Source organism: Periplaneta americana, chromosome 1 (genome assembly GCF_040183065.1).
Source record: "Periplaneta americana isolate PAMFEO1 chromosome 1, P.americana_PAMFEO1_priV1, whole genome shotgun sequence".
Lineage (NCBI taxonomy): Eukaryota > Metazoa > Arthropoda > Insecta > Blattodea > Blattidae > Periplaneta > Periplaneta americana.
The window spans coordinates 176,738,250-176,808,426 of NC_091117.1; the positions used below are offsets into that span (position 1 = coordinate 176,738,250).

At 36.3% G+C, this 70,177-nt stretch overlaps 3 protein-coding genes across 7 annotated transcripts in view; 2 read left to right on the forward strand and 1 right to left on the reverse strand.

Moving 5' to 3' along the window:
- The window catches only part of Cubn (Cubilin), a 300,325-nt gene extending 274,270 nt beyond the window's left edge, over positions 1–26,055 (reverse strand). Inside the window, exons 1-14 of the mRNA XM_069832790.1 lie at positions 25,974–26,055; positions 24,593–24,681; positions 23,395–23,524; positions 22,689–22,853; positions 22,144–22,185; positions 21,178–21,318; positions 14,695–14,798; positions 13,667–13,817; positions 10,450–10,594; positions 7,543–7,643; positions 4,637–4,763; positions 2,621–2,833; positions 914–1,060; positions 289–473 (exon numbers count right to left, since the gene is read on the reverse strand). Coding sequence (XP_069688891.1) covers positions 289–473; positions 914–1,060; positions 2,621–2,833; positions 4,637–4,763; positions 7,543–7,643; positions 10,450–10,594; positions 13,667–13,817; positions 14,695–14,798; positions 21,178–21,318; positions 22,144–22,185; positions 22,689–22,853; positions 23,395–23,524; positions 24,593–24,678 — 1,737 coding nt within the window. The 5' untranslated portion in view covers positions 24,679–24,681; positions 25,974–26,055. The remainder of the gene's footprint in view (positions 1–288; positions 474–913; positions 1,061–2,620; positions 2,834–4,636; positions 4,764–7,542; positions 7,644–10,449; positions 10,595–13,666; positions 13,818–14,694; positions 14,799–21,177; positions 21,319–22,143; positions 22,186–22,688; positions 22,854–23,394; positions 23,525–24,592; positions 24,682–25,973) is intronic.
- A 5,804-nt stretch (positions 26,056–31,859) lies between these two features.
- Positions 31,860–45,404, forward strand: LOC138704702 (uncharacterized). 3 transcript variants are annotated; one of them, XM_069832861.1, is made up of 4 exons: positions 31,860–31,947; positions 34,436–34,546; positions 38,012–38,122; positions 39,932–45,404. In XM_069832861.1, exons 2-4 carry the CDS (start codon positions 34,442–34,444, stop codon positions 40,142–40,144), a joined length of 429 nt encoding a protein of 142 aa, XP_069688962.1. In that variant the 5' UTR covers positions 31,860–31,947; positions 34,436–34,441; the 3' UTR covers positions 40,145–45,404. The 3 variants fall into 3 exon arrangements, with proteins under 3 accessions (XP_069688962.1, XP_069688944.1, XP_069688953.1); XM_069832843.1 differs by having other exon boundaries at positions 31,863–31,947; positions 39,920–45,404; XM_069832852.1 differs by lacking the exon at positions 31,860–31,947 and adding an exon at positions 31,995–32,137 and having other exon boundaries at positions 39,920–45,404.
- Positions 45,405–51,443: 6,039 nt separating this feature from the next.
- On the forward strand, positions 51,444–59,335 carry LOC138704715 (uncharacterized). Of its 3 annotated transcripts, none has more exons than XM_069832891.1 (3): positions 51,528–51,559; positions 54,026–54,320; positions 56,684–59,335. In XM_069832891.1, exon 3 carries the CDS (start codon positions 56,697–56,699, stop codon positions 57,366–57,368), a length of 672 nt encoding a protein of 223 aa, XP_069688992.1. In that variant the 5' UTR covers positions 51,528–51,559; positions 54,026–54,320; positions 56,684–56,696; the 3' UTR covers positions 57,369–59,335. The 3 variants fall into 3 exon arrangements, with proteins under 3 accessions (XP_069688976.1, XP_069688992.1, XP_069688984.1); XM_069832883.1 differs by having other exon boundaries at positions 54,026–54,313; XM_069832875.1 differs by lacking the exon at positions 54,026–54,320 and having other exon boundaries at positions 51,444–51,559.
- The last annotated feature ends 10,842 nt before the right edge of the window (positions 59,336–70,177 follow it).

Below are 70,177 nucleotides of genomic sequence, written 5' to 3' on the forward strand. Positions count from 1 at the left end.
CAAAATTTACCATCTAATAAAAAATGTCCCACTGTTCTAACTGTCTTACTGTACCTACTTCTCCCCTACTCTGAATGACAGGCCGCCTATTTGTTACACTTGTACCCTTAGAGGTGGCACAACACTCAAATATCCTGTATTAACATTTCAACGTAATATTTTCCTGAGAAGAGAGCTCAAAAAGAAGTCAAACTGAACTACAGAGAGGCTAGTACTTTTCAAACGGCATTCTTGCACCAAGAATGGTATACTGTAAATTATTCTTTGGAATAAAGTTTTGTAAAATACCTGCAAGAAGTCTAACTGGCAGTTGGGTGAGCGCTCCAGATCAAACTTGGTGAAGTTGAGTTGCAGCACTTTCGTAGTGTTGGTGATGATGACCCAGGCACAGTTGATGTTATGACCGTACTCTACGCTTCCAGAACGCGGGAAAGTAATCGTGCCTGACAAGTCGGTGAACACACCTCCGCAGCCTGTAAAAATGAGGGAAATAAATGAAATAAGAGGAGAAGAAGTTATGAAGGATTGAGGGAATGACGAAGAAGTGAGGAAGGAAGAAAATAAATAAATTGAGAAAGAGAAAACGGAAGAAACACTCAAATATAAATAGAATAGAGAGGTCTGTAGATAGTGAGCTAAACGGTTCTGAAAAACAAATGACCGAATGAAGCCGAAATACTTGTATTGTAAGCCATCGACCGACCGTTCAAATTATATGCATCTAGTTTGGCACATAACTCCTTTAAGTTTACGAGCAATGATTTTGGATGATTATACCTCATTAACTTAGTTTTCAAAGCCTGGCCAGTAAAAGAGAACCAATCAATCTGAGAAATTAGTTTTCTTTTATTTTGTGATTTACAGATGCTCAAGTCTGCAACTGATTATACTAGCGTAACTGTGTAGAACTTACTTTGCTCTTCTTCCTGGCAGTTGGTACCTCTGAAGCCTGCTCTGCATGTGCAGGTGTAGGAAGATGACCCAGGCACCCGCACACATGTGCCAGAGTTCTGACAAGGTTGGCTTATGCACGGATCGACAGGAACGTTGCATAGAGGACCTGCAGAATAATTGAAGTCAAGGAAATTTGTGCTGAACATGTAATATCAGTACTCTCAATACAAGAAACTAACATCATGTAACCAGTACAGTTTCAAACAAGCGGTTGGAAATATTTCTAAAATACTGAATCCAGTCACATCTCAGTCACTTAACTGCTTCTCACTAAAAGAGATCGGGGTTCGATTTTGGGTAGTTGCAATGAGATTTTGATGAATGAGGAAATTCTTGGAAAGATTCTCCCTGAATACATTACCTAACTGCTTCTCACTAAAAGAGATCGGGGTTCGATTTTGGGTAGTTGCAATGAGATTCTTGATGAATGAGGAAATTCTTGGAAAGATCCTCCATGAATAAATTACCTAACTGCTTCTCACTAAAAGAGATCGGGGTTCGATTTTGGGTAGTTGCAATGAGATTTTGATGAATGAGGAAATTCTTGGAAAGATTCTCCCTGAATACATTACCTAACTGTTTCTCACTAAAAGAGAACGGGGTTCGATTTTGGGTAGTTGCAATGAGATTCTTGATGAATGAGGAAATTCTTGGAAAGATCCTCCATGAATACATTACCTAACTGCTTCTCACTAAAAGAGATCGGGGTTCGATTTTGGGTAGTTGCAATGAGATTCTTGATGAATGAGGAAATTCTTGGAAAGATTCTCCATGGATACATTACCTAACTGCTTCTCACTAAAAGAGATCGGGGTTCGATTTTGGGTAGTTACAATGAGATTCTTGATGAATGAGGAAATTCTTGGAAAGATTCTCCCTGAATACATTACCTAACTGCTTCTCACTAAAAGAGAACGGGGTTCGATTTTGGGTAGTTGCAATGAGATTCTTGATGAATGAGGAAATTCTTGGATTCTCCCTGAATACATTACCTAACTGCTTCTCACTAAAAGAGATCGGGGTTCGATTTTGGTTAGTTGCAATGAGATTCTTGATGAATGAGGAAATTCTTGGAAAGATTCTCCTTGAATACATTTACTTATCCTTCATTGTTATTCCAGAATTAGGCTACTACAATCTCGCTTTGTCATTAGTACCTTTACTTTGTAGTCTCTGAGTACTCCTGTAGTTGATAAGAGAAGTTAGATAAGAAATTACCAATGACGTTTATTATCTGAGAAAAATGAGATACCTCGGTCCTGTTAGTCTGTTGGGTAGTAAATACTTGTGTACTGGTGCGTGTCGTAATGCTGTCAACAACGTTACTGCACTGGTACACAACACAAACTACCCTATTAGGTTGCGAACTATGGACTATGAAGGATGTAGCGCAAGAAAGTTAAGGCGCAGCTCGTCCATCCACCTTACGCTGATGGCTAATGAGTTCAATAAATACAAATACGTAATTAGGACACCAAAAACAATCCGATGAAACTTCAACGCCCCACAGCTCCCAAACCATGAATTTCTGGACATGGATTCCCTCTTGAAAAATGATTAGTTTACCGTCTCGCCCATCATACTAAGCGTTGTCAGTGTTATTTCTAAACACCCTGTATGTTATTTGTCTATGGTCCATATGCCTTGAATTATATTACAGACTTGCCTATGTATCCAGGTTGGCAGAGGCACACGGCTGTTCCATTGAAGGTCGCCATGCAATGACCATACACACAATGGATGCGGCTGCAAGGATCTACTTGTCCTCCTCCACTGCTACTTCCACTGCCGCTAGACGAGGGAACGCAGCCAGCAGAGCCAAAACCAGACCCTACATATCCACTGGGACAGATGCACTCCACGTATGATTGACTAATCCCTGGACACAGAACAAAAATGTTACGTTATTAATCATGGATTTCCAAATACCTAATATGCCTACCTACAACACAAAGTTTCCAACTGGTACGAGATACAGAGGATCGTACTGAAAGTCATGAGCAACACATTGCTATAATTTCAATTTCAACAATGTAACAAAAACGATTATATGATCATAATCTATAGACTTTACACTATATCTTGACATATTGTGACGTCATTAACTTCTATCATGTGACTATAGGCAATGTTTGCAAAATGTTCGACAACGATGGTTCGTTTCGACAGCGTGCTGTCATTAAATTCCTTGTTAAAGAAGACAAATCTGCTTCTGAAATTGTCTTCAGCGCGAATACGGAGATGTCTGCATGGACGCCAGCAGTGTTAGGAGATGAGTGAAACATTCTAAAGATGGAAACACGAGCATCGTAGCTGTCGCCCTCGAACTGCCTCCACGGAACGCAACAAGGAAAGAGTTAATGAGTTCTGGGAGGCATTTTGGTTGAATTTCTTGAACCTGGACAGACCATAAATGCTGTCCGCTATATTCAGACAGTTTTGAAGCTCCGTTGTGCATTGTGCGAGAAATGTCCTGGAAGGAAGATCATCCTGCAACACGATAACAGGTGACCTCACACTGTGTCACCGTGGAGAAAATCACAACATTTGGGCGGGAAACTTTTCCGCAATCTCCCTACAGTCCCGACTTGGAACCCTTCGACTACCATCTTTTCGGTTCTGCAAAGGAGCAGCTGCGAGACCAACGCTACGAGAGGAGGACATGCGGAAAGCAGTACGTCAGTGTGCTCGGAGAGATGAAACGGACTTCTACAGAAAGGACATTTTCAAACTTACAGAACGGCGGGAAAAATATGTGCAAAGAAATGGAGACTATGTTGAAAAGTGACATAAAAGTCTGTAGATTAAGATGATGTACCTGGTTTGTATAACAAACAAAAATTAAGATTTATAACAATGGGTTGCTCATGACTTTCAATATGACCCTCGCATTTTGTTTTTTTTTTTTTGTATAGTACTGTACATGGATGAAATATTTAACGTTTCGAAGCTACGATAGGAAAAACTCGGCTAATTCCGAAGTAAGGGTAATTCCGCAGTTGCGCATATATGATTTTACTGCGGCTTTACAATAGCGTGAACGTAAGTTTTGAGAGGCTGTCAACAGGAGGCATGTCCTCTGCAGTGCTATAGAAAAAAAGTCAATGATATTAGTCGACAAATCTGTCGGCAATACAGTGAAACATCGAAAGTTGGCTGTTTTTCGTGTTTTGCTACACAGCTGTGAAGAAAGTGAGCATTGTTACATATAAATTGTTCCTTTTATGTTACTTTCATGATGTATTTCATAATTAATTACGACTGCGGAATTAACCAAGTCCTATTGCGGATTTATCCGCACTGTTGCGGAATTACCCGAGTTGTTATTTTTCAACTGTAATGTATGCACAACTAAATATATTTGCATTTTAATAGGTCTCTTTATCTCATTTGGTAATGAAAGGTTTCGTCCATGTCTACATACTTTGATAATATTTTTCAATGAACATTTTGATAAAAATATCATAGATTTACTTCTTAATATTGCGGAATTAGCCGAGTTTCCCCTATAGTTTTCTCGAAAGGAATTCCAATGAGTACGTATTCTGTCGAATATATAAAATGATTTAAAATGTCTTTATGGTACATTATAAAATATTAAACATAGGACTAACACCAGTTACGGAATCCTTTGAATGTCGCCAGATTCCTATAGCAATAAGATGGAAGAATCAGCACTCACGTGGGTTATCAAGGCAGCGTGCCAAAGGATGGCAGCCACCATTGTTGACTGCACAGGTTCCAAGGAAGTTGCAGATCCGTCCATCACCCTGATATCCAGGAGGACACTGTCCACATATTCGAGAACCCTGTAAGAGAATCAAATTCCCATCAGGACTTCTGCTCGCACAATGCCAATCTTAGTTTGATCAAGTTTCTGGATATTTTTACGATATTTGACAAGAAAGTAGACTGCTAACAGAAACACGCAAAATAACGTCCTGCATGTTGATCTAGGTTTTCTAGAAATGTATAAAATCCTAGATATGAGCCACAAGAGATTACGCAACACTTTGACTAACATGATACCTCTCTAGTTTGCCGAATTCCTGAAAATTACCCTCCTGGACCACCAATGAGGAAATAAAAAGGAAAATACGTACTGCTTTTAGATTGTAAACCTCTTCTGATGACTGTACAAATGCAGTTCTGAGAATTTTATCTAATACGGGACTTGACAGGGTGATTTAGTTTTATATTGACCCGTTTTACTTATCCTCAGGACCCTTTACATCCGGAGGTTACATTTGTTGTTTAATATATGTGTTTAACAAACTTGACATTTGGGCCTTTTACATCCGAGCATTTTAGAAATGCGCCAGATAATTTATTTCTGGTGGCATTGGTTTTATTATTGTATTGTTTCTTTTTAAATACTAGCTAGCGTCTGAGAACTGCTTACTTTTATGATTTTTATGCATCACCTTGTTGAAACTGCATTTATGAACCTCGTTTCAACCGTGACAACGCTTTTTAGTTCATTTAAGTATTCTGATTTTTGTATTGTGTTTCTGTTTAGTGAAGGATTTTAGAGAAGGGCGCAAATAGCCATAGTAGCTGACGCGCCCTTTTTAAACCCCACTAACTAACTCTTCTGATGACGTCGGGATTGTCACTGAATGGCTTCCAAAATACATGCTTTATATTTCAATTATTTATGTTTAGTTTGAGTAGAGTTGTATTGAGCGTAAGTACACAATAAAGTTATTCTTTTTGGAGAAAAATTAATATGATATGTTCAGTAAATCAACGTTTAATCGTTCAACTGGACTGGCATAAATTGAACTGTAACATTCTCTGCCAGGCAAGTGAAGTTTACAACACACTTCACACATACACTAGGCCTAATAATTAAAAATTGGAAACCATGTACTAGAAACAAAATAATAAACGAATATAGGGATTATAAATAGACAAGCATAAAATGTCTGTATGTCAATATAAATAAATAATGTATGGAAGTGTAACCTAATTTGAGGTCCATATTTCTTCATTTTCTCCCAGCGGTGGATCATTTCTGTAGTACTCGGGAAAAGTGGCACAAGTCAAAAATGTTAATTTTACAGGAGAAGGGGAAAAAAACTGTCTTCACACTGGTTTATGTCGATTTGAGTTTCTTCTGTATGAATTATTGTGATGGGAGAAATACTTAACTTATATCTCTTTTCCCAAGCGAGCAGATGTTCCGTAAGTTGTCAATAAATTAATAAAAAACGTTTGTGGAAACTGACTTATGCCACTTTTGCCAAGCATTGCAGATTTGTTCTCAACATTCCGGGAACACTGCAATGACATCACCTGTACCCTTATTGAAAATGCTCATAATTATTTGCATAAAAATAGAACGAACAAATATTTATTATACAGCTTCATTTACTACTTTTTTTTTCATTTCCCTGTACGAACCCGAAGAAACTATAGACGTCTTATGTACTACACTAGACCTATTTGCATGTTTCCATATATGCAGAAATAACTAATATGCTCTCTCAATTAATATCACCCAATAAAATAATTGTATTCCAATGGATACCATCCCATAGTGGAATCCTGGGAAACGAGAATGCGGATGCTTTAGCAAAGAAGGGCAGCACTGCTACTTACAGACCTGTTACTAAATCTACGTATTACTCTGTGAAAAGATTTATTAAATCTACATACTTAGACTTCAACAAACAAAATTTGATAACACAATCCCAAGGGAAAAAATGGAACTCTCTGCATCATAATCCACAGTTAATTCCCGATTTACCACGAAAATTGTCTGTAGCTGCATTTAGATTGGCAACAGGCCATGATTGTTTGGCCAAACACCTGCATAGAATTGGAATATATCAGTCCCCTAACTGCCCATTGTGCAACTCAAACCAAGAAATGGATTCGGAACACCTCAAAATCTGTGCTTCAGTGGCTGGTCATGATAATATCTTTGAAAAATATTGGAGTGCAAGAGGTCAAATGACTTTATTGTCAAGCACCTGGCATTAGAAAACAACCACAACATGTTTCCTAATATAATAGCAATCTTCGGATCTACATACATTTGCAAGCAAATCTTTTCTAAAATGAGTTACATTGAAAGTCGGTATCGAAATAGGACACGCGACGATCACTTGGTATATTTTCTAAGACTTTGTACGTCTTCATTTGTGCCAAATATAGATAAACTTGTTCAAAATAAGAGTTGCCAGAAAAGTCACTAAGAGAAATGTGAAGTACAAACAGCACGAAATCTACAATGTTCAGCGTTCATATTGAGATAATTGGATTAAATTTCGTTAAAGAATATCATAGTGCATTCAAGCCACCACTGAAACTCAGTAGACATAGCCCATGTTTGTAAATACACGATCACAATAGAACGTCGCAGCTAGTGGAAAGATGTAAACCCACCCTCCCCTCTTAAAACTACGGTTGCGCATCCCTGATCAATGGTTTATTTCACTTTATTCTTTCGTCTGATATAGTATAGTTGTTTATCCTCTCTTGTTGATGGTATAGGGAAAGAGTTTTGAAAAAATGCAGATAATTCTCCATACGGCAACATAATAATCATGCAAAATTTTGTCACAGTGTCCATATTCTCACCTGAGTGTTGATGCACTGCACCAAAGGAGAGGTGCTACAGCCCCCGTTGTTATTCTGACACTCATCAATGTCGGAGCAGTAGAAGCCATTGCCTGTATATCCTGTAATCATAAAAGGTTTCATGCAGTTCTTGAACCATATAACACAACACGAAACACTATCTCTTTTCTTTTGCGCTTGAACTCATCTCGAAACTGTGTACAGGTTACATAATCAGGGTCCGTTATTCCTGATTGCGCCAAATAAATGGGCCATTGAAATAAACAGGCATAACGAGCCTAAAGCCTTGATTTTTCTGAACCGACGTGCGAGGTGCGAGGCCCGCCTCGCACAAATCCGGACTACACGAGAGATAGCGAATAGTTTCTATGGCTGCGAGGTGCGGAGACCTTGTATCTCGCAGTTACAGAAACCACTCACTATCTCTCGTGTAGTCCGGATTTGTGCGAGGCGGGCCTCGCACCTCGCACCTCGCACGTCGCATGCGTCGGTTCAGAAAAACCAAGGCTTAACAGCGTAGGTGAACCTTCAGATCATACAACATATCGATAGCTAAGAATTGATACCTCGTATCTCGTATCTACAAAAATGGGCATTTAGTTTAACTATATTATTGTTATTATTATTATTATTATTATTATTATGTTCACAAAAATGGACAGTTAACGTATATTTTGTTCTTGAGTACAAGATCTTGCAAAACAGAAACATATACAGTCACGGACATAAGTATAAGCACAGAGGAACCCCAAACATTAACTTCATGCCAACGTGTATGTATGTACAGGTACCGAAAATTTTTGCAGTTAGGACATTTCATCCTTTTGTTGTGCAAGATACTACAAACATTACTGGGTCTAGGTAAATCGGGTCCCGGTCAATTTCCGAACCTTATGTGATCGGTAATCTAGGTAAATTGAGTCCTGGGTTTTCGAAGTATCAATCTCGAGTTGTGCTACCTGTGTCAGTTAGGCTATTTTTGACTATTTTTTTTTTAGAAATAGAAATGCATTAATATTTAAAGAAAAAAATTAGGGGAGAGTCGGGTAGTATCGGACATCGGGTAGTATCGGACAGTGCGTTTCTTTCATCTACCACCATATGGTAGTACCTGAATGACATGGTTACGTTTCTCTATGCGACATCACGGAAACGTAACCATGTCAATCAGGTACTATCATCGTGCGGTAGATGAAAGAAACGCACTGTCCGATATTACCCGATGTCCGATACTACCCGACTCTCCCCTAAATGTATTAGCTAAATATTTGAATATCTTAATGAAATGAACAAATTACGCAATTATTTATAAACGTGTATTCAGATACTGTATAAAAATCAACATATTGTGCTTTCAATATAATCCGGCAGAAATCCCTCTGACGTCATTGTGCTTCCTGTAAGACCATTTGCAAATTAGTCTTAGTTACGCCGCAGAGAAGGAAGGTATTGTACTACGAAGATGGAAGTGATGACAAGTGAGAGAAACAAGCCAGTGTTATGGTAAATGGTTACAAGTTCCGATTGCATAAGACTTTGAGTAACGGGCGTCAACGATGGACTTGCTGTACGTCAACATGTGTGTTTTTATAAATTAATTCATGTCGATCGTACCAGCTGGCAAAGAAAAAATTGAAGAGCTCACGGATTATGTGTTCGAAACATACATTGCTCCAGATGCCACATTCCCTGTTCCTCTGTGGTGTGAAATTTCTGCCTCTTCAAACAGAACTACCAAAGCATGTGAATCCTTCCATCCTCGCCTCAATTCCTGTTTTTAACTTTATTGTATGATTTTCAATCAATGTAGAAGTTTAGGAAAGCATACTAAAATAGAAAGAAAAAGAAACAGTTTATTGCGGAACAAATGACACTGTTAATGAAGGGATAAATTAGTACGTGCGAATTTGTAAAATCAGTGTATGCGTGTCATTATTCGGTTGAGAAGCTTTTGTCATCTAGTCTTCTGTCAAAAAGTCTGAAAGTTAGAATTTATAAAACATTTATATTACCGGTTGTTCTGTATGGTTGTGAAACTTGGACTCTCACTTTGAGAGAGGAAAAGAGATTAAGGGTGTTTGAGAATAAGGTTCTTAGGAAAATATTTGGGGTTAAGAGGGATGAAGTTACAGGAGAATGGAGAAAGTTACACAACACAGAGCTGCACGCATTGTATTCTTCACCTGACATAATTAGGAACATAAAATCCAGACGTTCGAGATGGGCAGGACATGTAGCACGTATGGGCGAATCCAGAAATGCATATAGAGTGTTAGTTGGGAGGCCGGAGGGAAAAAGACCTTTGGGGAGGCCGAGACATAGGTGGGAAGATAATATTAAAATGGATTTAAGGGAGGTGGGATATGATGATAGAGAATGGATTAATTTTGCTCAGGATAGGGACCAATGGCGGGCTTATGTGAGGGCGGCAATGAACCTCCGGGTTCCTTAAAATCCAGTAAGTAAGTATTATTATTATTATTATTATTATTATTATTATTATTATTATTATTATTAATGAATTAATTTGTATTACTCTGTTTGTATCATCTTCGTCACGGTTATTCTATTATTATTATTATTATTATTATTATTATTATTATTATTATTATTATTATTGTTACTATTATTTCTATCATCAACATAATTATTGATCTCTGTAAAATTTATGTAGACTACTGGACTGTACCCGAGCACGAGCATATGCTCATTTCGGATATCTATTCATATGTATTCATTTCAAATGCAAATTGTGATTAAATTTGAATTTGAAACAAAAAAAAATTTAATAATTCATTGCATCACCCAAGAACTAGTACACTGACTTATAGTCTGCATACAATCAATAATATGTGAAATGATAATGGGGAGTGGTTTATATAACAAAAATCATATGTTTCACCATACCTTGAGGACAGGCCCCGCAGTAGAACGACCCAGGCACGTTGATACACTGCACAGGAGGGTTAACGGAGCAGGCGGGCCTCGTGTTGCTGCTGCACTCGTCCACGTCCCATATGCAAGGGCCTACGCCTCCGTGAGTGGTCCAGCCCTGAGCAGTCATGGAACATGAGCAGAGGTCGGAAAATTTAGAACTTGTAGAACGCGACTTCTCAGCCCCACTCTCTAGTTCACCTGTACCGGAAGGAGTTTGTTCACATGTTTCAATGTACTCATTAGTGCTGTAACCAGCGCAGCGGCAGCCGTGGCTTAATAAGAAGAACATTGGATTTCTGATATGTCAGAAAGTGTTAATAGCTTGCAATAATAAGAAATGTGCAGAGGCATTATGAAAATTTACATTGTGTGTATTGGTATATGAAAGGTTACGTGTTAATTTTTAAAGTTCATTTAATTACAATTTAATTCTCTTCTTCTGAAAAAATCTGCTCTCTTCATTTTAATTAGATATGAATATTCAGGGTGAATAATAAATGCCATCTTGTCCACACCTGTGGAGTAACGGCTAGCGCGTCTGGCCGCGAAACCAGGTAGCCCGGGTTCGATTCCCGATCGGGGCAAGTTACCTGGTTGAGGTTTTTCCGGGTTTTTCCCTCAACCCAATATGAGCAAATGCTGGATAACTATCGGTGCTGGACCCCGGACTCATTTCACTGGCATTATCACCTTCATCGCATCGAGACGCTAAATAACCTAAGATGTTGATAAAGCGTCGTAAAATGACCTACTTAAAAAATAAAAATAAATGCCATCTTCGAAGACCCGGGGCGTGATAGGGGATATTGTAGGGTTGCAATTCGAAATAGAAACCGTCATGGTATGATGATTAGTTATGGAGATATTAGAGACAATATCCACAAATGAAATAGGGTAATAGTTACTTTTTATCCATGTTAAGAACACAGCAATGATGTGATGTGTGCGACGTGTACCCTTCCCTGAAATGGTCGGATTTCTTGGCTTCAGCGTAAGAGCTGCGAAGAAAATGACTGTAGCTGATTTGTCTTCAAGTACTGTACTGTGAGTTCTCTGTGCAGAGTCCCAGTTAGAACTGATGTTACAATACGTATCTGTTTCTCATTGTAAAATAAGATAAGCAGGTGAAGCTTACATTCCGTTCGTCAAGCAGGCTCTGGTTTTCAAAGCGAGCTGCGCGACCCACCCGGTATCCGGCGTTGAATTAAATCCTAGCAAACCTACGTGCGTGGTGCTTAGAGAGACGAAAGTGCAATTTGGAAGTACGGGATGTTCGACGAGGATATGTGGGAGTTACAGTCTGAGTTTAAACCCTTGTATACATAAGCGTTATCCACGAAAATAACATTTGACCATTAGAAATTTGGGGAAAATTGCAAGATAAGGTATTTGTTCCTGTCTTATTTATGTTTGTGTCGACGTGGCCTATTACACAGTGGAGCTAAGTTTTATGGTAGAAATAAATTAAATACAATAATGAGTTTGTACTTTTGTATTGTTGTATATACGAGCAACCATTAAGCAGTAGCAAGGAGGATTTGAGACAATCTAGCGTGAGCTAGGTGAATTTGTTGCGATCACTGTAGAACTGCTGAAGGTATAAAAATGCCTACCACAGGAATAGAGGTAGCCTATATTATAGTGCAATAGTCTATTATGATTAGACCTATTATTTAGGAACTCACGAAAGACAAAGCAGAGTGCAATGCAGTCTGAACTTCCACATTAAACATATTTGATCTGCCTATTAAGGGTGAATGCCTATCATTATGAATGATCATTCCATTCTATCTACCTATTAGTCCCACTTGAGGCATGGGACACGGGTTGGAGACTGCCCTCGTACGTAGGCCGCTTGGATGGACTCATAGTACTACCCGGAATGAATGGTGTGCATGCCATAAGACACTCCGCGCTACAGGTCCCCCTGCGGGTCGCCAGTGAACTCCCCAGCAGTTTGCAGAATCCCTTTACCTTCCCGCGTAGGCATCATCGCGGTCCCTCAACCACGATTCCAAGAGCTACCATGAACTCAGGGGTAAGTTCAAGATACAGTACATAGCACTACCACCAGCAACTAATGACTACAAACAATGGGGTCCAAGTTCGGTGGGGCCCGCAGTCGACTCTACATGTGGGAAAGAAACAAGAGATGATGATGACGATGATGATGATGAAAGAGAGGAAGTATAATTATGATGGCGAAATGAGTCCTAGGTTCAACACCGAACGTTACACAGAAGTTCTGATTTGATTGGTTGAAGGAAAACCTCGAAAAAACCCAACCAGATAACTTGTCTCAACCAGGATTTGAACGCAAGCCATGTTAACCGTTCCTCATCAGCGGTGGATTTGGCTATTCATTCTGCGCGGATGTATAGTATAAAATGCAAATCGGTATTTTGCCTATCCTCAAGAAGTAAAAGCAGTCTGATATAAATTCTGCATATGAAGAAATCTCTAAGGAAGACACAAACAGATGACAGAAAGAACGTACTTCAATAAATACAGTTAAATTTATGGCCGTTTTCTTTGGCGATTATACTGCAGAAGAGCAGTGCTCTGTGATCGTTCATAATTTGTTTCTCTTGTTAGTAGCTGACAGAATTTGTATTTCGATCTTCTAGTTTCTATAAAACAGTTTTATCATGCGTCTGTCCGCTTCACTGGCTCTGAAATGGGGACGCCCTTAACATACAGTATAAGTGATCTCCTAGCCTGAAGATCACCTATCTCTTGAAATAAGATCCAGCAGTGGAGATTATAATGGCGGCGATAGTGATAATGATGATGATAATGATGATGGAATGATGGTGGTGATTTGGTTATAATAATGATGGTTCTATTGATAATGACGATGATTGTGGCGATGATTGAAATGGTAGAGACGGTAATGATGGTGAGATTAATGGAGATGATGACGGAGGTAGCTGTGGTGATTGGGTTACGGTATTGGATTGGTAGTGGTGGTGAACACTATGGTGATTGTATTGGAGATTGTGATGTTGCTGTTATATACTGATAGTGGTCAAGGTAATGATTATCTGATTATTATTATTACTACTACTACTACTACCACTATTAGAGTTTTAATAACAGCCACAATAATAATAATAATAATAATAATAATAATAATAATAATAATAATAATAATAATAATAATAATGTGAAAACATGTGCAAATCACCTGATCGCAGATGCACTTGTAGCCCCTGGAACCCGTGCTCTTCACGCTGACGCACGTGCCGTGACCGCACAGCTCGTCAGAAGGCGCACTCATGCAGTCGTCTGAGCGCTGTGTGCAGTGTACGCCGAACCAATCACTGCTGCACATACACCTGCAACAAATGCCACACAAGTGAGTTGGGATGGCAGGGCTGTTCAGAATCGACACAATAATAAACCACATACAGCTGGGTCATTCCATGCAGAACAGTGGGTCGAAAACATCAATAATTCAAAGCTTGTTCATTTTTATATAGGGTGAACGGAAACTATAAGGACAAACTTCAAAAGGTGATTCCTAACAGGAAAAGGAACAAAAATGTTCATATCAACATATGTCCAGAAATGCATAATTCATTCTCTCATAACAACACTCACAGTGTGTTTTTTGTGTTGCAGAATGTATATGCAGTAGCTTCCACGTGAAAAAAAAAATGGTTTCGAGTCTCTTTCTTATTTCCTATTACTCCATTATCGTTCAATTATTCCTCAAAGACTCAAAATAGCGTATTTTGTTTGATGGGTTAATTATTATATATTATTGCCTAAATCGTTTTATTGTTGGAGTCACAAATTGTTCTGTTGTGTGACTATAATGTTCAGGAGAAAATAAACATTCAAAACAGTGTGTTAAAAGAAGTTCCCAAGTTTATTTTTGTGTCAGATTTTAACTATGTCTGAATTTTATGGATTTTTGTGTGTTAACCATTATGCCTATGATTTACCCTTTTGTTCTTCTACCAACTGAGACTCTTCCTTTCGCGACATTTCGCAAGAAGTTATATTACACTTGAACAGCCAGTCATGTTGGTTGAACACGTGTTCAGTTTAAACCAACACGACATTGAAATAGTATGGAGAATTAACACAGTAAAAAAGTTGCAAGTTAATCAGTGAGTAAATGTGGGTTAACATATGGCTTAGAATGTGGTTCAATATTTTGTAAAGAATGAACTAGATTTCTAAATACAAGAACATAGAATTACTTACTCGTAAGTGCCAGGTTTATTAATGCAAGTTGCTCCATTCTGACAGCCAATGTCTGTCCCAGCGAAATGTGCGCACTCGTTGACGTCCACGTTACAGAGTATGCCCTGAAGAAGCGAGAGAAATGGATAAATTTGACGAAAGGGTTGACTTGTACTGTTATCAGACGGTACTGACGTTTTCGGAGGTACGTCAACAAACAAAAAGAGATGAGTCTGCTTCTTTGTAGAATATGATGTAAGAGATTTATATGCTAGGAGAAGAAATTCTTGAAAAATAAGGAATAATGTCTATACAAGGCTTGGGCGCTAATACCTCAATCGAGTCATGCAGACTAACCCCTTAGCTCTCCACTCCACCATCCCTGGTTGAGACAGTTATGTTTCGGACGATACGAGTAAACAGGAATGTAAGCATTCCTCGGTGACAGATTGTATAAGACAGGCATCATAGCTTTTACTAACTTTCGGTTCTCGCTGGTCGCCTAAAATCCATCACTGATGCAAAGTGCCTTAGTATGAAATGGGATGAAATTTATGGGCGGGGAGCACTATGGCCCAGCACTGCGACCTGTTATGATCTATTGCACTAATCCTCAAGCTAGACACATTCCCAAACCCACACCGGGTGACTACACTAAAGTTCGCTGCTTATCCAGGTTTCGAGCAGGCAACACTTCTCGTCCGTAGGCCAGCCTCCTTCGTGCGTCGTCGGTCGGCGATCGGGGAATGCTATGGAATAATGACGAAATGGAGAACGGAATGATCTAGATGCCTAATATGAGGAAAACGGGAGAACCCCGAGAAAACCCTCAACTTCGACCTTTTCCGCCACAAGTGTCATGGATTTTTCAACGAAAAATCCCAGACCTGATCGAGACTCGAACCCGGGCTGTAAGCGTGACAGTTCACAGTTCGTTACTGTGCGTTTGTTTCTAAAGCGATGTAAGCGAAAGGACATGGGCGGGGTTTCTCATTTCCTTTCCCTTTATGCCCAGGGCTGGTCTGTACAAAGAATCATCTTCATTGTGCAAAATCAGGAACTAACCGTTGACTACTGTTGATGCGGCGTAAGTTCTCTACAGGGTGGAAGTGAAATAATCTTGCAGCTTGAAAGGGACGATAGGGTAGGTCTACACGTAAACGAATAGAATACCTATATTACATTTTGTGATTAAATGCACGGTTAATTAGGAAATTAAGTTTGAAGTTTCAGCAGTCCGGCAACATCGTCGCTAATACACTCTACTCGTGATACAGCTATAAGGGTCAATGAACTCGGTGAGTCTCCGTACGTAAGCTGCATTCTGCCGAGACGTTGCTACTCGCTCGCTTCGTGCTATGACTTGAATTTAGAGGTTTTTAAAATTAAATTTACACGAAAACAGTTCACGCTATTGAAATACGCCAGAGGGATAAATTATTCTTTATTACGATATGTCGACCTGGTTGGCGAGTTGGTATAGCGCTGGCCTTCTATGCCCAAGGTTGCGGGTTCGATCCCGGGCCAGGTCGATGGCATTTAAGTGTGCTTAAATGCGACAGGCTCATGTCAGTAGATTTACTGGCATGTAAAAGAACTCCTGCGGGACAAAATTCCGGCACATCCGGCGACGCTGATATAACCTCTGCAGTTGCGAGCGTCGTTAAATAAAACATAACATTTTTTTTTCATTACGATATGGACAAAAATCAGATCCTATTCGCAATAGTAATCCAATAAGAGATCTTTAAACATTTGAGAAAAAGTTATGAACTTTCCGCTAATACGATATTATAATTTTTTGTTACATATAACATGAGCTATTCGCTCTGGAAAGGCTTATTTCACTAACATCCTGTATAAGCAAATCAGAACTGGGTTTCTCCAAACTGGTGACCGGGTTGTTTAATGGTACCTGTCGTGCTTGTCTTCTTCTCACATATCTCACGTCAATATTTCTTCTTTGTCATCTCTTTCTCAATAATATCCAGGCGACATTCCATGCGCAACTGCCGCTGCACCATCACAACCATTATTGCTTTATCTCTGATATTAGTTCTTGCCGCGTCCGCCTTCAAGACGGGATATTTCCAGGCTGCCTTCATAGTAGGTGTTATTATATCAGCCTCTTCCACGCCTAGGTTTATTATTATCATCATTAGTTAAAGTTATTACTATTATTAGTATTATTAATTTCCTGCCTGGAGAGAAATAAAAAATAGGTTGCAGCCGCCAAATTACTCTTCAAGGAACGACCACTCATATAAATTGAGGGAAAGAAGACAGAGGACTGACACTGGAAAGTTTTCTTTTCTCAATCGTACTATCGGGGACTGGAATGCTTTACCTGCAGACTTACTAAATGCTTTACCAAAAACCAAAAATGTATTTAAAAATAGGCTTAGGGCCTTTACTAATAGACGGTAGTATATTATACACACTGCTTAAAGTGTATAATTGATATCTTGTTATTTGAAGTGTTCTATCAGTGAGGAAATGTGTTGTGTTAGTGAAGTGTGTAGTGTCAGTGAAGTCTATTGTGCAAGTGAAGTGTGTTGGTGTTAGTGAAGTGGCTGTGCAAAGTATTTGAGCAGTGAAATGGTTAGAAGTGTTAATGAAATCAGGTAGAATCAGTGCATTGAATGAGTTGACAGCGAAATAAGTGTAGTGCCGAAAGGTACTTGTGCAGGTATGAACCTGTCTCACTCGTGGGTCTTAGTTCGAACTTAAGGGTTAAGATACTAATTTAGATTTACTTTAAATATTATTTTAAGTGACCATGCTTCATTTAATTTAGGATACTCCTTGTTATTATTATTATTATTTTATTATTATTATTAATTATTGTTTTTTATTATGTGTATTATTAATTGTCCTTATTGAGTGTAATTAGTACCACTGCCACCGGGTATATACCCATTTGCAGTGTGAATAAATACACACACATACATACGTCTCACCAGCGGGGATCTTTTATCATGGATTAGAGCGCACCTTTTCCTTCTCACTGTCCCTACACGTAAGTTGAGGTACAGAGCTCGGAATAGAAACTATATACAGAATGAACAATAAGTAATATCTTTAATTTTAGGGGGTTATTCTTTGAGATTTTTCAAAGAAAAAGTTTAGTGCAATTTTGTTCGTTTTTGCCACCTTTTCGAGATGTAACTTTTCGAATTTTAAAATGTTACACTTCTTCGCATCAAATTTCTGCACAGTTAAAGATCAAAACTGAATTCTTTCAATCGCTCTCTTAAATTGACTGATCATATTGGGAATTGAATCAATGGTTTTCTTAAAACACGCTATGAATTTTAGTATAAAACAATTTTTATCTCGAAAAGGAAGCAAAAACGAGTAAAACTGCAAACTAATTTGAATAATTTCGAGGGAAAAATTGTTCCGCGACCGGGTATCGAACTCAGAGCTTTGGCTCAACGTACCGACGCTCTACCAACTGAGCTACCCAGGAACTCTACCAGACACCGACCCAATTTTTTCCTCTATATCCACAGACCTCAAAGTGTGCTGACATCCGTCAAGCAATCAACATTGAGTGCATACAAACTCTGTGTGACCTGAATTGTGGTTTTCTGTTAACGAACAGTGACGTGTATTATGCAAATCGAGCTTTCAGGTGTAACTCCCTGTAAAGTTGATTTGAACAATTTCGAGGGAAAAATTGTTCTGCGACCGGGTATAGAACCCAGGACCTTTGGTTAAACGTACCAACGCTCTACCAACTGAGCTACCCAGGAACTCTACCAGATACCTCGAAATTATTCAAATCAACTTTGCAGGGAGTTATACCTGAAAGCTCGATTTGCATAATACACGTCACTGTTCGTTAACAGAAAACCACAATTCAAGTCACACAGAGTATGTGTGCTCTCAATGTGGTTGCTTGACGGCTGTCAGCCCACTTTGAGGTGGATATAGAGGGAAAAATTGGGTCGGTGTTTGGAGAGTTCCTGGGTAGCTCAGGTGGTAGAGAGTTGGTACGTTTACCCAAAAGTCCCGGATTCGATACCCGACTCCAGAGCAACTTTTCCTTCGAAATTATTCACGAGTAAAATTTTAATAAAAATATTTTGTTTGAAATATCTCAAAGAATAACCCCCTGAAATTAATGACATTACTTACGGTTTACTGTATACACATGCAGTACGTGGTCCTTGGCCCCGAAACGATAAAGAAACTCCGGTGACCGGCTGTTCTTGCTGACTTCAGGAAGCCACATTGTAATCAATCATAAGTCCACTGAAGCATGGTTTTGTCATTGGATTATCAGGCGCAGAGTGAGGATCAAGGGCGGTTATTTCCATGATAGAGAAATATTGCGGAACGGCTCGGGTATAGGGCTTTCCATTAGGTACTGATATCCAGTGGTGAGTAATTTGAGCGAAGTGTCTCTTGAACCGAGTCGTGGAGACGTCCTTACAGCTGTGAATAAACGTCAAGTGACTCTTTATCTCTCCCCTGGTGGCATGTTGACGCCGAGGGTCATTCTGTTTGATAGTTAACATTCTTACCTATCATCCTACAAACTCGTTCTCCTTACGGGTGTCTGCACTTCAGAAATAATAATCCCACTCTACCAAATTAACAGAAATCGACAAACAGACATGATTCAACAAATCATGTATTAAAAATCAACTGACTGATAATTTCTTCAAGAATACCATGGAAAACTATTTTGAGATCTGTAGTTTAAAAATATGACGGGTGGCCATGATTAGACAGTGGATGCGGGATGACTTAAGGAAAAGTGAAGTTATTTCGTATCAGAATATATGGCACGTGCCGCGCCGTCCGTCTTTTGTGTACCTGGCGAGTACAGTAGCGTACAAAACGAAGGACCCCGGTCCGTTCACAGTAACACTGCAACGCAATGTGTGCAGTTGTGTTATCCTGCTCAAGTATTTAGTACGCGTTGAATAGTTTTGTGCTGATCCATTCATAATGGCAAAACGTTAAATTCGCTCAGAGATACTTAATGCAATTAAGAAGTATGAGAGTGACATTTTATGTATTAATGAAGACAATATCGTGTGTAATGTATGTAAAATTGAAATAAAAACCAGAAAAACTCAGGCTATAGAGAAACATTGCAACAGTACATTGCACAGGAAATGCGTTGAAATTAAATCTGAGGAACCACCTACATCATCATCACCATCATCATCATCGTCATCATCATCATCATTTAGTTGTGCGGATCTAACGACATGTGCAACATGATGCTCAGTACAAATATTCCTCTAAAGAAATTGAGTGATCCCCATTTTAGAGGTTTTATTCAGAAATTCTCTCGATACAAAAACTGTTTAAGTGATAGGCAAAGATGATTCAGCTTCGACAACTTAAGAATATATCGTCGTTTACTGCAACGTTGGTAATTGCATCAATGATGACGAGGACTAAACCTTGCAAGGTATGTACTACAGTACGTTATTTTTCTTTTCCTTCTGACTGTACGGAGATACAGTAGCATGTTCACGTCGTCTATTTACGTTTAAAACCTGTTGAGACAATGGTCTGAATGAAAAAAATGTAACATATAGTAAATGTGCACTTACATTCAACGATAAGTCATCCAGCATCCACTGTCTAGTCATGATAAAAACAATATTCATTTTATTGGGAGACTTGAATGTTTGTCATAAAATAACAGCTATTTTATTTCTCTTTCACTACAATAAAATTGATAGTAAATTAATAGTACATTATGCAACGAACCTATAATGATAGTAATTAAGAAGCGAGTATGGATGTTTATGAAACGAGCGCAAGCGAGTTTCATAATTTTCATACGAGCTTCTTAATTACCATTATAGGCGAGTTTCATACGACTTTTTATGCTCGACCATATTTCTAACTTGAAATTATTCATTTTATTTGTATCTAATTGACCTTGAGCAATACCTCGTAAATTGTGAGTTGTGCGCAGACGCGAAAGTATTGATTTTTTCCGAGGAACAGATGTCCAGATAGCCTTTAATAACCTACAGAGTAAACTAAATATTAACTTTGATATAACATTGAAATTAAATTAGACATTGAAAAACGAGATGACAAATTGAATTTATTTGAATATTATTTACAATTAACGCTAATTATTATAGTAACAGAACATAACCTTCTGCGACAGTATTGGATTTCCAGCCTCCGTGACTTTTCGCTAATTCTCTTTCGATTGCATATCCGAGAATAATCGATACTTGCGGTTTTATAACGGTACAAAGCTGACTTGTCATTGGCTGAACACCTGTAAGTTGACTTGTCATTGGCTGAACACCTGTACTTTAATGAGTAGGTGTACTTTAATGACATGCATTAAAGGACTGCTATCAGGTGTATAATTACAACATTTCGGCATGGTCGAGCATAAATTATTTTATGATATAACAAGACATCAGAACAACGAGTTCCTGATAGCGCTAGAAGCAAATAAAACAATGATAACAAAAGACTGTGTTTGTGGAAGTTTTGCTGAGTACTTACCTCCCAGTTCTCTGGACATCTGCAGAAGAATCCGTTGTAGGTGTCAATGCACGTGCCTCCGTTGTGGCATGGGTTGCTGCTGCATTCATTGGTGGTGAGCAGTGTGCGCAATTGCCGGACTTGACGCTCCAATAATACCAGCTATGAGTGAAGTCACGGCATTTCATTACTAGATTGCAACAGCAACTGTGAGACTGGAATTGTGTGGGGCCTTTTAAACTACGAGGACGTTTTTGAATGATGGAGATGATGGAGATGATGGAGCAATGGTAGACTAAAAATGGGATAAGAAATCTTCCTCATAGACATTTTGTTCACATACATGTCTGAAGTTGTGCCGAAATTCCGGTACCAGAATAAAATATCATTAGATTATTCACTTAGGGCTTTAACCGATATATTGTTTTAGGGCTTTATGCATTTATTTTATTTTTTGACTTCTTAACTAAAAAATGAATTGAATGCGAAGAGAGTTTAATACAATTTTGCTTATTTTTGCTTTCTTTTCCAGATAAAAATTGTTTTATATAATACATTTCATAGCGTGTTTTGGGAGAGCCATTGATTTAATTTCCAATATAGTCAATTAAAAGAGCAGTGTATTATGATATTAAATGATTGAAACAATTTTAGTTTTGTCCTTTAAATGTGCAAAAATTTGACCCGAATAAATGTAACATTGTAAAATTCCTTTGCAGAACAGAAAGTTACATTTTGTTCGGATCAGATTTCTGCACATTTAAAGGACAAAACTAAAATTCTTTCATTCATGGAGAATCTTGTGTAAGTTCAAATAGGAATTTTTCATAATTTTTAGAGAAACACGTGACCCAACTCCTGTAATATTCGTACAGAATGAAAATCTTTACTTGTAACATTGATAAAGATCAAACATCTACACTCTACACGGGATTACTCGCAAAATAGTAATTCTGACCACCTGCCATTTTCTTTTCAAATACATACCCTTCTATTGATGGCGGTGACTCTTTTTCCCAGTGCACCATCCTGTAACATAACAATATGTGCGTGTGTTTTGAGGCATTACAAATAATTTTGAATTCAACAAGAATACTTTACATTAATTCACGCACTCACATGGTCTTTAAAGATAATATCTCAAAGACTCTTTATACAGTTTTACTGATTTTCGTAATCAGAACTATTAAGAATATTATGAGGTGTTGTCTCTTCTATTCAATTTTCTATTCAATTTATTTAAACTAGGCCTATTAGTAGTCAGTGGATAGCAAGAAGGATATATTAATTGTTACTTTGCGCTGTATTTTACAGAATGTTTACTTTAAACCTCATTACCCAACTTTGACTTACACCACTTTTGCCCTGAACTGCTCATATAATAATGACAATGAGGATGGGAAATGTTACAACTTCTGTTCTGTTAACATTGCTCAAATCATTACCTTATATTGTCACCATGTTGGTGGAAAACTAAGTGAATGATTATTGAGTATCAATATTTTATTTTAAATTTAGTTGTCTCAACTTACCACGCCTGGTGCGGAGTTATTTCTCACATTTCTTTCCACTGTAGCCAGTCTGTTCTGTAAGCCCTGAGGCCCTTGAACAGTATTTTGCAAGTCATTCACATTCTGTTCCAGTTCGATCAACACACTCGTACGAAGTTGCTGTATTGTTTCAGATGCAGACTTTGCCTATTCGAAAGAAACAAGTATTTTATTAAAATTAGAAAAGTCTTGATTTTTCTGAACCGACGCATGCGGGTTGCGAAGTGAGAGGCCCGCCTCGCACAAATCCGGACTACACGAAAGATAGTGAGTGGTTTCTATAACTGCGAGGTGCGCAGACCTCGCACCTTGCAGTTATAGAAACCACTCACTATCTTTCGTGTAGTCCGGATTTGTGCGAGGGGGGCCTCGCACCTCACAACCCGCATGCGTCGGTTCATAAAAACCAAGGTTTAAAAGAGTAAAACAGCCCAAGCCAAACTGTATCTTAAGGATAGGTCTATGGCTTTCTTTCGAAGAAAATTAAAGCCACGATTCCCGTATTGTAGATTTACGATAGGCAAATCTAACCTTTACTTCAGTGAGAGGGGTCTATGTGTAATTATAACTGAAATGCTTGTAGCTATAAAAGTGTTAAATGGATTATACGCATACATATAAAATCTATGAAATAAAAATAAATCTTATGTCAGATTTGTTAGTAAAGTTACTACGTCATAGTTCTTACCGTCTTTACAAGTTGAGCAAGGTTATCGTTGTTCAAATTGACAGACCCTCGACCAGAAGTGCGTAAAGTGATGTTGCGGTCCAGGCCACTGAACAGCAGCAGATGGCCATCTTGTGTCACTATACGGGGCCTGAAAAATTAATCTTGGTACTTAAAGGATACTACACTGTCAACAAGTATTGTATTGTGATTTCTTAATATTGTATCGTGCAAGTGGGTCAGTTGAAAAACAAAGCCATTATATTCAACTATACATACATACATACATACATACATACATACACACGCACATACATACATACATACATACATACATACATACATACATACATACATACATACGTACATACGTACATACGTACATACATACATACATACATACATACATACATACATACATACATACATACATACATACATAAGTGTTCTGAATATGGGCAGGTTTTTCACTGCAAACTCAGCATTCTCCAAACTTTCCTATTTTCTGCCTTCCTCTTAGTCTCCGTATATGATTCACATATCTTAATGTCGTCTATCATCTGATATCTTCTTCTGCCCCGAACTCCTGTCCCGTTCACCATTCATTCCAGTGCAGCCTTCAGTAGGCAGTTCCTTCTCAGCCAGTGGCCCAACCAATTCCTTTTTCTTTTTCTGATCAGTTTCAGCATCATTCTTTCTTCACCCACTCTTTCCAACACAACTTCATTTCTTATTCTGTCTGTCCACTTCACACGCTTCATTCTTCTCCATATCCACAGTTCTCTTCTATTCGTTTCTCTTCATTTCGTCGTAATGTCCATGTTTCTGCTCCATACAATTCCACACTCCACACAAAGCACTTCACTAGTCTCTTCCTTAGTTCCTTTTCCAGAGGTCCGCAGAAGATGCTCCTTTCTGTATTAAATGCCTCCTTTGCCATTGATATCCTCCTTTTGACTTCCTGGCTGCAGCTCATGTTACTCCTTATAGTACACTCCAAGTATTTGAAGCTGTTCACTTGCTCTACTGTCTCATTTAGAATTCGAAAGTTCACCTTCTTTTATTTTTCTTGCTACAACTACAATGTAGCCTATTTTATTAAACAGTTACTGATGAGACCCACGCTTACCCAAGGATTTAGAAGAACAAATGCATAGGTCTATTGCTAGTAATTTACTCTCAACTTGATTACTAGTTGCTCTGTGAAACATATACTCACTGTGTGTTGAAAACAACCTGTCCTCTTGCTTCATATATAAAAGGAAGAAGTGCTGTCAACAAGACAGCACTGGTCGTTGCCCACATGATCTGCAAATGTAATAATATAAAATGTCAGAAAGATACTATCTCCAAAAGCAGAAAAATTGCCTGGATGTCTAACCGATAGACCTACTATGTGCAAGCATAAGCTCAGTCAAAAACTCCTCTCCATTGTCACTTGAGCAAAATATGTGTTGGCACAAAAAAAGACAGGGGCGTTTATTGGGGTCTTATACTAGCGACTGACTACAGTCACTGATCGCGATTATCGACCTAATCATGGTTGTATGTACACGTCCCAGTCGCGATTAGGAACTTAATCCCGTTTCCAGAACTAGATAATCGCGCTGAGGCACGGTCCAGTGGATGAAAGTTAGATTTTAGTAATCTTTTATTCCTAACTACCTTGATATTTTGAAGTTTTCTATGTTTAGGAAGTCTTGATAGTTGCCGCTGTAGAATTTTGTTGTCCCTTCCATTGTATTATATGACATACTGGCAGAAAAAAGAAACGAAGTGAGTGGTCAGGAAACGATATTGGTTATTAGAAGTATCGGAGAAATATAATGCAAATACAATATTAGAAAAGTAAAAAGAAATCTATGAACAAATCATCATCATCATCATCATCATCATCATCATCATCACGATCTACAAGTTGGCCCATTCTGCCTCAGAATTCATCTCTCATCTTTTCTGTTTGGTCTACTAATGTTTCGGGGTCTTGTAGGTTTATACTGTGATTTCTATTTGATAAGTTTCATATTTTCCAACTGTTGTATGTGCACGTGCCAATTATATTTATATGATACAGACTTATCTATTCTAAAGGAATCCTATTTATGACAAAAAGGACAACAGTCTAAGTTTGTCATTTCTTCTTGACATTGTCAACTTTTATTAATTCAGAAAACAGAAAAAGCATGATCAGAAAACCAAAAAAGTGTATTTCTACAGAAATAAATTTAATACACTGCTATTCTTTCTCTACTAAGCAGCAAAACGATTGAAATTAGTACAAGATAAAGTTAAAATAAAAGAAGAGATGACGAAAACAAAAGAAAACTGTTGCATTTCAATTTTATTGGTACGTACTTTAAGAAAATATATTTGACTTTTACTCTATATTGATCAAATTTCTGGTCAATTTTACAACACTAGAAATCAGTTTCATGTAGGAAATAAGAAAGTTATTATTATTATTATTATTATTATTATTATTGTTATTATTATTATTATGCAAATAATAGAAATAGTTAAGTACTTCTCGATTATTACTAATTGCCAACAATAACTTGAGTTTAGTGCAACTATGGATGAGAACAGAGACTAGTACTCACCTCGATGACTACTCCTTTGCGACTAATGGTCAGATATACTAGGCCAGGCAGTGCCAGGTCCAGGCTTGGGGGTGGAGCTGGTGTTAGGTATCACATCCTCCCCTACTGCAGCAGATAACAGCATACCATTGCAAGAATTACTATAACCGTCTTCCATTCATACTCCCTCCATAGAGATGTTCCATTTCTTTCCTTCATTATAGTGATCAGACATGAAGTCCCTATTGCATATTTGAGTGCTTATTGGTAAGGTCAGACACTTTCGTATGAAGATGGTAATTTAAGTACTGTAGGCCTATAATGGAAGATAGGTAAAATATTCGCGGGATAAACTTAAAGTTTTCTAAAGCCGTTTTCCCTCTTTGTACCTATTCTATTGCATATGAACTGGATAGTCTGATATGAAAATCTGTACATGAAAATTCGTTAAATATTTAATAATTACACGCATTTCGGTGAGGTGATTAAACACCACCACCTGAGACAACGTAAAAACAGAATCACTTTCCAACGTAATTGATATAAATGTAATTTCTATCAGAATTAGCACAAATAATATAATAAATTAATGCAGCTTATTTTTTGTATCTTCATTTATTAAACACTTTAATTTTTAATGACCAGATAGGTACTACAATATATTTAATACTTGTATTAGTTTTTTCCCTTCAACAGTTTATCCACAACAAAAGGTAAGTCTTCATGGTCTGTTCAGATGTTTCAAGTTTAACACATTCGATGGACACATGCCTTAAGGGAATGCGCTACTGAAAAATGATAGTTTTTGAAGAAATGTCATGTTTTTTTTATTGTACTCTTCATATGCTAAATTCCAATGCTCCATTACCACAACCTGTGTTTCAGCTATAATATGCACTATAAAAAACATAGAAAACTCTTGTTTTAGATTCCAAAAAACGGTTTCCAAAATAAACGTGTTATTTTCAAATTTTATTTTTAAAAGAGTTATTTCTTGACTTAGATCATTGAAATTTTCCTGATTAATTCATAATCATGATCATAATATGCTGTTAAAATTTCAATACATTATCTCTTAAAATGTAGAAATTAGAAAATTCAGTAGCGCATCCCCTTAAGAAATGTATATAAGACAATGTAGAAGGTCACACACTGAATGCTGAGCATTCATGTTCGAAACTGGATTACCGTAGCTTCAACACAAATCGATTAAGTATAGGCCTACCATACTACCTGAGTGGTCATACCTTAAGTCTACCTCACAAGCGGTCCGGATTCGAGTTCCAGTGAAGTCTGAGATTTTTCATCGACACTTATGGCGGATATGGTGGCAGTTAGGGTTTTTCTTGGCGTTCTCTCGTTTCCCCATATTAGGCATCTACATAATTCAGTCAACAGTTCTCCATTTCGTCATCATTCCATAGCATTCCCCGAACGACTCGACGCAAGAGTACTGGCCTAGGGACGAGTGGGGTTGCCTGCCCTAAACCTGGGTAGTCAGCCGGTGTGGGTTTGGGAATGCGCCTAGCTTGAGAGTTAGAGCAATAGATTTTGAAAACTCGCAGTGCTGGGTTGTAAGGGACCCTCCCGAAATTCCACTTTATTCCATAGATTGGCTTAAAATGCATTTTACATACATTTTACCCACAATAATGTTTTTTTTTTAATTTATTGTAATTTATTTATTTGTTAGGAGTAAGCTAGAGTATGCGTCTATAATATGGTCACCTCACTTCCAGTCCCATCAGATGCAAATAGAAAGGACACAGAAAAGATTTTTACGTTATTTACATTAAAAAAAAACATCACGTGTAGTCCTATGACAAGCAAATTTCATATAATCAGTTACTTTTTTAATTTAATTATAAAACTTTAAAACCTCGACGATTAATAAATAGTCAAATTTTACTCTATAAGACTGTTAACGGTATATTGAATAACTGTGATTTTCTTAAATTCCTTCAGTTCAATATTAAAAAAAAACAGAATTACGTCATAGGCAACCTTTTGTCATTCCCATTCCTAGAACTGTTTTCTTCAAGAACTCTCCATTGTTTGTTATGTGTAATACTTACAACTCTCTGTCTTTAAACTGTGATTCTCAATTAGATTTCAGTTTAACAGTTGAAAAATTTCATACGATATTAAAAAGAATTGTACTTCCTTAGATATTTAAATTATGAAGAAGTGTATTATAATGTTTTTACTCTAGATTTTCAATAATTTTGCATCGTTATATTGACATTTGGCACTATATTAACTGCAATATTATATTCTAGCATCTATTACCGTTATGTATTTTCTTTCTTTCGTTTGTGTTGTTTGTTTTGTTTGTTTTTTTCTTATTATGTACTTTGTGTGTGTATCTATGTAAGCCACCTGTAATTGGAAGCCTGCTTCTGTTGGTGGTAGATTTAAATAAATAAATAAATAAATAAATAAATAAATGAACAAACAAACAAACAAACAAACAAACGAACAAACGAATAAACAAACAAACGAACAAACGAATAAACAAACAAATAAATAAATAAATAAATAAATAAATAAATAAATAAATAAATAAATAAATAAATAAATAAATAAATAAATAAATAAATAAATAAATAAATAAATAAATAAATAAATAAATAAATAAATAAATAAATAAATAAATAAATAAATAAATAAATAAATAAATAAATAAATGTCTGAGGGCTACAAGCTAGGATTCGTCCAACATTTCTATTTTGATGGTAAATTTCTATCAATAAGATCAAAGTTACATTGCTAAAAATATTACACTCGTTTAATTTAACAAAATTTTAAGTTTAAAATACATAAGACAAAGTTAGAATGACTATTCAACGCAAATTTTTCCATTCGCAATCTATGGCGCTGGCATAATGTTATCATTCTGCACGCCCACTGCTGCCTGGATCGTGTGTCCGAGCTCAGCTTCCAATAAATAATTGAACACAAGGAATGCTATCGGTAAGCTGTTACTATATGAAAGAAGTAAAATTAATGCATCATCAGGGCCGGGTATGTATGGAGATCGCGAAAATCACGACATAATAGATATAAAATAGATTTTTGCTAATCTTTACGAATTAAGTGATTCTGATTAATAATATGTGGATAAAACAATCGCGACAAATCGCGAAATAGAGTTCGAATAGCGAAATATGAACACATTCGCAAATTATTACTGTTATTACAGTCCAGTATATATACAGTCACGAAGCTTGAGTTGCGAGGTTGCTAGGAACAATAGACTGTGCAGGTACTATTTCGCATTGTCTGTAATGAGGCGATAGTAGCGATCCTAGTGGTTAGCAACTATCTATGGATGGATATTTATTACATATTGAGCTTCGTGACTGTATATACTAGACTGCGCTATTATTGCATCGTTTTATAGCGAATTTCATATTCTGAGTTTTTCAGATTTTTTTTCACTTGAATTTGTTATATATCCAAGTAGGCTACATTACATGGTATTCCAGGTGTTCTGATTACATTAGTGGACTCAAAAGACGGAGAATTCAACATTCCACTAATAATTTGAAAGTGTTAATTTGAGAGCTGCATGTTTTTTTTTCGTTTTTAATGAATGTGTGTTAAATACAGTCTCAATCCAACAGATATTGGCTATTGGCCATATTGCACCTTTACCAAAATCCAACGAACCTTTAATGTTAATTATTTGGAAAATAATATTCATACTGTGTTAATACTCCAATTCCAAAATATGTTCTAGTCAGGAGACGTAATCATATAGGCCTACACTGTCTTTACGGAATTTACTTCCAAACCTATCTCCTTACTTGCTTGAAGTAAAATTCCAGTGTTTTCCATAATAGTTTATGGATTTCCTCCTAACATATCCACGTCATCCGCATAACAAGCAGCTGATATAACCCGTTCAATTTCAAACCCTCTCTCTTTTTCTGGACTTTCCTAACGACATAATCTAGAGCAGGTGTTCTGAATCTGGTGTTGGCGAGCACCGTGGTTCTCTTTAAATTACACATTTGGGTGTGATACGTCTCTGAATTTACAGTGTCTTGAAAACATATGGGTCCCATTAAGCGCCTTGCAGTTACAGCACACCACACCCCAACTTTTCCATTATAGAAGGCAACTTGTTGAATTATCGAGGACTGTCTACGCTCCAGGGCCTGTAATTTTGTAAATACACATAACCATTTAAATTAAACCAAGCCTCATCCGAGAAATGATTAAGTGCGGATCAACAGTACCGTCCGTAACATTCTGTAAACCCAAAAATTGCGGAAATACATAAAACTTACATACTGTACATCTTCTTGCGGTTTTAATTTCTGAATTTTGGCTACATACATACATACATACATACATACATACATACATACATACATACATACATGCATGCATGCATGCATACATGCATACATACATACATACATACATACATACATACATACATACATACATACATACATACATACAATTACATCTTCAATCATTCATCACTTTCATCAATTCATTAGACTTTGAACAATTGTAGGAATGCATTTATTATTAGGTTATACATACTTATCATTCAACTTTTTATAAAATGTAAATATTTATACCTCGCCTTAACCATTTGTCTTTTTTTAAATACTCACAATTGTAATATATTCATATATATATATTTTTTTTTTCTTCGCTGTTATTTATACTCGCTTTAACATCTTTGGTCATATCGCGAGTTAATCTTTGGTTGAAATCCGAAGGCCTGTGTACTATTGTTGAGACTGGTTCTATTGTTGTGAACTAGATGGCAAATGCATATATCACTGATTTGTTATGAATATGATTTCGGTGATGAATGAGACCGGTGATTTTCAGGGATGTTGTGGCCCGAATTTCCTGGCATTTGCCTTACGGTTGAGGAAAAACCCTGAAAAACCTCAACCAGGAAATTCAACCCGACCGGAAATTGAACCCGGGCCCTCTGCATAAGAGACCAGCATGCTGACCCCTACACCACAGAGGTGGTCTATATTCATATTATGCATAGGCCTATATATCTTTTTTTCTCTTTTTTTTTTTTAGGTTAACCCATGTAGGCCTATATGTATTTGTAATAATTCTGTATTTTGCTTAGGTATGATAATTGTAAATAGGAAAAGTAGACTAAATTGGGCGTATTCACCAATACAATTCCATATGTATATTTATCGTAGGAAAGGGAAAATCCTAAAAACATGTAGTATTACTCTGTAATGGAGCATGTTAAATAAATAAATAAATAAATACATAAATAAATAAATTAATTAATAAATAAGTAGGTAACAAACAAACAAACATACATACATACATACATACATACATACATACATACATACATACATACATACATACATACATACGTGCATATGTTCATACGTGCATATATGTACTGATACGGAAATAAAATTTGGAACTCCCTTATTGTGTAAGTTTCATTTACAACATACTGCGCATGAGAAGTAAACAAGATTCCCTGTATATACTGTATGCTACTTGTGGACAGTCGTGCGAAATTGTTGCCTACACACAGGTGGACTCCCATCAAGTCTCGTTACAAATTTTAATTCCGTACCTGTACATACCTACATAAGTAGGCCTACATACATAGGGAAATTTATGCATAATTATAATGCCATTTATATGCGAAAGATAAGTCTTGAAATAACATGAATTTCACTACATTCTATAGGAAACCTGACGTTGTGTGCCATAAGTTTTATCTTAGTGTATTACAAAACTTCTGTGTTTGCCACAAAGAAGGAAAATATTGTCGCTCTCTATAACGGGCAGCAAAAAAATGTGACACTGAAAGTCTTGACGTCGCAGTAAATCGCTTGACCTTACCTTTATCAGCAACGTAGCCCTGTCACAGGACCCTGACACATATCATGCAAGACAGGCACATGTGAAAAACAGGTTTTTGATAAGGTGGTCAGTTTGCAGCCAGTGTTGAGAAGTCTCCGGAGGTGCGCAGGTAATTCACAGTCATCTGTCACCGAATTACGAAACTTGTGCCAGGGTGTCAGCTTTTTTGGTCATAATTCAATAGCATAGTTACAATTTTTATTATATTTTTTTAAATTTAAATTCTTTACAAAATGACTTGAAGAAATTTGAATTTGCAATAGTTGTAAAGTGTATTGGATTTTATTTCTCATTTTGAGGTATTAAAATACTAATATTTTAAGGAATGTCGAATTCGGTTTCTCCTTACATCCGAAAAAAAAAAAATTGGAACTAAATTTTAAAAATAAAAATGTAAAATTTTGTTCATTTGTATAAAAAACGATAAGACTTTCAGATTATGGAGATGAAATACAACATATTTATAACTAGACAGCTGAAAAAAGTCAAATAAAAGTCATTTTTACGGTTTACAAGTACTGTACGCTTTAACTATGGCATGATGTGTGCACGCTTCCCAAGTAGGTAGCTACAACACGGTACCGTCCGCAGAGAGCACCACGAGAAACACCGAAAACAACTGCCACTCTGCGTTCTCAGTCATCCGTATGTGAACAGAGAATACTGAGATACGTAAACATATTCTTCATTTGTGTTCAGTGAAGTGATCATAATGCCGAAGACAGATGTTAAAAACATACGGTGTATTCTTTAATGCAAGAATATGGTGTCCACATTTTTAATAGTGATACTGGTGAAACAATTAAGTGTCGGTTATGTATGTGTGCATTAAAAAGGATGACAAAACAATCGATAGCACACCACTGTAATACACAGAAACACATGAAAAATGTTGCTCGTATGTTAGAAGAAAATAAGGGTTCAAGTTCAAATTCCGCCTCGAATATGAAATATGACTTTTGCCAGGATTTGTGTGGAATGATACGTTGCAATATTCCATTCAAAACGTTGAACAATCCTCACTTTAAAGGGTTTATAGAAAAGTACACAAAACATGCCATTACAATAGTTATATCAACGTACAACCAATATTCAGTGATTATTCCGTGTGTCAATTTACATTTCCCCCGGCCTATACCTGCACGCGCCTCTAGTGTACCTACTGTGCTTACGTAAACAACAACCCTCTGACGAGACAAATTAGTTGCGTTGTAGTTACCTTCACATCCGAATGACTTTTTTTCCGCTGTCTAGATATACAATAAAGCCTAAAATTTAATTTGTAGAATTATGTGTATACTGTGTTGTACGTGAAAATAAGAGTTAAAATTAATATCAATGGCGTTTACTGCTTTATTTCGTATTCAAGGTGACACTTCAAGTTTCTATACATAGTGATCCCGAAGTTGCAACTTGGCAGACAGATAAGTGCTCAACATACTGTAGGCCCTAATCTTTCTTGCTTTAATAAGAAAGATACACGGATATACGAAAAATGGTTTTAGCATAAGCTTCACTTTCCAACACAAATTCATGGTGATAAAAAAAATAAGTAATAAATTTACTGACCAAATATTTTAATCTTTTTCTTGTTGATGCTTCTTATATTTATATTAGAGAGAAAGAGAGTGGTCACTTGAGTTATATTGGTGCATGGAAAGGAGAAAAGACAGTACCTAGATCTAAAATGTTTGGATTAATACGTAATAACACTAGACTCAATTACCCCCTTTGATTTGATTACCTGGTTGGGTTTTTCCGAGGTTTTCCCCAACCAAAAGGCAAATGCTGGGTAATATTTTGGCGAATCCTCGGACCTCACCTCATCTCACTACATCTCGCCAAAATATTGTAAAAAATTGCACAAAATTGTAAAAATTGTAGAAAATTACTAAATTGTAAAACTGTAAAAATTTGTAGAAATTGTAAATGAGATATTGTAAAATTTTGACTTGTTCCACATCTTAAAGCTTCATTGCTCATGTAAGATCTATGGAATAAAATAAATGAATGAATGAATAAATGAATGAATGAATGAATGAATGAATAAATGAATGAATGAATGAATGAATGAATGAATGAATGAATGAATGAATGAATGAATGAATGAATGAATGAATGAATGAATGAATAAGACCTGTAAAATACTGCTTATATTTTATTTGTTCATTTATACATATAATTGTACAAGGTATTCCAGTAAATTATGAGAAATGACACCTCTGTTATGTGGTAAATTAATACCGGTAACTATATAAGAATTACATTCACCAACAGAACATAATCCAATATTTAACTTTGTAAAATCATTATAGTAAAGTATGGCTATACGTCTGCATGTATTACGTATTCCTAGCGACTATTAACCTATAGACCACTTTTCCATTTCATCATTCGTTTCTCTCTTAAAGAGAATTTACAATGGTTTCACTTTTGATGCTGCCTTCATCCCGTCTAACATGAAATCTCATAGCTGATGAACTGATGACTATAAGTTTGCAAGAATTTTTACACATTTCCAATTAGAAACTAAATTAATTTTTATTAGTCAATGTAACCGGAATTAGTATCGGTAATTTGCTTTTATTTGTTTACAGGTCGCCATGGTGATTCTGGGAAGCATCACCTCGATCTGTTGCGCGACCATCAAGAAGTGCTTCTGCTGCAGCAAGCAAGAAGACAAGACAAAGCCAAACGTACCACAAACTGTGAGTTGTTCTGCCAGCAAAACAGTTTTGTATTTCATAAAACCCATTAAGTTAATGTTTGATAGAATGTTAAATATTACGAAGGGTAAGCTGAACAAAGAGAGCTAATTAAGACACGATGGAATTAATTATTAATTTATCATTTAATAAATTACAATTTAATGGCAGGCTTATTATTTACTAATTTTAGAAATCATGTAATGAATGATAAAAGCATAAATTGTTCATTTAATATGGTGTTCATGTATTTATTTTGAAGCAAAAATAAATTTTGAAAACTCAAGATGATATTTGATTTGTGAAACAATGCCTGAGCCAATACAGTACAATACAGACTGCGCTAAAAATTAATTTCTTCCCATGCATCGTTATTGTTGTCGTTCTTTTGGGTATCACATCCATTCTTTTCTCTCCCTCTTTTCCATACCTTCTTCTTGAAGTCCGTGTCTTCTACTTCTCTTGCCTTCTCTTTGTCATCACCTCATTATAATTCTTCTGCATTATAATCATTTAATCACTATCAAAAAACATCATCATAATCATCATCATCTGTCGTCATCGCCACATTTCATCTTCTAATTATCGTCACCATTACCGTCACTATCACAGCCACTATCATTTCCATGACTACTGTCACCATCATCATCATCATCATTATCATTTTATTCTACTAATTCATCACGATCACCACTATCGTCTCCACTATTACTACTAACACCAGCATAGTCATCCTTTTTCTCCTCTTCATCATCATCATCATCATCATCATTATCATCATCATCAGCATCATTATAATCATCATCATCTGTCGTCGTCGCCACATTTCATCTTCTAATTATCATCACCATTACCGTCACTATCACAGCCACTATCATTTCCATGACTACTGCACCATCATCATCATCATCATCATTATCATTTTATTCTACTAATTCATCACGACCACCACTATCGTCTCCACTATTACTACTAACACCAGCATAGTCATCCTTTTTCTCCTCTTCATCATCATCATCATTACCATCATCATCATCATCATCATCATTATTTTCTATTAATTCATCACGACTGCTATCATCACCATCTTTCTCTTTTGACGTGTAAAACCAAGCCTATATTCGACCTAAAATAATATAAAAAAATGAAAGGATTTGGTGGAATGGAAATTACGTTGGTTGCCATGGATATACTATGCTTACCGGTAACCTATTTCATGTCCGACAAACTCAATAATGTGAACGAGTTCATTCCTATAAAAAAGGGGAGTCCGCATATACCAGATGAAAGGAGAATAAATAGGGTTCTTTTGAGAGCTGGATCAGAAGAGAAAGTTAAACATAAAGTTTGATAACACTGTGGTCGTTTTGAACGGTACTTGAGACATTCGTACAAATAAAAGCGAACAGATGGCAACATTGCAACACATGTTCACGCAGCAGTAACAGTACGCAACTGTACAGTAATAAATTTGAATAAGAAACAAAAAAAAGTTTCCTTCCCAGGCAGGATTCGAACCACGATAGTCTTTAGTTACCAGTCTATCGTGCTCTGGAGTGAACAAGGCTCTGAAATCAGCTACAAGGGTCGGTCCGGTTTTTTTTTTATACAAAAGGTGCAGTCACCTAACGCGCCTCAGAGGGACACTGGTGGCTATGCAGTTCCTCCTTTCCGCTCTAGTGTAGCTTCCGACTTGCGTCTACCACTTTGTTACCAATATACAATGAAATTGGGGTTAAATCGTTAATGTTACGCAAAAAAAAAAAAAACACTTTTCTTTATTTGCCCTACAATATCTCCCATCACATCTCTAGCGTTTCCCGTTTTCTTGGAATACGCATAACAAAATTTAACTAAAAATACTACTTTACTGAAAATCCTTTCACGAAAGACCCAATGATGTTAAACTCTTATATTTAAATCACTCCTCTGATTCATATCTCAAAAGGATACTTTTTAGTTCCCTTCCACTCTATGTACTGTACATAACCTATTTGGAAGAATTTATTATAATCCTTGTGGGAGAGTTACAATATATTAAAGGAATGTTATTAATTTGTGCTATGACAAGGACGCGAAACAGACGCGTGCACAATACATGTGCAACTATAAAAAGTTAATACAAGGTTGGCATTACTCACATGCAAATGCATAAATAACAATGACAACATTTACGCGACGCGATATTCTTTTGTGCTGAAATAAGGTAACCTATGCCGTTGTCTTTGGCTCAGAAACTCTTCTATACATGTCTTAATATTACATTCTATTTTAATGCATTATTATTATTATTATTATTATTATTATTATTATTATTATTATTATTATTATTATTATTATTATTATTGAATGAATGACTGTCATTCATAGCTTATTTCATTCTGTTCATTAGACATACTTAAATCTTAACATCAAAATGTATTATCCTAATTCCATTACCCTAATTCTTGTATAGACGTTACACACACAATTATAGGAATTTCCTCAAAACCACAGCCACCTTTTTCTTTTGCTAATTAATCAGCATCTTTTCTACTACAACCACCACCACCCCCGTATCATCAACATCATCACTGTTGGCTTTCTATTTTGCTAATTTATTGATATCAATTAGCGCCACCACTACAACCATCACTATCATCACCACCATAATTATCAACATATTTTATTCTAATTCATGACTGCAACCTTAATGATCATCATCATTCGTTTCTACTAATTTGTCTTCATTAGCACCACCACCATTACCACCAACACTATTATTACCATGCTTGTAGGACTTCTATTACCACTGCTACAGCTGCCGCCACCACCACCACCACCACCACCACCACCACCACCACCACCACCACCACCACCACCACCACTTATAAAATTATCATCAATATGTAATTATACTCGTACTAATTCTTAATCATTACTTCCACCACTGATAACTACTACTACTACCACTATTACCACCACCACCATAACTAACAGTAACACCGTCGTTACCATTATAATAAACATCATTCTATTCTACTAATTCATCAACATAGCCACTATCACCATGTTCTCCACTACCACTACAACTACCACCACCATCATCACCACCATCACCACCACAACACCATCACCATCACCATCACCATCACCATCACCACCACCACCACCTTCATCACCACCACCACCACCACCACCATCATTAGCTTCATCATCATAATATCTTTACTTCTCACTAATCGATTTCTTCATTGTACCATTGTTCTAATCTATAGACTTCATCATTTACATCTTATTCTCATTCTTTTCCTTTCCCATCTTCTCATATAGACTTACTTTTTTTTACATTTCTTGTTATTGATTTTTTATTTCATTCATAAAGAATATTCTCAGTATGTAAATACGTTTCAGATTAGACCTGTCCTTATAAAATGCTGCAGATTCTGATATTTTCTTTCGGTAACTTATTTCTCTCACACTTTGTAGAAGCCCAACTCCACTCATCCCATCTGGACAACGGATGCTGCAGGCTACGATGCGACGTCCACTATAACTGCCATGGAAGCCATGTCTCCCTCACGCACAGGCATCCTCAACGTAAGCACTTTGTTCACGTGTTGTTGTAATATTCAACGTTTTTAAAATCAATTTAACCAGATAATATTTTATCTTCTGGCATAAAGTATTATCACAGTCTAGTATATACAGTCACGAAGCTCAATATGTAGTAAATATGCATCCATACATAGTTGCTAACCACTAGGATCGCTAATATCGCCTCATGACAGATTATGCGAAATAGTACCAGCACATTCTATTGTTCCTAGTACCCTCACAACTCAAGCTTCGTGACTGTATATACTAGACTGTGGTATTATTACATAAGACTCGTGGGTCTAGAAATGGCAGATCTTTATCACCCATATATAGTAATTACCAGTGGCTCTCAAACTTATTAGCACTGCGGATTCCCTTTCCATAGATCAGTATTTTCGCGAATCCCTTCGAAGTCTTCAATGGAATGAAAGATAGGTTAGATTTCGGAGTTAATATTAAGTGGATATGAGTAGTGATATTTCTGTTATATTTTATAAAATTGAATTGATATTATCAGTAGGTCTATATTCGAATTAAACAAAACGTAAATAATTTAATATTGTTAAGAAAAGCAAATCGTCTTTATTAATATGTTACACCAAGTTAAGATTAAAAAACAACAAAATAAAACAAGAATCTACTTCTGAATCCTTCTGAACGAAGAAAAAAAAAATCTCCCTAACCAAAAAATTCGCGGACCCCATTTCGAGAACCACTGACCTAAACTACTTGTATTAGAGTTTTGGTTATTTTCGAATACAAGAGTGCTATATAAATTATAATATAAAATATTTATATGTGATAGGTAGCAATAAATAATTACTATTAAAGAAATAAAACACTGAAGGAAAGAGAACTGAGACTTCACAAATTTAATGGCAATTTAATTTTATACAGGGTGATCCGTTTGGGTATGGCTAAAATTAAAACACCGTAAAACATTTACTACTGAACTTTAATTGTTGAAACTCTGTGCATACAATGCTGAAGGATGGGAGATTCCTCAGAGCTCAACATGACCCCCATTGCGCACCCTGCACAACTCATAACGGTGATTCAATGCAGTCCATCTCCGTTATAACATAAGGGGGAGGGGTGATTTGTTGAAAACCTTGAATAATTTTTACTCTCACATCATCAATGTTCCTGGGTTTCTGTGAATAGACAATGTTTTTAATAAAACCCCACACGAAGAAATCAGGAGGGGTTAGATCTGGAGAGTTTGGGGGCCAACCCAAGAGATAGCTGCTTCTCGTACTGGGTTTCGCCTGCGAACTCCTGCATGTCTTTTCTTTTTAACACAGAACCTGTTTCTACAAATGTTCGATACCACAACATTATGGAATCGTATTTAGGTACATTACGCACACCATACTCACGTCAAAATTCCCTTTGAACTCTTTAAGCACTCTCAAATTTGGCATACCAAAGAACACATTGTGCCCGGTGTTGATTTCTAGTAGCCATTTTAATCATCTACGATTTTCATTTGTCCTTTCAGATTATGCATTGTTGATTGTCATATATGGAAACTCCCATCTTTTAATCATAATATAACCAGCAATAAATTTTTCCTACTATCATAATAGCTTTATAATAATACGTTAATATTATCCATACCCAAACGGATCAGACTGTATAGTTATTGAGGATCTATGGATAATAATAATAATGGACAGTTATTTTATAAAATGTTCATAGTCTTCGTTCATAAACTACATCTCGAAAGTATTATTATTATTATTATTATTATTATTATTATTATTATTATTATTATTATTGCCATCATATATACAGCACAACTTCCAGCCTCCTGGCTCGAGGCCTGTATCCAATCTGCCAGATGTCACCGCCGCTGCAGCTGTGTTCCCGCCTGGACAGATGAAGACATTCTACCCACAGGGCCAATTTTGCGAGGATGTGCAGTGTTGCCACGAGTACAAGGGTTCCCACGATGACTGGTACTTTTCTGGCAGCTTCACGCAGGACCCTCGCAAATCCAAAGAAGTGACAGAACTGTAGGGAAAACTGTGTGAATGGTGACGACGGTTGTGTGTCAAATGCATAATTGGAACACAAAGAGTGAGAACGGATTCTGTAGTGAACAAAGAAAAAACAGAAGGGACTTCGAATTTGTCTTGTTAACATAACATGTCGAACAACAAAAGAAGGATTTTCCCTTCCTTTACGTTGGTTGTCTTTCAATTTTGTTCGCATGGAATCGTTTGTGAATAGGCTATAGCCAGGCCGTTGTAACCTTGCACCTGACAGCTTCGCTCAATGTTGGTAGCGAGAGATGCGACGTTGCCACAATGACCACTCACTACACAACAGCTGACTTAACTTACGCGGAGCTTACTAGTCTGCTCCGTTAATTCAAATGGTAATTATTGGGTAACTCCGTTCTTTATTACTGTTCTCTTAGAGAGGCCTAAAGTTGTTGTCCTCTATATACATTATCTGCAGGATTGAATGGACGCCCATATACTAGTATACGGACAAATTCCTTCTCCTACTCGTAAAATTGACAAGTCATTCGCACCAATTCTGATGCCTGACTACTTACGCAAAAGATTCTCACTAGGTCTACGTGAGTTATTTTCTTAATTTGTTGCGATATTTCACAGCAACGCTACAGATTATTTATAACTTTATAACACTAACACAAATTACGCACGTGGCAGCAACACCATGTAACACAGCACTAGCAAACCGACAACGCAGTAGCGCTCCGCATAGCAGCATGAACAGCTGATAGAAAATTATGCGTTCTGATTGGTTCAGAAGGCTACCATACAGCATTCTCCAACCTTTAAACAGGAAGGGTTGCCAACAGAAATACTAACTGTCAAGTGTAAGGTTATAACGGCCTGGGTATACGCTATACTATACTTCTTTTGGTTTGTCTAACACAGGAGTTTACAAAGGGCAAGATTTTCTCACTATCGACCTACTTCCACTTCTATTGAAGCACAAAGCAAAATTCTCATTGAGGTCTAGAATTTTCCGGAAAAATTAAACACTGTTGCCATAACTTCTTCCTAGCTTCCACGCCGCTTCAGTTAGTCAGCTAGTTGGTAGCCATCAGTAGTGGTGTTCACAGTGTGAGTTTTTTAGTTTTTAAGTTGAAGTAGATTCCAAACATCATGAATTCCGAAGTGCATATATATATAATTTTTTTAAATTTAATATCGGTAATTTCATAGTATAATAACGTGATACCGGTATTACAATATAACTATGCAGCTGCACACTTCCCTTTTACTCTCGCCGCGACCACGACAATGCGATAACAAAACAATATCAGACTTCCACAAGGTGTTCAAGAACAAACTTCAGAAAAGATTTACGAACAAGTGTTTTAAAAACAAATTTCACTGTAAAAGAAAGAAAGAAAGAAAGAAAGAAAGAAAGAAAGAAAGAAAGAAAGAAAGAAAGAAAGAAGGAAAGAAAGAACAACAGAGAGAGAGAGAACACCGCCACCTAGAAGTTGCCGCCATAGGCAACTGCCTAGGTTGCCTAGGCCTAAATCCGGCACTGGGTATGTGACTATCAATATACGGCAAGTAAGCACAAATAATTCCATGCAAGAAAGACTCAGAACCAACTGATAAAAATGAAAAATGTTTCATCTAAGTTTTGCTTTTCGTTATACATAATATAGAGAAAACATTATGACCCTGTAAAAATCGATTCTGATATTTTGAGAAACGTTCCTCATTAAAAATAAAATATTGTGTCGTTAATGTCGTTTAAATATTTATCACAATGCCACAATACAGTACGTAAAAGAAAAATTATGCTTGTTAATAGTTGTCCAGACTTTCCACTATAATTTCGACAAATTTTTCAGTGAAGTATGCCAAAGCCTTTGTGAGATGTTGGTGCTGATGATGATGAACAAGCAGTGAGACGGAAATATTAAGTTATTCTATTGCTGCTCGCATTCACTTACTTACTTATGGCTTGTAAGGAACCCGGAGGTTCATTGCCGCCCTCACATAAGCCCGCCATCGGTCCCTATCCAGAGCAAGATTAATTGACATTGTAAAAAAAAAAAAAGATTAATCCAGTCTCTATCATCATATCCCACCTCCCTCAAATCTATTTTAATATTATCCTCCCATCTACGTTTCGATCTCCCCAAAGGTCTTATTCCCTCCGGCCTCCCAACCAACACTCTACTGTATATGCATTTCTGGATTCGCCCATACGTGCTACATGTCCTGCCCATCTCAAACGTCTGGATTTAATGTTCCTAATTATGTTAGGTGAAGAATACAATGCGTGCAGTTCTTCGTTGTGTAACTTTCTCCATTCTCCTGTAACTTCATCCCTTTTAGCCCCAAATATTTTCCTAAGCACCTTATTCTCGAACACTCTTAATCTCTGTTTCTCTCTCAAAGTGAGAGTCCAAGTTTCACAACCATACAGAACAACCGGTAGTATAATTGTTTTATAAATTCTAACTTTCAGATTTTTGACAGCAGACTAGATGACAAAAGCTTCTCAATCGTATAATAACAGGCATTTCCTATATTTATTCTGCGTTTAATTTCCTCCCGAGTGTCATTTATTTGTTACTGTTGCTCCAAGACATTTGAATTTTTCCACCTCTTCAAAGGATAAGTCAAATTTTTATATTTCCATTTCGTACAATATTCTGGTCACGAGACATACTCATATACTTATTGTTTTCGGGATTTACTTCCAAACCTATCGCTTTACTTGCTTCAAGTAGAATTTCCATGTTTTCCCTAATCGTTTGTGGATTTTCTCCTAACATATTCACGTCATCCGCATAAACAAGAAGCTGATGTAACCCGTTCAATACCAAACCCTCTCTGTTATCCTGAACTTTCCTAATGGCATATATTAGAGCGAAGTTAAAAAGCAAAGGTGATAGTGCATCTCCTTGCTTTAGCCCGCAGTGAATTGGAAAGGCATCAGATAGAAACTTGTCTATACGGACTCTGCTGTAATTTTCACTAAGACACATTTTAATTAATCGAACTAGTTTCTTGGGAATACCAAATTCAATAAGAATGTTATATAAAACTTCTCTCTTAACCGAGTCATATGCTTTTTTGAAATCTATGAATAACTGAATAACTGTACCCTTATACTCCCACTCACAGTAATCAAATTTTTATAATGTTTAAACATTACAATGAACGATGCTAACAGTCAGCGACCTTTCCGTGATAATAGTTCTAACTTATATTAGAATATATCCTAACGGTGTGCCTTTGATATGTTTGATTCTGCATTTAGTGTCATTGAGGTTCTGAACAATGACGAGGCGATAATGAAATTAAAAGGACCGGTATTCAGCAACACTTTATCAACCCATATCGAGGTAATCATCAGACGTCATAAGCCACTGCTAGGCAGCGAATCGAATATCTTGTTGTATCTGCCTAGTGTTGCGTTTTCGAAACATTCTGCATTAATTATTTTTCTGAAAAATGCAAAGAAATGAATTACAAAATTAACTTTTATTTCATTGCTGTGTATACTAGAAGAGTCAAAGGAGCCTGCAGCACAATAATTAACTTCCATTTCAGTTTCATGTGGCGGTGCGAAAATTATGAAAAAAATCAACAAAAAAAAAAATTCTTGGGCATAAATGGGTTATAGTGACATATTAAACAATTTGCGAAACGAAGGTTTCAATCATGCATAAGTGTAGGGCCGGAAATTATTCTCTTTCGCTAGTAATAATATACGCGATAAAGCAAATAATTAAGGCTGTGTTCATTTTATTCAATATATATATATATTTTTTTTCTTGGCTGAATAAAGTGACTGCCATTCATATTTTCCGTCTGCGTAAATATGATAAAAGGATGAACATTCTGAAACACGTGTCCGAAAATTTATATAAATTGATGTGTATACAGTATATTTAAATATTAATTATATAGCATGGTAATTCTCGGCGTCATCTCACTGATCATTAATTCATCATTCATTGTCGTCATTAACATCATCGTGTCCACCTAAACGGAGCGTTGTGGATCGTGAAAACGTCCATTTCGAGTCCTGACTGTTTCCATTGTTGTTTATATATACAAAAGAATTTCAAATCGCTTATATTTATGAAGTACTAAAAGTTGACATTTTATTTCGCATATGTATACAGTATTCATTGCAGACAATGGGGAAAATTGCAGCGATTCTCTTATCTGCCGAATGACCGCCAGACCTTGCTCCAAGTCCCATAAATAGATAACAGTGTGGCGGATTTACACATGACACCAGGCCTGCCAGTAACTCGTAACTATCAGCTAACAGCAGAAACAGGTTACATAGCATTCATTTTTAATGGGCACGTACACGTGAGAAACCTGGAATATGCTAATTGCATAAGAAGTCAAATACACAACATAATTTCGTTCCACGAGATAAGATACATGTTTCTCGATTTATCCTTTGGCTCCTCCGTTAGTCCAATGTCGTGTTCACCTCACGCCACAAGAGTCTCATTGTATGTTCAGTGTCACGTCGAAATGTTTAAAATGAAAAGGCTACGGCAAACTTCTCTACACGAATCTGAGACTCTATCTAAAAGCCAGGTTATGAACCGACTAAACAGGAAGTAGTTGGGATGGCGAGAGGAAAGTGCGGGTTAGAAGGGTAGCCTGTGCAGTGATGACACCTTGAGTGTGGGGAGGGGAAAAGGAGAACGGAGCTTTTCATTGGACCTCTCGTGAAAATGTCGTCTGCTAACGAAAATCTGGCAACGGAATCACGGAGACAGTGTAGCCAAACTTCCCAGTTCATTTGCAGTACCACGTGGATTACGAGTCGCAGCGTCATTAGCTCGTGCTTTCTTAAAAACAGTAATTTTAATTACTAATATTGTTGATAGTGTTATCGAGAACTATATTATTATTATTATTATTATTATTGTTAGTATTAATTATTGGTATTATTAACTGTATTTTTAATTAATAAGTTTATTATTGTCATTATTGAGTGTAATTAGTTCCCACTGCCACCGGGTATATACCCATTGCAGTGTGAATAAATACATACATACAGTATATACTGTAGTTATTTTAAACATATCGGTGACAAACGCTGAACACATTTTGAATCTCGCGCCACTATGTGGCAACAGATCTCAGAAAGAGAGCAACAGAACGTTGCTTCCGGTTTAGTGGGTTCATAACCTGGCTATTAGTTATATAGTATCAAATATCCTGTCTCGTAAACACGAGAGTATAAGCATGTAACCATCTTTGGGTGAAGTAAATAGACCGAATCACTATATCTACATATTGTTGTTGTTTAGTTAATTTACGAAGACAGATCTGGACCGCACAAGTCCACCAACATGGCATCACTCATGGGGTAACTAGGCCAGGAAATAATGGGATAGATGGCCAGTTTCTTTCCCCCTCCATTGCATACATAATATTATACAAATTTAAATAGCAATTCTTGTACAACTAAAACCAATGTCTTACCTACAACTCACAAACAAATGAAGGCAAAGTGGTAAAATTCGCAGAAGTACGTACACATCACATCGGGTGCTGGAATTGACCGCAGTTTTACGCTAAGCACATTCTGACGAGATGCTTCATGTTCTCTTTTACACGGACCAACATCACACCATCAGTATTCCTTATTTCTCTAGAGATGTTGTCCTCCAGCTGTTCCAGGATTTGGGGCTTGTCATTAAAAACCATATACACTATTTAAGATATCCCTGCAAGAAGAAATTAGGGTTTGTAAGATCGAGCGAACGTGGAGGCCACAGATCAGCAGAGATGATTTGGATATTGTTTTCATTAACTCTTCGGTTGTTGTATGGCAGGTAGTCCTAGCTCACTGAATATATTCTTGCGTTAGTTTCACGTCATGAAGTTGTGCCACAAACTCTGTGAGTATCTTCTTATATGTATAGTGTCACCCGTATACAGGAAAAAATTTGGCCCAATAGTCGTTAAATCAGATAAGGCGTACCTACTCTCAATGTTCCCTAGTATAATCGACGTAAAGACTTCCTAGATGAATTTTCAACACACGTTCTTCAATGAAATACGCTACCCTTGTCTTATTTTTCAATAGTTGGTACATGTTCTTCAATGAAATACGCCATCTTTATTGTCTCTGATTATTTTTTTTTTCAATTTATTTTTGGCGGACTGCTGTTGCTATCTCCTATTGTTATACTTAGTCTGTATATGCTTGTTAAAATAAAATTAATTTAAATCATCGTTAAACTTTTTTTTTGTCGTTCAACTCTTCTTCTTCCTTCAGCTTCTGTGGAAACCTTGGAGCTTCCACACGTAAGATAAATGTTTTTCTCCATCGATGTTTATATCCTTCAATAACGAAATTAAGATTATTTAAATGTAATAAGAAATTCATGGCCGGCTTTTATGGTCCGCTAACCAATAGCGGACCCCATTGTATACCGGTGAATCACTTTGAGACAAGTCAGTAAGTTGATTGCCTAATGCACTGAACGTTTTAAGAATTATTACACTTCTATCAATAACTGTTTGCAGAGGGACAAATTAATATCTAATTTAAGATTGTGCAGTTCACTTTTACTCCTCTAGAGGGCTGATATAAACATTACTCTTTTGTTTGTAATCCACGAATAAGCAGAAATAGTAATATGCGTTACAAGAGCGGTATGTTGAAGTTTTCATGTTCGAGGAAAAGTCTGAAAAAGCGAAACGTAGTTGAGCTTTTTTAATTTCCGAGAATTGAAAGAAAACATACCGCTCGTGTATCGTACATTATTTTGTGCGAAGATCGTTTATTACATACCTGAAAGAGGAATTTCTAATTAGCTGCAATGCAATCTCCATCTTGGTTTCTGTTCAATGACGGCAAATTAGCAAAACAAAATTATCTATCTTCAACATTGTTGCTTTGAAATGTTTTCTGTGTTTACTATACTCCAGCAGGCCGTGATATACGTCTGTCTTCCCCCCCAGTCTATAAATGCGAACTTAAAACAAACGGTAAGGTTATGTAATGATTTATTCTTCATTTAAATATTTTAACAATATTATTTATATAACATATTGCAGTAATAACATCGGCATCTGGAATCTTGTTGATTTTTTCACGGCTTCCTTAATGTTACTTGCATGAGGAATACAATAACTTTAGTGGAGTTGTAGAGTTTAATTTTTGCAAATATTTAAAAACAATAATTAACAGTGCAATTTAGGTGAAATTGCAGTGGTAAGTTTCCAATTTATAATTATTACTATATTGAACGTCTCTAAAAATAATATATTAAAAGCCTAAAGCAGTAAAATCAATATGTCACTGTAAGAAGAGGGAAATTTTTATGTGTGTTAGGTTGGGAATACTGAATGTGAAATTTTACACTCTCCGCGGATTGGTTTTGTGCGGAAACCAAGCAAATACGCACGATCTCGCACAAAATATCATAGGCCTACATAGGTACAGGCCTACGTAGGTGAATCGCTAAAGAAAGTTGTTGAAGGTTTATAATTAAGAGGAAGGAACTTAATATACCATTAAAATAGGGTTATTCGTATGTCCGTGTAAAATTTTAGAAATTGACCATAAATATCACATTTTATTTTAGGGCCTACAATGACATAGAGGTAAACTCTCTAAGGTTTTATCTTTTCTTCTTTTTTTTTACATACCGAAAAATATAGTGAAAATGATTACAGTATGTGCTAAAGCAGGGGTGCTCAACCTTATGAATACTGCGGGCCAATATTTAAAAAAAATTATTCTTTTGGAGGGCCGCAGACATGCTCCAATAATAAATAGAATTTACATAAATGTCTTACTAATTAGTGAATGCTGTAATTTATAGTAATTAATAATGTAAGTCTGTTCAAATATATATATTTTTTTAATTTCAAGTTTGAAACTTTACTATCGGATCGCAGCAAACATAGTGGCGGGCCGCGGGTTGTGCACCGCTGTGCTAAAGTATAAAATATTTTTAAAATACGGAAAACAAATATAGCATTTTTCAACTGAAAACATGGTGATATAGAAAGATAATACAAAATATAATTGTTCAGTCAACCGTCCGAAGATAGGTCTGAATCTCACAGGTGATACCAATATGGCACCACTTATGAGGCAACTAGGCCAGGATATAATGGGGTAGGGTGGCCAGTTCCTTTCCCCCCCTCATTTGCATACATCGCCGATTAGCTACATATTACACTAATCAGACTTCAGATGCATACAATATATTTACCGTATCTTATATAAATCTGTTCCATGATTATTACATTTCAAACAAACAAGCGAGTGTGGAAATGTTATAATTTACGTTGTGGCAGCCTAAAAGAAATCTGTGAAAGCATTTTATACTATACATCTTATTCGTGAATTGTTGAACAAATACGGAAAGTAGCAAATAAAATAATTAGTATAATCTGTTTCTACAAGTCTATTGGGCGTTCAGATGCAGGAAAATGATTTGCCTGCAATGATCCGAAAAGAACCCGGCGATCTCTAATCTTATGACCAGAGCATGCGATTCAAGTGCGTAATCATTCCTATGAAGGAGCATCAATTAATTATAAATGAAACCGTTGAGAGTTTATGTAGTTGAAGCTTATACAGAATTACATTCTGACACAAATTACGAGTACACAAAAAATACAAACTGTAGTCTATTCATTTCATACTTACTTCTCCAACATATTACAGTTCTATGACACTATAGTTAATTATCCGTCAGCTCGGAATATTGCAATAAAAGATTCGGGCACGCTAGAAAGTTGCCTATCCTTCAATTAGAACTATACAGGGCTTTCATTTCAAAACTTCCCAGTCTAAATAACTAATTATTTAAATTGAATTCAATTAAAAAAACCCGCCAATTTAGATATTGAGGAGGAAGTCTGAAACCAGGTGTAATTGCATATTAGATTTCACCCCCACTTTGAAATTTCAAATGACACCCCTATATTTTTATACTTAAGGGGAGGCAGAGGTGAATATTTCAAAATCCACAAAATGTATCCGATTTCTTTGAAATTGATCATGGATACTAAGCATGTTATTAGTAATGGACATACAAAGTTTTAACTTTCTAAGTACAATAGTTCTGTAAATATTAATAATTTTATAAAACTTTATATCGTTTGATATAAAATGCTCCATGCACCATATTGTAAGAAATTTTCAATATTTCTTTTTATTTATATGTTAAGAGAAGGTATATAAATAATGATAAGTATTAGTTTATTATGGGAATAATATAGTAATACAGTTATCTTGGTTTTAATTTCATACTTTTAAGGGCACAAAATCAAAAACTAGCATCGGAATATGAAAATAAAAGATAATAAAAATGGAAAAAACCAAATTTTCATTTTTTCTTCAGTTTTGTTCGAAAATTTCACCTCTGCCTCCCCTTAAATATGAAAGAGCATTCAATTGTTTATACAGCTCACTCATTTAGTTCACATCTTTTGCCTGCAACTTGACAAGAAACAATTTATTTTGCACTAAATCAATATAATATAATATAATATAATATAATATAATATAATATAATATAATATAATATAATATAATATAATATAACATAACATAACATAATATAATATAATATAATATAATATAATATAATATAATATAATATAATATAATATAATATAATATAATATAATATAATATAATATATGTTAGAAGTAGAATTAGAAAAGTATGTGTCTACGTGTGTGTGTGACTAATACCTACCCACGTCACTTTGCATGATTCGGGTTCCGCATACTACGGATAGATGACAGGACTGTGACCCATTTTCAAATTGCACACCACTTCGGCGGGCCACGTTATGCATTATGTGTATCTGTTAAGAGTTATGTCGTGTACTAGGGTGAGTGTATGTTAAGTGTTTATGTAAGTGTAGTGTAGGGAATGGGTGAGGATGATGATGGTGAGGAAAGGAGAAGGGGAAATCCGGCGCCGGCACGTAGCCTACTCCTGTCGAATAGCAGGCTTAACTTCCCCATCTGACGGACGAATCACTATTAACAGTGACGTATATCTTCCCTTCATATGCACTGCGGAGAGATTTGGGATTGAACCCAGGCATATTGGTGCACAATTTAGTGATTAGAAGTAGGTCTCATCTCTCCTAGTCCTGAGGTAGAAATTTAACAAGAAAATTTTTGACCCTGCTAGGAACCGAACCCGGGCCAGCTAGGCTGGAGGCAGATGCGCTACCACAGAGCTAACTCTGCGGACGAATTAGTGAAAGTAAGTTTACATAAATACAAAATTCGAATTGAAGGGGAGGGGGATGTCAAGGATCATCCCCGCCTGGAGAATCTGATGTCCATTCCTGAAAAGGCATTTGTCCCTGCCGGAGACAACATTTTTATTCTCTTCAGGTGTCTATGGGTAATGTATAGTATTCGTATTTTATGTTATTAACGCAACACATAACTTCTATTCTCCTTTCTTCTTTTAATATGAGTTAAGCGCGAAAAGTGACAATACTAGTCCTAATAATTCCTAATTATTACAGACAATTAATATTTGAGAAAAATTCGCTCCGGCGCCGGGGACCGAACCCGGGTCCTTGGTTCTACGTACCAAGCGCTCTGACCACTGAACTACGCCGAATTCAGTTCACAGCACCGGATCGAATTCTCCTCCTTCAGTGTTTCCCTTTATGGCCTGACTCCAAGTTAGGCATGTATGTTGACGTATATGTCCAATGTAAACTGCCATTATACTAGGAGCGCACTCAGCTGACTTATTTGGCCGGGATTCCGCAGTTAAGTGCACAGTAATCTGTACAGACATGTGAACTGCTAGCTATAAGAATATTATAGATTTATTAATTTGTCATATAGAATAATATCTGTAATATTGACAATTCGTATAATGGCAGTTGACATTGGACATATACGTCAACATATATGCCTAACTTGGAGTCAGGCCATAAAGGGAAACATTGAAGAAGGAGAATTCGATCCGTGCTGTGAATCGAATTCGGCGTAGCTCAGTGGTCAGAGCGCTTGGTACGTAGAACCAAGGACCCGGGTTCGATCCCCGGCGTCGGAGCGAGTTTTTCTCCTCAAATATTGTCAATATTACAGATATTATTCTGTATGACAAAATCTATAATATTACAGACAATATTTTTATCGACAATTAAAATTTTAATGACCTCTCTGCATAAAATATGAGAGAAAATCTGTTCTTGCAAATTGAATGATGTTTAAAACAAATTAGATTTAACAAAAGCTGGAGGTCTTAATTGTTGCCATCAAGTCCTTCAGTTGTTTCGCATTGGTATCAATAATTTCCTGTTGTCTTAAATGAATCGCCAAGAAACGTGACGTCACTAAAGGTCAAAGGGTGACTCCCCAGCATAAAACAACTTTGTAAGTCCATGGACAGACCAGAGAGAGTCTGGAAGTCTACACAACAACTACGTCATAGGTATGTTAGTAATAAACACATATTGTTGATAAAAATGCTAATACAGGTATATATTATTAAGTTAACACTCTTCAGAAGAGACTACAATTGTTACAAATACAAGATGTTTTTCATCTTACTTTCTCATTATGAAAAGCAAAAACAGAAAATATTGTGATGCTGCGAAATATCAATTTCGAAAATATCAGGTAAGTATTATTATGTTTTCAGTATCGCTGATATCAAAAGAGTACATTGAGTAATATCGTCTGTGACAATTTCTCCTGGATTTTGCTCATATTCAGTAGGCCTATCTACGAATTAATTTATTTATCAAGAAATGCTGTACATAAATGGAATAATTTTTAGTAAAAATCAATGAATCTTCATTCAAAATCTACATATCACAATATCAATTTAGCCTACTCTAAATCAAGAAACCGATTTTCTAAGTGACTTTTTCTGTTTAGTGAAATAAACTGACATACTGACAAATAAAATGGTGTAGTTTCCATTAATGGAAGAAAAATAGTTTATTTAAGAGGAGATTAACTACCGTATATCTCCAATGTTAAATTTCCCTTTTTAATGACCCATTACCTCAGAAACTACTGAAGATGTCGTAGCCTACTGAAATTTTTATAGGATAAGGATACTAAGTTTTTAAGAATACTGACGCTGATTTATCAGGAAATATAAGTTGTAAAAAAATGAATTTATTAAATCGTGTTTTTATTTATATTTTTTTAACCAAATGTCTAATTTTTTCTCACGAACTATAAATACGCGGATGGATCGGAAAGTAACGCACAATTAATATGTAAACAAAAATAAAAAATACACAAATGAACTGACATCTTTTAGCTACGTTTCTACATAGGCGCCAAATTTCTCAACACATTTTTTTGTATTGTAGTATCAGTTTCACTATATCCTGTTCATAGATGTCCGTTTGGTTGGAGTGTAGCCATCTCTGCGAACTGTTGATTGCATTCTGCACTGGTCGCAAAGTGATGGCCGGGCAGGAATTTCTTCATAGGACCAAACAGATGAAAGTTCGACGGTGCAAGATCTGGACTGTATGGTAGATGCAGGAGCACCAAATGTGTTGATTTTTCCACGAACAGAAGCCGCAACATGGAGACGAGCATTGTCATGAAGAAGTTTGACATTGTCAGCATTAATGTTACGGCGTTTGTCACGTCTCAGCTTCACCAACGTTTGAATGTAGGCTGCAGCATTCACAATGGTCCCGTGTTTTAGCAAAGTCCACCAACAAAACATCATGCATATCCCAGAACAGTGTCACAAGCACTTTCTTAGTGGATTGCATCATGTTGAATTTTTTCTATACTGGGGAAGTAGCATGTTTCCACTCCATAGAGGCCTGCTTTGTTTCGTAGTGATACTACACCCAGGACTCATCATCAGTGACAATTCCTTTCAGGAAGTCATGCCCTTCTGCAGCATAACGCCTTAAGTGGTCCGAGCATGTCATCATTCGTTAGCCCTTGTGGTCGTCTGTCAGGTTCTTAAGCACCCAGCGGGCACTAACTTTATGAAATTTCAATGTGTCTTGCACGATATTGTACACCGCACTGTATGAAATGTTGAACTGCTGAGATAAGGTTCGCAGTTGGATCCGCCGGTCGTTCAAAATTGCCTGTTCAATGCCTATGACATTTTGCTGGGTTGCAGCTGTTACCGGTTCCCCAGAAGGTGGCGAATCACAGAGGTTCGCCACACATGTCCCTGTGAATTTCACTCGGGTTATGTCCTTTACAAAAATCGCACAACACTTCGCTGGCCTTCACAAATTGACAATAACATGCGCGCCATCTTTGTTGCGTAGTTCACGCTTCTCTCACTATAGCTGCACATGCTACAGACTTTTTGCATGTAATGTATTACCCTAAACAGGGGTATATTTCAGGCCTGGCGGTACCAGGGTCTGTGTTTCGAGGGTGGGTGGCGTCAGGGCACTTTTATGATTTTCGTATTATTTTGCATTATAAGAAGTCTTATTCTATTTGTACTTAAACAATTTCAGCAGACTTGATAACCTCTATATCTAGATTCGAACACATGTATTTTCATCTGACAATTCATGTAGCTATTCCTGAGAAAATGCCGATGATGATGATGATGACGATGACGACTACTACTACTACTACTACTACTACTACTACTACTACTACTACTACCACCACCACCACCACTGGTACTACCAAAATCCCAGAACCAGGGCAATGTTTTGTTTATAATTACACTACTGAGAAGATTGAATTCCTATTACAATTCGACGTAAACACTTCTTAATGCCGTTATGTAACACAAAAATAAAATTTTCATTTCATTTCATTTATTGTATTCCATAGATCTTACATTAGCAATGAAGCTTTAAGATGTGGAACAAGTCAAAATTTGGCAAGATTACAATTGCAATTTTTACAATTTCAATTTTTTACAATTTTGTGCGAGATGCAGGGAGATGAGGTGAGCCCGAAGATTCACCAACAGATCACCTGGCATTTGCCTTATGGTTGGGGAAAACCTCGGAAAAACCCAACCAGATAATCAGACCAAACGGAGGTGAAGTGAAGTGAGGCCTGGCATTCGTCATAGACCACCCGGCATCAGTCCCACGGCTGGGGAAAACCTTGGGAGAAACTAACCAATCAAACCAAACGGAGATCCAGCCAAAGCCCGAGCACAGCTCCAGATCAGCAGACCAGGGAGTCTGCCGACTAAACTACATTGGTGGCTCAACTAAAAGTATACAGTGCATATCCAATCAGATTATTAAATTTACAAACCCACGCGATTATTCATCAGTTGAGCTATAAAATTGTAATACATAGAAAGTAAGTTAATTCAATTTAAAAGCATAAAGAATTCAATCGGTTGAGATATACAAAAATTGATAATACATATCATGCAAATTACTTCAAATTACAAGCATAAACAATTCATGGACACATGCCTCTTTGCCTCACTATAATCGATGCAAAGGGTCAACAGGAAAAATAGTAGCAAACTTGTTATAAACACTGCCACTAAAACACTGTTAATAACAAAAAAGTAATTTCAAGTGTGTATAACAATGTTATTTATTAATTCTGCTACAAATAAAGCTATGAACATTGTCATTGTTACCAATAATGATTGAAAATTATTAACATATTGGTACCCTCGAATATTTCACCACTACGAGTATTTTATTGTGCATGTCTAAACAAGTTGCTGTTGCTGCTGTAGTGTGGTGATTATGAGTGCTGCTCAAAAGAAATAAAAAAAGGAAGAAGAGGATCTGGGTTTGTCCTTACATGCAGTGTAGGCACACAAAGGGTGGTCATAATTTCATTCAAGATTTAAAGCAGTGATGGCAAGGAAATGCTGAACTACTTGATAAGAAACCCACAGAACCATAAAATGCCAAGCAGTTCGGAACGAAATGATAGATGGAGAGATGAATAGACGGTGGCGGATTGCTGAATTTTAGATAAATACTGATTATAGTTTATGTGAAGTTTAGGCAACAGTAAACAAATACTACAAACTAACATTTCAATTACTTTCTTTTACATTTGCAATTATTTCGTCAAAATCTGGGTTTACTTCAGATGAAGCTATTTTTAGTTGCGTCAATAGATGTTCGTCAGTCAAACCAGATCTGTACTTTGACTTGACGTAATGCATTTGTGAAACAGTTGCTCACACTGTGTCGATGTATCTTAATAATTTTCAGTTGCTAAACACATGACATTAAGATTGGCTGTGTTTGCTTCTACATCTGTCCGCCGAGTTAGCTCTGTGGTAGCATGTCTGCCTCCAGACTAGCCTGCCTGGGTTTGATACGCGGTGAAATTTTCTTGTAAAATTTCTACCTCGAGACTAGGAGAGACGGCAGGGCACAAATTCTAATCACTAAATTGTGCACCAATATGTCTGGGTTAAATCTCGAATCTCTCCATAATTCATATGAAGGGACGACATAATATGTCACTGTTGATAGTGATTCGTCCGTTGGATGAGGGCGTTAAGCCAGGCAGATGTTTTGGTGCTATTCGACAGGAGTAGGCTACATGCCAGCACCAGGTTTCCCCTTCTCCCTTCAGCATCTCCTCACCCATTCCCTACACTACACTTACACTTAACATACACTCACCCCAGTACATGACAAAACTCTTCACAGGCATCATGCATAATATGGTCCTCCGAAGTGGTGTGCAACTTGTAAAATGGGTCACAGTCCTGCCATCTATCCGAAATATGAGGGACCCGAATCACGTAAAAAGAGAGAGAGAGAGAGAGAGAGAGAGAGAGAGAGAGAGAGAGAGAGAGAGAGAGAGAGAGAGAGAGAGACTCTCTCTGCGCGCACGCGCACACACACACAAATCTTATCAATAATAAATCAACTTCCAAAGGGAGTAAAGAATAAAGGTACTGTATAATATCTAATACATATCACAGTATTAGCATTTTTATTTCAATAAAACTCACAGGTGACATTAATAACAACATTGAACATAGGTTGGACAGGGTGGTAGGAGTAGGAGTAGGAGTAGGAGTAGGAGTAGGAGTAGCAGTAGCAGTAGCAGTAGCAGTAGCAGTAGCAGTAGTAGTAGTAGTAGTAATAATAAAGCTTAAAATATACCTCCAATTTGTGAACGAGAAGTTCTCCCCTCTACATTTTCATCAGTTCTCTGTATGGGTAATTATGAAAGATGGTTGAAGTATGGTTTAATACAAATTTAAAAATATTTTTATTACAGCATGACAATATTTTCTTAATAACAATAACATAAAAACAACTACTAGTGTTCACAAAGTGTTACAATTTTCAGCACTTTCAAGACTTTGTTTGGATCACTTATATCACAATTAAACCTAAGAGTCTATTTTCTTATATTGCTTCACCTATTCTATACATGATGCGAGCCTTGTTGCTACGATATTACTGAGAATTATAAGCGTATTGTAACTTACTCAGTAACATGGTGCATATTTCACTTACCAGTTTTCAGCAGTTCGGTTCTTTGCTAGGATCATTTTTATGCAACTTGACAATTATAATAAAACTCTAGAATCTCTTTTCGTGTCAGTCAATTTAACTTTATACTGAAGTACGCATCTCGTTTCCAGGATACTGCTCCAGATGTCGGTGCTTGGGGCTGACTTTGGCAATCAACTGGCAGCTACGTCAGGGCTGGGAGAACCAACACTTCAGTTGCTGCTGCTACAGATTCTGACGCAGGTTATGCCTACAGGGAAGAAATGCTGCGAGAACTTGGTACACGAGCTGCAAAAAGAGAAGGACAGGCACAAAGCAGAACGCGCGAGATGGGAACAAGAGGTGGATGAGCTAGAAGAAAAGATAAAAGTCCTGAGGCAAAAGATCGTAGTCTTACAGGTTACTGATACAACCCCCACACCTGGCAACTGTGCGGACCTTCCAAGTGCAGTACGGACCTGCAACCTGGAGAGTGTGCAGAAGTTGGTACTGCAGAACTGCACAATGGTCGACAGTACACCAATGCACTTGGCGGCTGAGGTGGGATGTGTACCTGCAGTGGACTGGCTATCACGCAACAGAACCGGTAGTGTGGATGCTCTTGATCATGCAGGCGTTACGCCACTGTACAAAGCACTCGCCAACCAACAAGTGAACGTGGCTCTGCTGCTTATGCAGCACGGCGCCAATATTGAAAACCAATTTGACATTGACTGGACATCCCTGCTAAACCAAGAGCATGATCGACTCGTATCAAGCCTCCTAAATGCATTTCAAGTGACAGACAACACCACAGCGGTGGTAGCACAGCCTTGAAAGGGGTTTAAATACTGAAATTTGTTTGACTTTATACTTTGTATTTTCATTTTGTTGGTGGTTTAAACCGATAAGCAGAAATACAATAGGTTTGGAATGAATGGGGCCGTCTATTATAAGATAAGCAATAGACAGCCCCATTCATTCCAAACCTATTTTATACTTTGTGCTATTCCAAGCATAAAATGAACATCAAGTAGTTCTGATAATACTCAACCTAATTATGTACTTCAGCTGTAGAATACTTTATTACATACAGAAGAGAAAGCAAAGATTGTGCTGCAAAACTTGATTCTGTTTCCTTTTGAAAATACTGCTGGTGAATACCCAATGAAACAATCACATCTGAAGAGTTCGCGGGAAAAACGATGAATGTCACAGTTTTCTTAAGGTTGGTGTCATTATCTAATTCAATGGATCACTGCGAAATTTAATGTTGTTCTTATGAAAAAATGGTAAAAAGAAGAATTATCACCATGAATACAATAATCCTTTCCTTTATTGTCTATAGAAACAGCACTACATCTTGCAGTTATAGACTCAATCAGATCATTATGTAATCCTTAACAGAAATGTGACATTCATCATTTTTCCCGCGAACTCTTCATATGCAAGAGTTTTTATATGTACCTTACAAGTCATAACAGTTCAAAACATTGCCTACAGTAGGTGTTAGAAGTGCGCTTCCTCTGCCTGCAGTTTACATGTTAAGTTGAAGCTCTTGAACAGTGGTGGGGTCATTGGAATACACCTTACCAATTAGTGCACCTGACAAAAGAAACTGAAAATTCATTCAACATACTGGTCTGCGTTTACGGTTTCATTGAAAAACAAGGTAATGAAGCTATTTGAAAACACTGCACACCATACACTCAATTTCTGGTCACGTAAAGTGGTTTCTGCAAATTAGTGTGGATTAGAGTTCCTTGATAACAACTGGAAGTTCTGAGCACAATTCTGATTAGTTGGATCCAACCATGACTACCATTAACATACATTTAATTAATCTAGGTACACATAATGTGTACTCAAATAACATTAAATTGGGTCGATGAATTAATAAATCCCTCATTATCTGCAAGTCTAGACTCTAGAGTTGATTAATTAATTGAAGAGCAATTCGAATATTTTTATGCAAAATTTCGTCATTTAGTGAAAATATACAATTTTAGAGATCAACAACAAAAGTTATAGCGAGCTCAAATCATAATTGGAATCAAGTATAATGATGTACGTCAAAGATTACTGTGAGATAATGTAAATCTGGACAGTGCCTTCAGCAACTGCAAGAGAGTAGAAATAGTTGTAAAAAAAAAATGTAACTTAATATCTACATTGATGTTTTAATTTAGTTTAGTCAGTCAAACAAAAGAGGTCAGATAATTATATTTCCAATAACAGTGTAGATGAATGGTCAGCTGAGGCTGTAGATTTTAATCATGATAGTAATAAAGAGTGATATCATCAATATGTCAACCCAAAGAGTAAAAATCTAAACTATAGTTGGATTGCTTTTTATTTATGAAATGTATCCTTAAAAGATCCAAGTGTCTTATCCAACAAAAAAAATTAAATAAAAAAATTGTTATCTCATCAATCAACTCTTGTGGGATTAAACACATGCATTGATTGTAGTACAACCTGCATTCAAGGTGAGATTTCCCTATGTAAATATTTAATTTTATGCAACTTTTTTTTTTCCACGTCACACATTGGTACTTCGATGTCAAGCATCTTACAGTTAAAGAAGAGTTAAGACACATATAATGACATGTAATTACATGCTGCAAAGTCTGGTTTGATCATAAAGCTCGGCATGGAAATACTTTCCTAAACACCATAATAAACAATGGAATAAATTTTCTTTTCAGATTCAAAAATCTACATTACAATACAAACAAAAAATATTTGAATCATTTATTTCAGAAAGGCCCTATGTCCATCTGACACAGTTTCCAGAAAACTGTTTAGTTTTCCCTGAGAAAATATTTAGATGAGTTTGCAGTTGGCACCTGAAAGATATCAGTATAAACTAATACTCTGACACCTTTTATCCAACCATACTGCACTTACTGATTGATTAGAGCTAAATGTTTTGCTTGTACATAGGGCCTTTCTGAAACTAATAAAAATAGATATTTTTAAAGATTGACATTGCACAAAGAAACTACTTAGTGAACATGTAACTTAATTTTATGCATAAATTAATATGTAAGAATCAAAGACATGTATTATGGCCTATCTAGGCAGATAAATGCTAAAATTCGTTAACTTCTTACATTTTTCACTTGTATGTGATGAAAGTACAGATTTTGCAGACACACCTCGGTTAGCCATATACGAGGTGTTGAACATCTTAATGTTGCACAATATTTATTGGACTTCGTTCCTTTGAAAGGCACTGTCACAAGAGAAGAAATATTCAATGTCCTTTGCTCGTGTATACATAAACATAATTTGTGGAAGCAGTGAGCAGTTATTCTCACAAATGAAAACTGTGAAATCAAAATGTAGGACCCACATGACAGACAGATATTTTTGTGACCAGTTACAGTTGGCAGTGTGCAATATAACTCTTGATTTCAACATTGCTTGGAAAATTACGTGAAACTGAGGACTAATTTCAGCAGCTTTTGTTTTGTCATCATTCAACTTACAGACGTAAGAAGTGCTTTATTTTTATATTGGAGTAACGATGATTATGTACTTAATTTAAATTCATTTGGATCTCTTAATTATTCACAATTATTTACTTCTAACTTATTTTGAATATGTTTAATGATTTACAATAATTATCATACTACTCACACATCTATAATTAATTAATTTTGATGTACATAATGAATATACATCAATTTCCCAATGATGTTTAGCATATTAATAATCCACAACTGTTCTAGTTACCGTACCTACTGCTACCTCCCCTTTCATGCAATGTATGTACCTATGCAGCGCTACTCACGTGAGTTGGCACTATCATGACATTTGGCCATCCATGTCCTATTGAATGGTATTTCTTTGAATCATACCATGGGAAAGGGACAGTATCGGCAGATGCTATGGGAGGGCATGTGAAAAGGAGAGCATGGTTGGCTGCAAAATCTGAAACAACAATGGAAAATTTTAAAGAATTTTTCCAAGTTGTGAGCAACAAAACCCAGCACATTAATATGCAATAAGTGTTTCAAACTGATATAGGAGACAGAAAAAAGTTTCTGAAGAAAAGGTGGATTTCACCTATACCAAGAAGTAAGAAAGTTCATTACGTAAGAGCCTTAGGTTTAACACAATAGTGTATGCTAAACCTTTCATGTGCTGAGACAGTAACGAAGATCAACAAATTTAACAGGTTAACATAAAAAATAACCTGTGAAACTTGTGTACATTTAATTTTTTTGATACATTTCCTGCTTAATGCCTTTCTGCAGTGTAATGTATGTGTATGTTGTTTCATCTGAGTGACAGATAGACTCAAGGCCAAGGATCATATAACTTCATATAATCTACAGTTCAAGGCAGTTTGCCAAGTGCATTTCTATGATGAGCTTAGACATGTTGCAAACAACTTAAGGACAACAGACTGAAGAGAAAAAATATCAGATTGTGAGCTCCAACTTCCATGGGCATAATTATTTTGGAACAATTCTCCCTTTTTCACAGCTATCTAAATGTGATTCTAATCTTGACAAGGTTGTGAAAATATTAATTCCTAAATGTCCTCAATCCATCAACTGGAATTTCAAAATTGATACATATTCATTGTTCACACCTACAAAAAGGAAATTGTGGAGTATGTAGACAAATGTATGATTACAAGATAGCACGTAAGTAAAGCTATGAAAATAGGGAGATTTTAACAACATGACGATTACCTTTGTTTAAATGAAGTTATGTCTCATTGAGTCAGCTTGACTCAATTAAAACATGAAAATTTTGATCATCCATTTGGCATATTAGATCTTTCCTTGATCTTGACCATCTCTGGTAAGAGGAACGCCAGAAAGAGAAAACAAAGAAATTTGACAAATATATGGAGAGCATCAGTCAAAATGTTTGAGACATTATTACAAAGGAAATCAATTACCAACTTCTCTTTAAGAATCACCTCTCTTAACTAGTCTTAGGATTGTTATACACTAAAAATTGAAAAATGGCCTGCCTAAATTGTACTAAAAACTTCATAAAATAGGCATTGAAGTAATAGTTGAAACAGGCATTAAAAAGTATACAGCAAAAACAATTTAAGTCACTTAGTATAATTCAATTTAGCCTATAGACATTTTTTCTTTCTGTTCTGAGGAGGGCTTGAAGGCTTCCATTGCAACCTGAGGCTTATTGTGCCGACCTCCTTATTATGGGATGATTGTTGAAGTCCTTAGAACCACATTCCTGTGAGTACGTGATTCTCTGCTTGGTGCCACCTTATCAATTCAGCTCTGGCATTCAGGTCTGACGAAGTCTTCCTGTTGATATTCTGTAGCCTCCTCGGATCGATGGCATCTGTTAACAAAACACATACTGCGTCCTGCTGCATCCTATATTGACCTGAAGATTGCAGCACTCTAAATATTGTGATTCACTATGGTGTCATCTGTCTGAGGGAACTACACAGACTGATGACTTCCTGGAAGCTATGCAGCTCCCCCAGACATATGACATCTATAGGTGAATCACGACACCACATCTGCTGGATCTCCTGGTTGACCTGAAACTATTGAAAGTTGAAATTTAATGAGTGCGAAATAGTCTGAGATACGTCAAGTCCATACCAGTGGAGTAATGGTCAGCGTGTCTGGCTGCAAAACCAGGTGGCCCGGGTTCGAATCCCGGTCGGGGCAAGTTACCTGGTTGAGGTTTTTTCAGGGCTTTTCCCTCAATCCAATACAAGCAAATGCTGGGTGCTGGACCCCGGACTCATTTCACCGGCATTATCACCTTCATTTCATTCAGACGCTAAATACCTAGATGTTGATACAGCGTAGTAAAATAACTCAATAAAATAAAAAATAAATACGTCAAAAGTTACCCAGCAATTCCTAGTTGGGGAGTTTTTTTCCGGGGTTTTCCCGGTAACTTTCGATGCTGGATCCTGCTCATTTCGCTGGCATTATCACCTTCATATCAGATGCTAGATAACCATAGTTGATAAAGCATCGTAAAATAAACGACTAAAAAAAGCATCAAAGATCACAGAATCACGGAACTGAATTGTATTCATTGGCACCTACTAAACTATCATGACTGATAAAAAAATACAGGAGGATTAAGAGATCAATACAGGAGCCTGGAGGATCCAAAAATATTAGCTGAAATATAGGAGTTCCATAAAATATGAGAGCATTGGACACCCTAACATACCAGTACAGTAGACCCCTGTTAATCCGAATTCCAAGGGACTGAAAAAGAGTCAGTTCGATTTAACGAAGTTTGACCTAATGAGGTTTTGGTGAAAACAGGTCCCTATCATCTAAAATGGCAAAATAAGTCTAGTCAGTTGATTTCTGTCATTGTGGGTAGTCAGCACTTCAGGGTTGTTTCATAAACACAGTGCAGCGTACCTTATCAATAAATGAATACTTACACAATATTTATTTCCGCCTTTTTTTATGATTAATAAACTTTCCTAGAAATCATACTGCCTACACTAAACATCTTTCTGATCATTATTTCAACAATACAATTCAGTGCCAGTAGGCCTACTTACTGTATAAGCGCAATACAATGCTGCAGTACATTTTAAAGGTGCTGTAACAGACTGAAGTTTCAGTCAGAATTAAGGTATTTCAAGCAATGGAATTTGCAACAAAGAATAATGAATATGTACAACAGAAAACTAATGAGAATATTATTTTCTTATCATTAAATAAATCAATAGTTGCTGTTTGACTACTACAGCCCTCAACATGACGGTACTCTATGAAGAGACCACATCCAGAGCTGCTGTGTTGACTGTAGCAGGATCTCTCATCACAAGTCAAAGTCCAAGATAACAAGACTACTATATTAGTGTATTATTATAATAATTGAAATATACGGGATATTTACACCGAAATGCCCGATTTTTATCTTGCTCCCAATACCAAAGAAATAAAGATATGGGAATTTTATTCACAAACATAAGTCATATGAGGGATGAAGTTTGCACCAAAAAATCACAAACTTCCATGTGAGTTCCTCTGGTGGCACGATTGAAGTCTAGTTTGTATCCGATTTCCGTCAAGGTCCCCTTCAACATGCTCGGGGAGATGGTACCAATGGCTTCCACAATCCGGGCACGGAGGTCTCGAAGGCCCCGCACCTTAGTGGTATACACCCTGTTTTTCATATAGCACAAAAAAAAAAAAAAAAAAAAAAATCAGCAGCCTGATGTCAGGAGAACGTGGAGTCCAATTCATGGGTCTATTTAGTCCTATCCAACACCCTGGAAATGCGCTCCACACATCCAGCAACCAGTGGGGTGAAGCACCATCTTGTTGAAACTACAACCTGAGGAAAGGCTTACAGTTGCAGCATGTCCAGGCAGGTTGTTCTTGAGACAGTCTTCTCTGATCATGTTCCTCCATGTCCGGATTGTTGAAGTCATTGGTACCATCCCTAGATATCCTTCATGTCAACGCAAGGGCTGAAGTGGCAGTGTGTGTTTTATTGTTACAAACTTAACACCTCATACGACTTATATTTGTGAATAAAATTCCTTTATCTTTATTTCTTTGGTATTGAAAGCAAAATAAAAATAGGGCATTTCAGTGTAGATACCCTGTATATTATTTACATCTATACTAATAATAAATCTGTAGCCGAAATTTTTCTGGTAATTTTCGATTTTCCAAAAATAATTGGTCCTAACATATATAATTAACCACCCTAAAACCGGAAATCGCTTTTTTTTAATTTTTGTTTGTATGTCTGTCTGTCTATCTGTATGTTTGTTACCTTTTCACGCAATAATGGCTGAACAGGTTTCGGGTGAAAATTGGAATATAAATTAAGTTCGTTGTAACTTAGATTTTAGGCTATATGGCATTCAAAATACATTATTTAAAAGGGGGGTTATAAGGGGGCCTGAATTAAATAAATCGAAATATCTAGCTTATTATTGATTTTTGTGAAAAATGTTACATAACAAAAGTTTCTTTAAAATTAATTTGCGATAAGTTTTATTCCTTGAAAAATTTTGATAGGACTGATATTTAATGAGATAAATGAGTTTTAAAATTAAAATAACTGCCATCCAAGGCCGTGTAATGAATTAAAAAACAATTGACTTCCGTCTATAAGGGGCCTTGGACAGCAACAATCGAAAGCTATGAAAGATAGCCTACAGAGAATGTTTCTGTGTTTGTATGAAGTAATATCGGAAGCTAAATTAACCGATTTGTATAATTAAATTATTATTTCACCATTGGAAAGTGTAGTTTCTCTAGATCGACATAATGCTATAAGGTTATTACAGTAACTTCTGATATGATATGATATAATATAATATAATACGAGGGGCATCAGAAAGTAAGTTTCCCGATTTTTTCCCCTTGAAAGTAAACGTAATTAGCCGTGTCAATTGTGCATGCGTAACAGATCTCTGGCGTATCAATTATATGCCAGCCGGACAGGTCCCGCCTGGTGCCAGTAGCGTGGCAGCAGTGGTCCGAAATGGAAGCTCTTATTCCTTCTCCCGCAGTCTGCGAGGTTCGGTTGGTGATAAAGTTCTTAATGCACAAAGAGAGAGTCTCTCTCTCTCTCATCCTGTGAGCGTTTTGGCAACGACGAAGAGCTGAAGACATCTGTCACACGCTGGTTCCATTCACAGGTGGCAGAGTTCTACGACAGGGGGATACAAAAGTTGATCCCATGATACGACAAGTCTCAATTGTGATGGTGGCTATGTTGAAAAATAGCTGAAATATTGCTGTACCTGTTGCCAATAAATGTTTTCCTTAAAGTGTGTGTTCTTTAAAAAAAAAAAAAAAAAAATAGGAAAACTTACTTTCTGGATGCGCCTCATATAATATAATATAATATGTAATATTATATAATATAATTTAAGTTATTTGAAGGGTTCAGAACCATAGTGGGCCAAGCGCCATTTACTGAATACGTAGAAAACAAGGGTTAAAATTAAGTTATTTCCATTATTCAATGGAAACCTATAACAAGTAAAATAAAATATACACATTAAATCTAAATGATGTCAATCTTCATTAAACTATGGTTGCATGTAATAAAAATTAAGAAACATGTTAAAGGAATTGTCATTGCACCAAATGAGTGTCTCTGGACCAAAATGATCGCATTTTAATTATTTGGATGCAATTTAAATTAAGTAACATATTAAACGATTTATCCTTCTATCAAACACGAATGTTCCCTGGATCAAATGTCCTATTTTAATTATGTAATTACTTTATATTTATTTCTAATGGGTGCAGCTACTTAAATAAATATAAATACGGCTAAGCCTTGAAAGCCCCAAAGGAAGAAATACTCCTGTACGCTATACAGAATGTTCGGTTTAACCGAGGAATAACTTACGAATATGCGTTAAGGGGACAAAATTTCAGTTCATAATATGGTTTATCCAAAATTCGGTTTGTGGCCAGTTTCTATTAATTGAGCTGGGACCAAACAGTTTGTTTGATTTAACCGAGTGTTCGATTTATCCGATTTTAGATTAATGAGGGTCTACTGTACATGAGGTAAGTGTAGATAAAATGGTATTTGCACATACACCTGCACACCCCAGGAGTCATATCTGTGCACACACACACATGCACACGCACACGTGCATGCACGCGACAAATACACACACACAAAAATCATGGAAGAATTAACAACTTCTCTTAAGAATCCCTGTAATTGACACATTATTTACTATTTACAGTCCATAAAAATAACAATTCCAATTGGATAGAGTTTGTCAGAAGACTAAATGTTAAGTACCGGTATTTATAAGAACAATAAGTGTTCTGTAAAAACACTTTTCAATTAACATTTGTTTCAAACTGCAGTTTAGTATTTAGGAAGAGGGATGAAATCAAGTCTGTATTCAGTGCAGTCAGACCAGTGCAGTTCTACATTTAGCCCGCAACACAACTGAATTTCATAGAAATTAACGAAAAGATTATCACTGGTCAACAATAATTTTGTTAAACGTACAACTTCTGCTGTTTTCTTATGTAATGTAATCTGCTGATTCCAAAAATGAAGTCAGAATTTTTGTACCACCCACCATTATTGTTGTAATTTTATAAAAACTGATTTATTTTTATTGCTATATACAATCCTTAACATGTTAATGGAAAGAAAATATTTCAAATATTTAATTTTATTGCTTTAACAATTGACCTATAACGTTAGATCACTGTTGCCTGTGAAATCAGAATTCATAAAAATGAATTTTATTCCTCATAAGATTGCGAGAGTTAGTATTAATTCTCAGTTGAGTTGCAACTTACAATCATGAAACAAGTTTCATAACCCGTGTTTTCTTTGTCCTGATTTAAAGTGTGGTAAAAGTATCTTATAAAGTGAAACATACCTCGTAATAATGTGTAAATAAAAAAAAAATTGTTACTTTGTGGTTAGGCTTAATTAACTTTGAAAGCACACAGCTGAATTTTACTATGCTATTTAAAAGAGCTTACGAGTGTTCTTTTGATTGCAAAATAGATGAGGACAGGAACTGGGCCCTTGAAATATGTTGTGCTCCATGTAATTCTATTAGCCTAATTGATTGGCTAAAAGAATCCAGTCATATGCCTTTTCCAGTTCCAATGATATGCCGCGAACCTAAGGATATTTCAAAAGACTGCTACTTTCCATGAACCACAGATCAGAAGATTACAGAGAACTTGGCAGCGAGATGATTGAGAAGTATAACATGATGGGGTGTCATGTATCTCTCAAAATAACTTCTTGGATTTTCTTCTATTTTTTTTTCTTTCCTCAAAACCTTCAGGTAGTGAGCGACGAACATAGGCAGCATTTTCATCAGGATTTTTCTGAAATGGGAAGGCGCTACCAGGAAAAATGGAGCCCAAATATTCTGTCAGACTACTGCTGGACACTCAAAAGAGATGTTTCTCAAGCGAAGTATAACCTAAAATCTATTTCACGCACATTTTAGGTAAATAAATATGATTTTATGTCAAATGTTACCACATATCAATACTTGAAAAGTCTGAAGTACATTTCATATAATGACTCAAAATCCTGGGCGCGACGGAAACATTCTGAAAACAAATTTAAGAGGCATGATGGGGCCGATAAGCTAATTACTATAAATGACAATTTATTACATGTGCCGTCTATGCTTATCCTTATTTAACAAATATATTGGTTATACAATATTTTGTTACATGATATATATTTATTTGAACGTTTTCGGCTCTATGGAGCCATCATCAGAAACAAGTAAGCCCATATGTATGGTGTGAGTACACTATATGTTGCCGTACAAGTAAACTCAATTAATGTTAAAATTAAAAGGCATGTTTCTATTTAAAAACAATGATTGTAAGGCAGAAATTACAATATAAATACAAGGCGGCTCTATGGGCCGTGATAAAATGTTACAATTGCTGATGATAAAATTAACTAAAATACTTTAAAATTGTTAAGATCAGAATTAATAGTCGTCCAGTTTGATGGTTATGTAGCTTTCCATACGTTCAAATAAATATATATCATGTAACAAAATATTGTATAACCAATATATTTGTTAAATAAGGATAAGCATAGACGGCACATGTAATAAATTGTCATTTATAGTAAATAGCTTATCGGCCCCATCATGCCTCTTAAATTTGTAACAGCTAGTCAAGCAAATTTGTACAATGCCTATATGAATATGAAGGTGAAATTACATAAAACCATTGCAAACATCCGGTACAATAAACAATGCCTAAAAAACAACGTCACGCCAAAGTATGCTATAATAAAAATCCATAATAATTCCTTCGCTGCAAGGAAAACAAAGTCACAATTACAAACAAGATGGTTAGAAAACGAAATAAAGTTCTTATATAAGAAAATGCAGTATTTAAACCAAAAACTATATGATTTGCATCTAAAAGCCGGTAAAGCATTACAACCAATTTGGAATGAAATTCATGAATCCTGCAATGAAAGAATTGATAGAATTATGAATAATAAATATCAAACCCTGTATAAAAAACTCAATTCGCTACTGGATTCTCAAAAATCTTCTGAAAGTTTCAGACCAACTCACATTCCCATGAGCAATAGAGTAATTAATCTCACCGATTCACAACTCACTGAGAATGATTATCAAATCCTTTCAAACGGTTACAAACATAACTATAAGTATACAAATCAGGAACAAGTGCTGAGCACCCTAGCCATCGAAACTCAGCACATAATCACAAACAGTGAGAATGTGAATTGAGATTTTCTTAACCACAGTACGGCCGAAATCATTAACAAGCATATGAACGACCCCAAAACTGCAATAGAATTTAAAAAAGCCAAACAGAATGTGAAAAACATGTCTGATTTACGTAAAAAACTGCAACAAGAAGGGATAGTCCATACAAAAGCCGATAAGAATGATGCTGTAGTCCTCATGTCTAAAGATCAATACATTGAGAAAACAAAAGAATTCTTTGCCAATAATCACATATCTGAGGTCAACACTGATCCTACTGATGTTTATCAGAAACAGTTAAAAACAGCTCTAAAGAATTCTCCAACCCTCATTTCAAAGGACTCTATCAATAAATTAATTCAAATTAATCCCCAGGCCCCCTGCTTGAAAGCATTACCTAAAACGCATAAAGCAGAGCTATCTATGAGACCAATTGTAAACAGTCAAAATGCACCCAATAGAAAAATCAACAAATTCTTACATAGCTTTTTGAAACGTAATCTGATTTTAGATAACAAATACAACATTACAAACACAAAACACCTCATCAAAAAACTTGTTAAATTGAAACCAACAAATAAAACTAAATTACTTTCTTTAGACGTTTCTAACCTGTATACAAACATCTCCATTGACGAGACCCTAGATATCATTAAATCCAAACTTGCCGAAGTTCAATTGGAATCAGTTATAATAGACCAAGTAATACATCTTCTTAAGACTTCTTTGAAACAAAATTATTTTAAGTTTAACAATGCCATATATACACAGAACAAAGGCCTAGCGATGGGCGACCCACTTTCTGGCTTATTAGCTGAAATTTTTTTGCAAAATTTGGAGAACAATTACGTCCCTGCTTTTTCAAGTAAGTTTAATATTATAGCTTATGTTAGATATGTAGATGACACGTTACTCGTATACGAGAACGATACAAATATTAGCGACAGCATTACCAACGCTTTCAATCACCTACACTCAAACTTAAGCTTCACTTATGAACAAGCCATAAATCGATCTATAAACTTTTTAGATTTGCACATATTTGTAATGAACTCCAAGATAAGTTTTGATATTTTTAGAAAACCTACCTCCACAAATCATACCATAAATAAAGAATCTAATCACCCCGAGACACACAAACTCAGCAAATTCAGATACCTCATTGATAGACTATTAATGGTGCCTTTAAGTAAAAAACGATTCAACAAAGAGCTCACTTATATCACAGAATTAGCAAGATCTAATGGCTTTAATAAACAAGAAATAAATAAGCTGTTTCAAAAACGGAAAAATAAGTTGCTACACAACCAACACACTACACTTTCAGCCATTGAACCCCCTACACCTAAAAAACGAGTCCCTATGACATACTTTGGTAAAGTTTCCAACCAACTTAATAACCTTTTCAAAAAACATGGCATTGAAC

Bases quoted from the DNA above. Each gene is read 5' to 3' on its own strand.
- LOC138704702 (XM_069832843.1), top strand. From the start codon at position 34,442: ATGGTGATTCTGGGAAGCATCACCTCGATCTGTTGCGCGACCATCAAG. The intron at 34,547-38,011 runs GTGAGTTGTTCT...CACACTTTGTAG, and splicing joins AGCCAAACGTACCACAAACT to AAGCCCAACTCCACTCATCC. The intron at 38,123-39,919 runs GTAAGCACTTTG...TCATATATACAG, and splicing joins CACGCACAGGCATCCTCAAC to CACAACTTCCAGCCTCCTGG.
- LOC138704715 (XM_069832875.1), top strand. From the start codon at position 51,510: ATGGACAGACCAGAGAGAGTCTGGAAGTCTACACAACAACTACGTCAT. The intron at 51,560-56,683 runs GTATGTTAGTAA...TCTCGTTTCCAG, and splicing joins ACACAACAACTACGTCATAG to GATACTGCTCCAGATGTCGG.